Source organism: Salmo salar, chromosome ssa02 (genome assembly GCF_905237065.1).
Source record: "Salmo salar chromosome ssa02, Ssal_v3.1, whole genome shotgun sequence".
NCBI classification, from domain to species: Eukaryota; Metazoa; Chordata; class Actinopteri; order Salmoniformes; family Salmonidae; genus Salmo; species Salmo salar.
Window position 1 is genome coordinate 92,064,839 of NC_059443.1, and position 72,089 is coordinate 92,136,927.

A 72,089-nucleotide genomic window follows, 5' to 3' on the forward strand; every position below is an offset into this window, starting at 1 on the left:
TCCAGTATCCCTGTCCCCTTCCCCCTATACATATCTACCTCCATCACTCCAGTAACCCTGTCCCCTTCCCCCTATACATATCTACCTCCATCACTCCAGTATCCCTGTCCCCTTCCCCCTATACATATCTACCTCCATCACTCCAGTATCCCTGTCCCCTTCCCCCTATACATATCTACCTCCATCACTCCAGTATCCCTGTCCCCTATACATATCTACCTCCATCACTCCAGTAACCCTGTCCCCTTCCCCCTATACATATCTACCTCCATCACTCCAGTATCCCTGTCTCCTTCCCCCTATACATATCTACCTCCATCACTCCAGTATCCCTGTCCCCTTCCCCCTATACATATCTACCTCCATCACTCCAGTATCCCTGTCTCCTTCCCCCTATACATATCTACCTCCATCACTCCAGTATCCCTGTCTCCTTCCCCCTATACATATCTACCTCCATCACTCCAGTATCCCTGTCCCCTTCCCCCTATACATATCTACCTCCATCACTCCAGTATCCCTGTCTCCTTCCCCCTATACATATCTACCTCCATCACTCCAGTATCCCTGTCTCCTTCCCCCTATACATATCTACCTCCATCACTCCAATATCCCTGTCCCCTTCCCCCCTATACATATCTACCTCCATCACTCCAGTATCCCTGTCTCCTTCCCCCTATACATATCTACCTCCATCACTCCAGTATCCCTGTCTCCTTCCCCCTATACATATCTACCTCCATCACTCCAATATCCCTGTCCCCTTCCCCCTATACATATCTACCTCCATCACTCCAGTATCCCTGTCTCCTTCCCCCTATACATATCTACCTCCATCACTCCCGTATCCCTGTCTCCTTCCCCCTATACATATCTACCTCCATCACTCCAGTATCCCTGTCCCCTTCCCCTATACATATCTACCTCCATCACTCCAGTATCCCTGCCTCCTTCCCCCTATACATATCTACCTCCATCACTCCAGTATCCCTGTCCCCTATACATATCTACCTCCATCACTCCAGTAACCCTGTCCCCTTCCCCCTATACATATCTACCTCCATCACTCCAGTATCCCTGTCTCCTTCCCCCTATACATATCTACCTCCATCACTCCAGTATCCCTGTCCCCTATACATATCTACCTCCATCACTCCAGTATCCCTGTCCCCTTCCCCCTATACATATCTACCTCCATCACTCCAGTATCCCTGTCCCCTATACATATCTACCTCCATCACTCCAGTAACCCTGTCCCCTTCCCCCTATACATATCTACCTCCATCACTCCAGTATCCCTGTCTCCTTCCCCCTATACATATCTACCTCCATCACTCCAGTATCCCTGTCCCCTTCCCCCTATACATATCTACCTCCATCACTCCAGTATCCCTGTCTCCTTCCCCCTATACATATCTACCTCCATCACTCCCGTATCCCTGTCTCCTTCCCCCTATACATATCTACCTCCATCACTCCAGTATCCCTGTCTCCTTCCCCCTATACATATCTACCTCCATCACTCCAGTATCCCTGGCTCCTTCCCCCCTATACATATCTACCTCCATCACTCCAGTATCCCTGTCTCCTTCCCCTATACATATCTACCTCCATCACTCCAGTATCCCTGTCCCCTTCCCCCTATACATATCTACCTCCATCACTCCAGTATCCCTGCCTCCTTCCCCCTATACATATCTACCTCCATCACTCCAGTATCCCTGTCTCCTTCCCCCTATACATATCTACCTCCATCACTCCAGTATCCCTGTCCCCTTCCCCATATACATATCTACCTCCATCACTCCAGTATCCCTGTCCCCTATACATATCTACCTCCATCACTCCAGTATCCCTGTCCCCTATACATATCTACCTCCATCACTCCAGTATCCCTGTCTCCTTCCCCCTATACATATCTACCTCCATCACTCCAGTATCCCTGTACCCTTCCCCCTATACATATCTACCTCCATCACTCCAGTATCCCTGTCTCCTTCCCCCTATACATATCTACCTCCATCACTCCAGTATCCCTGTCCCCTTCCCCCTATACATATCTACCTCCATCACTCCAGTATCCCTGTCTCCTTCCCCCTATACATATCTCCATCACTCCAGTATCCCTGTCCCCTTCCCCCTATACATATCTACTGACCTAATGTGTTCTTCTTATATCTGTCTGGTTTTTGTTCTACCTTGTTATTTTCTAGTATTTTATTGATTATTGCATTGTTATTGATTATTACATTGTTGATTATTGCATTGTTATTGATTATTGCATTGTTGTTGATTATTGCATTGTTATTGATTTATTGCATTGTTATTGATTTATTGCATTGTTATTGATTATTGCATTGTTATTGATTATTGCATTGTTATTGATATTGCATTATTGCATTGTTATTGATTATTGCATTGTTGCTGATTATTACATTGTTATTGATTATTAATGAACATCCACAGGTGCATGTTCATTAATCGTTTATGGTTCATTGAACAAGCATGGGAAACAGTGTTTAAACCCTTTACACTGAAGATCTTTGAAGTTTTTTGGATTTTTACGAATTATCTTTGAAAGACAGGGTCCTGAAAAAGGGACGTTTCTTTTTTTTTTTGCTGAGTTTACTATCAAATCAAAGTTTATTTGTCACGTGCGCCGAATACAACAGCTGTAGACCTTACAGTGAAATGCTTTACTACATCCGTAACTAGCGGTTTCCTCATTAGCAAGGAGGAGTTTCTACAACTGAATTGCGGGCACATTGCTTTCGTGCAGCTATTTTAGCAAACACAGACCTTAAGTCGTCTGGCACACTGCTTAGGATTTCAACAACTTTAATAACTTATTTCTTGCCTACAATTTCTAGTTACCACTAACTACAATCATCAACTTTACCACTAAGTGGAATTGTTTTTAAGCAAAATATAGCTATTATTGCTCACTCGACTGTCATATTAAGACAATTGTGAAATAAGTTTGTAAAAGCATTTTAAACATTAATTTCAGATGTTAATTGATGTACAACTTCCTGCTCTGGGCATCAACTTTTACCTCAAATAAACAGTGGATTTCTGCTGTTGTGGGACTTTAACCATCTGTCTGACTTTGTTGTTCACACAGGAGAGAGACATGACTATCGTGGATCCTCTGGAGAGCCTCAACAACAACATGATGCTGACGAGGCAGAGAAGAGTCTCTCCAGAGCAGAAAACCTCAAGAAACCCCAGCAGAGACCCACAGGGAAGAGAACTCACTGCTGCTCTGACTGTGGAAAGAGTTACTCAAGATCAGATTCACTAAAAGTACACCTGAGAATTCACTCGGGAGAGAAACCTTACCACTGCTCTGACTGTGGGAAGAGATTTACCTCTTCGGCAGATCTTAAAAGACATGAGAGAATCCATACAGGAGAAAAACCTTATAGCTGTAATCAATGTGGGAAGAGTTTCACAACATCTAGCCAGCTGACTATACACCAGAGAACACACACAGGAGAGAAACCTTACCACTGCTCTGACTGCGGAAAGAGTTTTCTTAAGTCAGGACATTTAAAATCACACCAAAGAACACACACAGTAGAGAAACCTTACAGCTGTAATCAATGTTTGAAGAGTTTTACTCACTCAAGCTGTCTGATAGTGCACCAGAGAACACACACAGGAGAGAAACCTTATAGCTGTGATCAATGTGGGAAGAGTTTTGTTACTTCTAGCCGTCTGACTATACACCGGAGAACACACACAGGAGAGAAACCTTATAGCTGTGCTCAATGTGGGAAGAGTTTTGTTACATCAAGCAGTCTGATTATACACCAGCGGACACACAGGAGAGAAATCAATGTGGCAAGAGATACTCTGGTAAAAGATCTCTGATTAAACAATCAGAAAATACGGCCTCGCGAGTGGCGCAGTGGTCTAAGGCACTGCATCGTAGTCCTAGCTGTGCCACTAGAGATCTCGGTTCGAGGCTTTGGACTGGTGGAATAGATTCCCAGTGTGGAATGAGGTTCAGTCAGTTAGGGAACCTAATTGTGGAAAGACATTTTCTAGGACACAGGGCTTAAAATAAGACAATATAAATGCTGTTTTCTGACACGTTTTTTGACTGAGAATGTTGCCTGAAAACACCTGAGAGGGGAGCACACAGGAGAAAAGCCTTTCCTATGTTCCACTATGAGAATGTTGTTGATGCCATGTGAAATCATGTTTGTATAAAAATATTACTAAAATAAAATAGGCCTACTTTAGTTGTTTTCCTCTCAAGAAATGATCCATGTCTAAAATCAGATTTATCATTTTAAAATATGTATTTTTATTTTCATTATGGATTTGGATTTGATTGAATACAAGTATGACCCCCCCCCTCAGATGTTAATGATATGATTTGGAAAGTTGTAGATTTTATTAACCTCTATGGGCTAGGTGCATCCCACCTACTCAACAGCCAGTTGAATCCTGTGGCGCGTTATTCAAATCCTTAGATATGCTATTACTTCAATTTTTCAAAAATATGACTATTTTACACCATTTTAAAGATAAGACTCGTTAATCTAACCACACTGTCCGATTTCAAAAAGGCTTTACAACGAAAGCAAAACATTAGATTATGTCAGCAGAGTACCGAGCCAGAAATAATCAGACACCCATTTTTCAAGCTAGCATATAATGTCACATAAACCCAAACCACAGCTAAATGTAGCACTAACCTTTGATGATCTTCATCAGATGACAACCCTAGGACATTATGTTATACAATACATGCATGTTTTGTTCAATCAAGTTCATATTTATATCAAAAACCAGCTTTTTACATTAGCATGTGACTAGCATGTGACTAGCATTCCCACCGAACACTGCCGGTGAATTTACTAAATTACTCACGATAAACGTTCACAAAAAGCATAACAATTATTTTAAGAATTATAGATACAGAACTCCTCTATGCACTCGATATGTCCCATTTTAAAATAGCTTTTCGGTGAAAGCACATTTTGCAATATTCTCAGTAGATAGCCCGGCATCACAGGGCTAGCTATTTAGACACCCAGCAGGTTTAGCACTCATCAAAGTCAGATTTACTATAAGAAAAATGTTCTTACCTTTGTTGTCTTCGTCAGAATGCACTCCCAGGACTTCTACTTCAATAACAAATGTTGGTTTGGTCCAAAATAATCCATCGTTATATCCAAACAGCGGTGTTTTGTTCGTGCGTTCTAGACACTATCCGAAATGGTAAAGAAGGGTCGCGCGCATGGCGCAATTCGTGACAAAAAAATTCTAAATATTCCATTACCGTACTTCGAAGCATGTGTCCACTGTTTAAAATAAATTTTTATGCCATTTTTCTCATAAAAAAGCGATAATATTCCTGACCGGGAATCTGCGTTTAGATAAACAGACAAAGGAAAACAAAGCATTCGGTCGAAGCGGGCACGCGCCTAAGCCCATAGTACTCTGAGTGGCCACTTGCCAAAAGCGATAAAGTGTTTCAGCCAGAGCCTGCCTCGATATCGTTCAACGTTTTCCCGGGCTCTGAGACCCTATGGACGACGTAGGAAGTGTCACGTTATTGCACAGATCCTGAGTCTTCAATAAAAAGAGCCAAGATGAAACACTACTTCTCAGACAGGTCACTTCCTGCTTGAAATCTTCTCAGGTTTTGGCCTGCCATAGGAGTTCTGTTATACTCACAGACACCATTCAAACAGTTTTAGAAACTTTAGGGTGTTTTCTATCCAAAGCCAATAATTATATGCATATTCTAGTTACTGGGCAGGAGTAGTAACCAGATTAAATCGGGTACGTTTTTTATCCAGCCGTGTCAATACTGCCCCCTATCCCCAACAGGTTTTAAATAGATTTTTAAAAAATGTGTATTTCTTGATTCTAACCTTGAGAAAAAGAAAAAAAAGTAGTCAATTTAGTTGTTTTGTTTCATTGAATTAATTTGTGTTGTCTTCAAACTAAAGGTGTATGAAAATGTGATGACCTCTCTGATAACAGTTGTTGACATGAAGAACATTCACTTGCTATTCTCATCAATGTTCCCAGGTGTATTATATATTATATTATTATTATATATTATTATTCATGTCAGAGAAAGAAAACACAGATGCTGATTGTAAAAAAAAAAAAAAAAAAGCATTTGATTTAATGCAACATATTTTTATCAGAATATAAATCAAATGTGGAACGCTAATAGTAGACGTTCATTACAGTGCATTATGGGGTTGCTGGGTTTATTATGGATCCCCGTTAGTTCCTGCCAAGGCAGCAGCTACTCTTCCTGGGGTTGATTATGGATCCCCGTTAGTTCCTGCCAAGGCAGCAGATACTCTTCCTGGGGTTTATTATGGATCCCCGTTAGTTCCTGCCAAGGCAGCAGCTACTCTTCCTGGGGTTTATTATGGATCCCCATTAGTTCCTGCCAAGGCAGCAGCTACTCTTCCTGGGGTTTATTATGGATCCCCGTTAGTTCCTGCCAAGACAGCAGCTACTCTTCCTGGGGTTTATTATGGATCCCCATTAGTTCCTGCCAAGGCAGCAGCTACTCTTCCTGGGGTTTATTATGGACCCCCATTAGTTCCTGCCAAGGCAGCAGCTACTCTTCCTGGGGTTTATTATGGATCCCCATTAGTTCCTGCCAAGGCAGCGGCTACTCTTCCTGGGGTTTATTATGGATCCCCATTAGTTCCTGCCAAGGCAGCGGCTACTCTTCCTGGGGTTTATTATGGATCCCCATTAGTTCCTGCCAAGGCAGCAGCTACTCTTCCTGGGGTTTATTATGGATCCCCATTAGTTCCTGCCAAGGCAGCAGCTACTCTTCCTGGGGTTTATTATGGATCCCATCAGTTCCTATCAAGGCAGCAGCTACTCTTCCTGGGGTTTATTATGGATCCACATTAGTTCCTGCCAAGGCAGCAGCTACTCTTCCTGGGGTTTATAATGGATCCCCATTAGTTCCTGCCAAGGCAGCAGCTACTCTTTCTGGGGTTTATTATGGATCCCCGTTAGTTCCTGCCAAGGCAGCAGCTACTCTTCCTGGGGTTTATTATGGATCCCCATTAGTTCCTGCCAAGGCAGCAGCTACTCTTCCTGGGGTTTATTATGGATCCCCATTAGTTCCTGCCAAGGCAGCGGCTACTCTTCCTGGGGTTTATTATGGATCTCCGTTAGTTCCTGCCAAGGCAGCGGCTACTCTTCCTGGGGTTTATTATGGATCTCCGTTAGTTCCTGCCAAGGCAGCAGCTACTCTTCCTGGGGTTTATTATGGATCCCCATTAGTTCCTGCCAAGGCAGCAGCTACTCTTCCTGGGGTCCAAACATATTAAGGCACTTACATTACATATACAACAATACATCATATAACATTATTACACCACTACATATCTACAATACATAATGTATAATACCACCATACAACAATATTACAATGTAAGTGTCTGTACCTGTGTGTGTGTGTCTCTTCACAGTCCCCACTGTTCCATAAGGTGTATTTGTATCTGTTTTTAAAATCTGATTCTACCTGTATAAATTACCTGATGTGAAAATAGAGTGTAGTCATGGCTCTATGTACATTTGTACTTCCTGTTTCAAGAAGTGATGTCACTGAGTACTGCCCCCAGTGTATATACAGTACATTTGTACCTCCTGTTTCAGGAAGTGATGTCACTGAGTACTGCCCCCAGTGTATATACAGTACATTTGTACCTCCTGTTTCAGGAAGTGATGTCACTGACTACTGCCCCTATATATATAGTACATTTGTACTTCCTGTTTCAGGAAGTGGAAGTGATGTCACTGAGTACTGCCCCCAGTGCATTCGGGAAAGTATTCAGTCCTCTTTGACTTTTTCTACATTTTGTTACGTTACAGCCTTTTTCTAAAATCGTTTCAATAGTTTTTTTTCACTCATCAACCTACACACAATACCCCATAATGACATCACAATACCCCATAATGACATCACAATACCCCATAATGACATCGAAATACCCCATAATTACGTCACAATACCCCATAATGACGTCACAATACCCCATAATGACAAAGCGATAACAGGTTTTTAGAAATGTTTGCAAATGTATTAAAAATATAAAAACCTTATTTACATTAGTATTAGGACCCTTTGCTATAAGACTCGAAATTGAGCTCAGATGTATCCTGTTTCCACTGGTCATCCTTGAGATGTTTCTACAACTTGATTGAAGTCCACCTGTGGAAAATTCAATTGATTAGACATGATTTGGAAAGGCACACACACCTGTCTATACAAGGTCCCACAGTTGACAGTGCATGTCAGAGCAAAAACCAAGCCATGAGATCGAAGGAATTGTCTGTAGAGCTCCAAGACAGGATTGTGTCGAGGCACAGATGGGTACTAAAACATTTCTGCAGCATTGAAGGTCCCCAAGAACACAGTGGCCTCCATCATTCTTGAATGGAACCACCAAGACTCTTCCTTGACCTCGCCGCCCGGCCAAACCCGAGCAATCGTCGGAGAAGGGCCTTGGTCAAGGAGGTGACGGAAACCACTCCTCAGTAAAAGGCACATCACAGCCCGCTTGGAGTTTGCCAAAAGGCACCTGAAGGACTCAGACCATGATAAATAAGATTCTCTGGTCTGATTAAACCAAGATTTAACTCTTTGACCTGAATGCCAAGTGTCACATCTGGAGGAAACCAGGCACCATCCCTACGGTGAAGCATGGTGGTGGAAGCATCACGCTGTGGGGATGTTTTTCAGGGGCAGGGACTGGGAGACTAGTCAGGATCAAGGGAAAGATGAACGGAGCAAAGCACAGAGAGATCCTTGATGAAAACCTGCTCTAGAGTGCTCAGGACCTCAGACTGGGGCGAAGGTTCACCTTCCAACAGGACAACAACCCTAAACACACAGTCAAGACAACACAGGATTGGCTTTGGGACAAGTCTCTGAATGTCCTTGAGTGGCCCAGCCAGAACCCGGACTTGAACTTGATCGAACATCTCTGGAGAGACCTGAAAATAGCTGTGCAGCAACGCTCCCCATCCAACCTGACAGAGCTTGAGAGAATCTGCAGAGAAGAACGGGAGAAACCACCGTAAATACAGGTGTGCCAAGCTTGTAGCGTCATACCCAAGAAGACTCAAAGCCGTAATCGCTGCCAAAAGGTGCTTCAAAAAATTACTGAGTAAAGGGTCTGAATACTTTATGTAAATGTGATATTTCCTTTATTTTATTTTTTTATACATTTGCAACAATTTCTAAAAAACGTTGTTTTGCTTTTTCATGATGGTTTATTGTGATGTCATTATGGGGTATTGTGTGTAGATTGATGATGGGAAAATGTTTAACTCTGGATTAAGTTTTATCACAAGCGCATACAGGTATCTGCCAAAATAAAGGAAACACCAACATAAAAAAGTGTCTTTAAAAAAGGGTATTGGGCTACCACAAGCTGCCAGAACAGCTTCAATGCACTTTCGTATAGATTATGTGGACCTAAATCATGCCAGGAAAATGCAACCCCCAACACCATAACGAATACTTTGTATCCCTCGTTTACTCAAGTGTTTCCTTTATTTTGGTAGTTACCAGTATGGTAGTTAAGGCATACTGGTAGTTACCAGTATGCCTTACAGGTATTGTCACGTCCTGACCAGGTTATTTGTTATTGTAGTTTGGTCAGGACGTGGCAGAGGGTATTTGTTTTATGTGGTTCGGGGTGGTGGTTTGCTTAGAAGGGTATTTGATTTATGTATTCCGGGGGGTTTTGGGCACTGTTCTATGTTAGTGTATTTCTATGTTCTGTCTAGTCTTTTGTATTTCTATGTTTTGTTAATTGGGGTTGGACTCTCAATTGGAGGCAGGTGTTTTCTAGTTGCCTCTGATTGAGAGTCCTATATATACGTATGTCTTTGTTGAGTGCTTTGTGGGAGATTGTTCTGTGTATAGCCTTACCAGCATGTGAATAGTTGTTGTTGTGGTGGTTTCTTTGTGTACGTGTTTATATTGGTTCTCCTTCTTGTCCAATTATAATAATAAAGAAGATGCGTGCACATTTCCCCGCTGCATTTTGGTCTAAATCCGACGACAGCCGTTACAGGTATACTGTAGTTTGAGCAGCAATTTCTTAACCCAGCCCTGTGGACACGTTAAAAGTGTGTTTTGACACGGGGGGATTTATCAAAATGTTTTGTCAAAAAGGAAGCAACGACAGCATAATTTTCAACTTAAGTTATAGGAATATAAATTAAACATTTCCATTACATTAATGTCCAATGGAATTGTACTTAATCAGGTAAAAAAAAAATGCTGAAAAAAAAAAAAAAAAATGCTGATATTGATTTATTTTGATATCAGAAATCATCAAAACGGGGTTTTCCCTGCCTCCTAATAATAATCTATCTCCCCCTTTTACATCAGTAAGGGATAATCAACGAGGGGCTATGCATTCTACGGAAAATAAGGAACAACGTGGAAGCTATATGGAACTGTTTCGAGAAGGTCATACCAAGGATCATTTAGCTTTTTTTGATTCTGTCATTTTAAGACTCCTTGAAGTATCCCCCAAAAATACATTAAAAAAAATATTTGATGGAGAAAAAAAATTGTTGGGGCCTTACTGCTATTAGCCCATAGAAACACATTGAATAACAGATTACTGCTGTTAGCCCATAGAAACACATTGAATAACAGATTACTGCTATTAGCCCATAGAAACACATTGAATAACAGATTACTGCTATTAGCCCATAGAAACACATTGAATAACATATTACTGCTATTAGCCAATAGAAACACATTGAATAACAGATTACTGCTATTAGCCCATAGAAACACATTGAATAACAGATAGTCCTTACTGCTATTAGCCCATAGAAACACATTGAATAACAGATTACTGCTATTAGCCCATAGAAACACATTGAATAACAGATTACTGCTATTAGCCCATAGAAACACATTGAATAACAGATAGTCCTTACTGCTATTAGCCCATATAAACACATTGAATAACAGATTACTGCTATTAGCCCATAGAAACACATTGAATAACAGATTACTGCTATTAGCCCATAGAAACACATTGAATAACAGATAGTCCTTACTGCTATTAGCCCATAGAAACACATTGAATAACAGATTACTGCTATTAGCCCATAGAAACACATTGAATAACAGATTACTGCTATTAGCCCATAGAAACACATTGAATAACAGATTACTGCTATTAGCCCATAGAAACACATTGAATAACAGATAGTCCTTACTGCTATTAGCCCATAGAAACACATTGAATAACAGATTACTGCTATTAGCCAATAGAAACACATTGAATAACAGATTCACTCCATGGAACAACAGATTATCCCCCCCAAAAATATCAAAAGGAAGTTTGTTCTTAATTGAGAGATATAAGAAAGACCAGGGAACGTATATGTATCTATATATTTTTTTTTTTTAACATGTCTTGAACCCCATGTTTTTAGCATTAAATAATCTCCATATAACTTCCCTTCATGTTTTCAAGTGGTACTGAGGGACCTTCAGGCTGGTCTTGTGAGGTCTGTGAGCGTCCTACAGCGAAACAACAGACATGTACATATTCCTGAGAGTATTAGTGTGTGAACCTAAACGGTTCGGACGCTACAGACGGAAGCTGGCAGATCGGCTGTACCGATTTCAGAAGAGTCTCCTGACACTTCGTTTGTCTCATGGTCTGATAAACACTACTCTAGCTCTGTCGCCTTTTGGGACATATGGGAATTTACATTTGACATTTTAATCATTTAGCAGACGCTCTTATCCAGAGCGACTTACAGTAGTGAATGCATACATTTCATTTCATGCATTATTTTATTTTATTTTTGTATTTTTTTTACCGGCCCCCCGTGGGAATCGAACCCACATCCCTGGCGTTGCACACACCATGCTCTACCAACTGCGGAATGAGGTGGATTGAGGCATATCCAATGCAAAAAATAAACCAGTCCTTGTCATTGCCTAAAGAGACTGATCAATGATCAATATGTGCTGGAATTACGACGGAGTTGCTCTTTGGTTGTTGTAAATAAACATTAATATTTTCCATGTCAACATGTGGGGAAACCTAAAAAAAAATATCATTCGAATATATAACAAAGTCAACAAACTATTTATTAAACTGTTTTAACAATGTAAAGTTGTATTGTGAGGAGGATTTAAAAAAATCAAGACTACGACGTTTTGTTGGTTGGAAATGTAGTGTTTAATTTGATAATTTAGGACGTTGAGCTAGCCACTTTAGACAGACCGGTTGCTTAGTGACCGGTTGCTTAGTGACCGGTTGCTTAGTGACCGGTTGCTTAGTAACCGGATACCAACATAATGTTCCGTGGAGACAACGTCATCTGTTCCAATATTTGTATAATCGTTGTGATTGGAGGATAGCTGTAAAGGGGGTTGGGGGGAGGGATTTAATCAGGATCTATTCGAGCTCATTAATAATGATAACAATGTTCATAATTGAAAGATGTTAGAAAGGTCAGTCTCTTTCTCTTTGGTACATAATGTGGAGTACAGGAAGTGGATTAGCTAAAGAGATTGGTTACCCAGGACACATTCAAGGCAGAGAGGTTCATCACAACAAAAGCTCTGTGAATTATAGCCCCCCCTTCATTAACCCTTCTTGAAATATTCCAGAACAGTGTTACTCAAAGCAAAGCAAAGTAAAGCAGTGAATTACATCGACTGAAATAGGTGCCGGTACTCATATATATATATATATATATATATATATATATATATATATATATATATATATATATATATATATATATATATATGTGTGTGCAGGAGCTCCACAATACTGTTGAGCTGATATTCTATACAAGGAACAGGAGATGTAGCAGTAGAATATTTGAGGTGCCGGGTACTCAGCTCCGGTGAGCTCCTGTCCAAGTCGAGCACTGGGGTAAAAGAGGAGTTATCTGGAGATGAACTCATTTAATTTATGACAGAAAATTGTATTTTAGGGGTTCCCTTCACCATTTCCAATGAGATTGGTTTAGTATAACTTGGGTGCAGTGTTCAGTGCCACTTTGTATGCAGTCTGATGATATACCAGGGCCTGGACATGCAGTTAGGTTTGTACAGTGGAATTATATACCAGGGACTGGGGATGCAGTTAGGTTTGTACAGTGTGATGATATGCCTGGACATGCAGTTAGGTTTGTATACCTCCATCAATCAAATTAAATCTAGAATCGGCTTCCTATATATTTTTTTATTGTTTTTATTTCACCTTTATTTAACCAGGTAAGTTAGTTGAGAACAAGTTCTCATTTACAACTGCAACCTGGCCAAGATAAAGCAAAACAGTTCGACACATACAACAACACAGAGTTACACATGGAGTAAAACAAACATACAGTCAATAATACAGTAGAAATATACGTCTATATACAATGTGAGCAAATGAGGTGAGATAAGGGAGGTAAAGGCAAGAAAAAGGCCATGGTGGTGAAGTAAATACAATATAGCAATTAAAACACTGGAATGGTAGATTTGACAGTAGATGAGTGTGCAAAGTAGAAATACTGGGGTGCAAAGGAGCAAAAATAAATAAATACAATACACGCTTTCCTTTGTACATCTCAATACATTAATATTATTTAATTAATGAAATGAAATGAACAACGTTTTGTATGGAAATAAAAAATAAAAACTTCTCTCAACTGCGTTTCCCCACTCCAGCCAGCAGATAGCGAAGTGCGTCATTCAGGCGACGCTACCGGTGTGACGTATAATCTAGTGGACGGAACGAGTCTTCAACAACAACAACAACAACCGTTAGCTAGCCAGACACCTCGGTAGCTTGTTAGCCAACGTGGGGGAAACATTGGAGCTCTTCAGAAGCTTTCAGCGAAAATATATATATGTGTTTTAAACACATTTATTTCGTCTAGCTGTTACCCCATTTAATTTCATATTGACGTTGTTAGTTGTCTATCTAGCTGGTTAAGTTAGCAATAACACTAAGCTAGTTGTTGATGCTAGTTAGGTAGCAAGCTAAACACCCCATGACAGGAGGTCACTAAGCTAACTCGGTCTGCTGGACGGAGAAAGAAAGAAGAGAAGGCTTTTAAACTAATTAAAAACAAGTAGAGGGTGAGGATGTTAAAGTAAAAGAGGAAGACGTTACAGTGAAAGAAGAGGAAGACGCTTTCAGAGTGAAAGAGGAAGAGGAGGATGTTGGCTACCGTGAAAGAAGAGGCGAAAGAGAAGGATGCCGTTTTTGTAATGAAGGAGGAGGAGGAGGAGGACATGACTGTTACAGTGAAAGAAGAGGAAGACGTTTTTGGTGTGAAGGAGGAGGAGATTACTGTCACATTGGAGGATGAAGAAGCACAGAAGACTGGAGATCTGATTAACACCAGTAAATACAGTGAGTACTATCTTATAAAACAGGGACATTGATCTGATTAACACCAGTAAATAAAGTGAGTACTATCTAATAAAACAGGGACATTGATCTGATTAACACCAGTAAATACAGTGAGTACTATCTAATAAAACAGGGACATTGATCTGATTAACACCAGTAAATACAGTGAGTACAATCTTATAAAACAGGGACATTGATCTGATTAACACCAAACTCTGCAGTTGTTGAACTAATGTGTGCCATTACCCAGGGATCATCATGAATAAATAACAGTTATTACCCAGGGATCATCATGAATAACTAACAGCCATTACCCAGGGATCATCATGAATAACTAACATCCATTACCCAGGGATCATCATGAGTTACTAACTAACAGCCATTACCCAGGGATCATCATGAATAACTAACAGCCATTACCCAGGGATTATCATGAGTAACTAACAGCCATTACCCAGGGATCATCATGAATAACTAACAGCCATTACCCAGGGATTATGAATAAATAACAGCCATTACCCAGGTGAGGAGGAGGATTATTTAAGATGCTGTTTAATATGTTTCTGATGTTTTCAGGAAGATGGGCGGGGCCTCTGTTGTCCTAGCTTCAGGGGGAAGCTTGTCCCACCATTTGGGTGCCATGACAGAAAAGAGCTTGGACTGGGCTGAGCGGGATCCACACTCCCGTAGGGGTGGGACGGCCAAGAGACCTGAGGTTGCAGCGCAGAGTGCTCAGGTTGGGGTGTAGGGTTTGAGCAGAGCCTGAAAGTAGGGAGGGGCAGTTCCTCTTGCTGCTCCGTAGGATGCAAGCTCCAACTGGAAGCCAGCGGAGTGTGAGGAGGAGCGGGGTGACATAGGAGAACTTGGGATGGTTGAAAATCAGGCCGGGCTGCAGCGTTCTGGATAAGTTGCAGGGAATTTTATGGCACAAGCGGGGAGCCCAGCCAACAGCGAGTTCCAGTAGTCCAGACGGGAGAGGACAAGTGCCTGGATTAAGACCTATGCTACTTCCTGTGTGAGGTAGGGTCGTAATCTACGGATGTTGTAGAGCACGAACCTTGCAGGAGCGAGTCACTGCTTTGACGTTTGCAGAGAACGACAGGGTGCTGTCAAAGGGTCACACCAACGTTCTTTGCACTCTGGGAGGGGTGACACTGTGCAGTTGTCAACCGTGATGGAGAGGTCTTTGAACTGGGCAGGCCTTCCCCGGGAGGAAGAGCAGCTCTGACTTCTCGAGGTTGAATTTGAGGTGGTGGGCCGACATCCAAGTTTCCAGGCACGCAGAGATACATGTCTTCATCTGGGTGTCAGAAGGGGGGAAGGAGAAAAGTAGTTGAGTTTCATCCGCATAGCAATGATAGGAGAGACCATGTGAGGATATGACAGAGCTGAGTGACTTGGTCAATAGAGAGAAGAGGAGAGGTCCATCCTCATAGCAGTGATAGGAGAGACCATGTGTGGATATGACAGAGCTGAGTGACTTGGTCTATAGAGAGAAGAGGAGAGGTCCATCCTCAAAGCAGTGATAGGAGAGACCATGTCAGGATATGACAGAGCTGAGTGACTTGGTGTATAGACAGAAGAAGAGAGGGCCTAGAACCAAGCCCTGGGGGACACCAGTAGCGAGAGTACGTAGTGCAGACACAGATCCTCTCAACGTCACCTGGTATGAGCGGCCTGTCAGGTAGGATTGATTCAAGAGTGTTTCAGATCCTGAGACGCCCAGCCCTGAGAGGGTGGAGAGGAGGATCTGATAGAGACTGAGACACCCAGCCCTGAGAGGAGGATCTGATAGAGCCTGAGACACCCAGCCCTGAGAGGAGGATCTGATAGAGCCTGAGACACCCAGCCCTGAGAGGAGGATCTGATGATTCATAGTGTTGAAAGCAGCAGATAGATCTAGGAGGATGAGAACAGAGAGAGAGAGAGAGAGAGAGAGAGAGAGAGAGTCAACTGCTTTGGTAGTCTCCAGGACACAGAGAAGAGCATTCTCGGTTGATTGACCCGTCTTGAAGCCTGACTGGTTAGAGTCAAGAAGATTGTTCTGACAGAGAGAAGATAACGAGAAAGTTGATCAGAGACGCTCAAGTGTTTTGGAAAGAGAAGAAAGAAGGCATACAGGTCTGTAGTTTTTTGACGTCAGATGAGTCGAGTGTTTTGGTTTCTTGAGGAAGGGAAGCGACTCGGGCCACTTTGAAGTCAGAGGGGAACGCAGCCAGTGTTCAGGGATGAGTTGATGAGGGAAGTGAGGAATGGGAGCAGGTCTCCAGAGATGGTCTGTAGAATGGAGGAGGGCATGGGGTCAAGTGGGCAGGTTTTCGGGTAGCCATACTTCACTAGCCGCAGGATTTAATCTGGAGAGAGATGAGGGATAAAGAGGTCAAGACGTGGGTTGTTCTGAGTGAATGAGACCATTGGACTCAATAGGCTGAGTGAATGAGACCAGTGGATGTTGTCAAAGTGGTTGACAAAGTCGTCCGCAGAGAGGAAGGAAGGAGGGGGTGGAGGCTTAAGGAGCGAGGAGAAGGTGGAAAAGAGTTTCCTAAGGGTTAGAGGTAGAAGCTTTAAATTTAGAGTGGTAGAAAGTGGCTTTAGCAGCAGATACAGAGGAAGATAAGGTAGAGAGGAGGGAGGGAAAGGATGATAGGTCCTCCAGAAGTTTAATTTGTCTCCATTTTCATTCAGCTGCCCGCAGACCTGTTCTGTAAGCTCGCAATGAGTCACTCGGTCACGGAGCAGGAGGGGAGGGCCGCGCTGGCCAGGAGGAAAGGGGACAGTGCAAGTCATAGGATGCAGAAAGGGAGGAGACTAGGGTGTGAAGAGGCAGAATCAGGAGACAGGAGGGAGAAAGATTTAGCAGAAGAGGAGAGAGTAGTGGGAGGGAGAGAGAGAACGAGAGCGAAGTTTGCAATGGCGCATGACCATCTGGGTAGGGGCTGAGTGGTTACGGTTGGAGGAAAGGGAGACCTGGAGGGGTAGGGACTGAGTAGTTAGGGTTGGAGGAAAGGAGACAGGAAAGGAGACAAAGTAGTGATCAGAGACCTGGAGGGGAGTTACAGTGAGATTAGTAGGAGAACAGAGACCTGGAGGGGGGTTGCAGTGAGATTAGTAGGAGAACAGACCTGGAGGGGGTTACAGTGAGATTAGTAGGAGAACAGAGACCTGGAGGGGGGTTACAGTGAGATTAGTAGGAGAACAGAGACCTGGAGGGGGGTTACAGTGAGATTAGTAGGAGAACAGAGACCTGGAGGAGGGTTACAGTGAGATTAGTAGGAGAACAGAGACCTGGAGGGGGGTTACAGTGAGATGAGTAGGAGAACAGAGACCTGGAGGGGGGTTACAGTGAGAATAGTAGGCGAACAGCCTCTAGTAAAGATGAGGTCAAGCATATTGCCTGTCTTGTGAGTGGGAGGGGATTGGGAAAGGGTGAGGTCAAAAGAGGCAAGGAAAGGGAAAGAGAGAGTTGGAAATAAATTAATTGAAGGCAGACCTCGGGAGGTTGAAGTCGCCAAGTACGAAGAGCGGTGAGCCATCGACAGGAAATTAGCTTATCAAGGTCTTGAGATCATTGAGGAACTCCCCAAGGGCACCTGGTAGATGACAATGTTAAGCTTGAGTGGAAAAGTAACAGCATGGAATTCAAATGTTATGAGAAATGAGTAGCCCTGTGCCATCACCGCAACGACCAGATGCTCTCGGACTACGAGAGAAAACGTAGTCAGATGACGAGACAGCAGCTGGAGTAGCAGTGTTCCATCACCGTAACGACCAGATGCTCTCGGACTATGAGAGAACACCTAGTCAGATGACGAGACAGCAGCTGGAGTAGCAGTGTTCTCTGGGGTGATCCATGTCTCCGTCAGGGCCAAAATGTCAAGGGACTGTAGGGCAGCATATAGGCGGAGATGAACTCAGTGTTCTTGACCGCAGATCCACAGTTCCAAACGATGCTAGAAATCCGTAATTCCACGCAGGGAACACTAAACCAGAGATCCGGAATTCCACGCAGGGAACACTAAACCAGAGATCCGGGAATTCCACGCAGGGAACACTAAACCAGAGATCCGGAATTCCACGCAGGGAACACTAAACCAGAGATCCGTGAATTCCACGCAGGGAACACTAAACCAGAGATCCTGGAATTCCACGCAGGGAACACTAAACCAGAGATCCGGAATTCCACGCAGGGAACACTAAACCAGAGATCCGGAATTCCACGCAGGGAACAGTAAATTAGAATGGTTGCAGCTAATGGATGGGGGAGCGTCTGTAAAGCCTACAGGGAGAGGAGCGAACAGGTATAGAAAACACACACATAGTTGCCAAAAGCTACAGAAAAGAGCACAAAATAAATTATCTGTAAATAAGTATGTAAGATACTCAAGAGAGAGAGTGGAGCCTTCCTCTATTTCCTTCCTCGAACAACTTTGGAGAACAACTCTGGAGAACAACTCTGGAGAACAACTCGGCAGAACAACTCGGCAGAACAACTCGGCAGAACAACTCGGCAGAATAACACGGCAGAACAACTCGGCAGAATAACACGGCAGAACAACTCGGCAGAACAACTCGGCAGAATAACACGGCAGAACAACTCGGCAGAATAACACGGCAGAACAACTCGGCAGAATCGTCTTTGTTTTGGGTGACGGTCTCAGTTTTAAGACAAAACTGCCACTGACACTAACAGCTATTAACAAACTACCGGCAATCAACAGAATCAACCAATCAACTACCGGCAATCAACAGAATCAACCAATCAACTACCGGCAATCAACAGAATCAACCAATCAACTACCGGCAATCAACAGAATCAACCAATCAACTACTGGCAATCAACAGAATCAACCAATCAACTACCGGCAATCAACAGAATCAACCAATCAACTACCGGCAATCAACAGAATCAACCAATCAACTACCGGCAATCAACAGAATCAACCAATCAACTACCGGCAATCAACAGAATCAACCAATCAACTACCGGCAATCAACAAAATCAGAATCTAAATGTACAGTTTTATATTGAGGGATCTAGTCTGGATTAAACAGTTTTATAATTTGGAGCTTTAATTTAGATCTCTCTGTTTAACCAAATACTCTGTCTTTGGCAGGAGAGAGACCAGACTCTCACTCCGACGGCAGGAAGAGTCCTTCAGAGGAACCAGACCCAGAGACGCTCAAACCAGCGAGACGACACCACTGCTCCCAGTGTAATAAGAGTTTTAAGTGGTTATGGAAGCTGAAAGAGCATGGTAGAACACACACAGGAGAAAAGCCTTACCACTGCTCTCAGTGTGGAAAGGATTTTACCAACTTAGGGAACCTAAAAAAACATATAAAATTACACACAGGAGAGAAGCCTTTCCAATGCTCCCAGTGTGGAAAGGGTTTTACACGGTTAGGGAACCTGAAGGACCATAAAAGAGTACACACAGGAGAGAAACCTTTCCAATGTACCCAGTGTGGAAATGGTTTTACTCAGTTAGGGAACCTGAAAAGGCATGAGAGAATGCACACAGGAGAGAGAAATTTCCAATGTTCCCAGTGTGACAAGAGTTTCACACGGTTATGGAGCCTGAAAGAACATAAAATAGTTCACACAGGAGAGAAGCCTTTCCAGTGCTCCCAGTGTGGAAAGGGTTTTATTCTGTTAGGAAACTTGAAAAAGCATGAGAGAACACACACAGGAGAGAAGCCTTTCCAATGTTCCCAGTGTGGAAAGAGTTTTACACGGTTAGGGAGCCTGAAAGCTCATGAAAGGACACACACAGGGGAGACATCTTACCATTGCTCTCTGTGTGGAAAGAATTTTACCAAGTTAAAGAACCTAAAAAAACATATAAAATTACACACAGGAGAGAAACCTTTCCAATGCACCCAATGTGGAAAGGATTTTACACGGTTAGGGAACCTAAAGGATCATAAAAGAATACACACAGGAGAGAAGCCTTTCCAATGTTCCCAGTGTGGAAAGAGTTTTACACGGTTAGGGAACCTGAAGGACCATCAAATAATGCACACTGGAGAGAAGCCTTTTCAATGTTCCCAGTGTGGAAGTGGTTTTACCCAGTTAGGGAACCTGAAAAGGCATAAGAGAATACACACAGGAGAGAAGTCTTTCCAATGTTCCCAGTGTGGAAAGAGTTTTGCACAGTTAGGGAGCCTGAAAGAACATAAAATTGTACACACAGGAGAGAAGCCTTTCCAATGCTCCCAGTGTGGAAAGGGTTTTACCCTGTTAGGGAACCTGAAAAAGCATGAGAGAATACACACAGGAGAGAAGCCTTTCCAATGTTCCCAGTGTGGAAATAGTTTTAAAAGTATAGGGAGCATGAGGGAGCATGAAAGAACACACACAGGGGAGACATCTTACCATTGCTTTATGTGTGGAAAAGATTTTACCAAGTTAGGGAACCTAAAAAAACATATCAAATTACACACAGGAGAGAAACCTTTCCAATGCTCCCAATGTGGAAAGGGTTTTACAAGGTTAGGGAATCTGAAGGACCATAAATTAATACACACAGGAGAGAAGCCTTTCCAATGCTCCCAATGTGCAAAGGGTTTTACCCAGATAGGGAACCTAAAAAGGCATGAGAGAACCCACACAGTCTTAACAATGACCCCAGGAGTTGGAACCAATTCCGAAAACAGAACAGAAAACCGCAAAAAAAAAGAGTGTTTTATTGAGGAACAGAAACAGAATCGGGAAAGAAAGTGATCTCTACTGTTCTGGAACAGAAGCATTATTTTAAAAGTATGGTAACTGGTTAATAATGTTTCATTTAAAGTAACTGTCCTGTGAAAAATTTAACTTTTTAAAGTTAATCGTCTCTTAACTCATATCCAAATAATGTTGTTGACTTGTCCGATTCTCGTATTTGAGGCCAAAGCATAAATTACAGGGGAAAAAAACTCTTTAAAAATTACTATTTCCTCATAGAACATCTCCCTGAGGAGGATGAACTGGCCAATCAGCGGTCTTGAGGAGAATGAGCTGGCCAATCAGCGGTCTTGAGGAGAATGAACTGGCCAATCAGCGGTCTACTCGTGTTATTTTTTATGACCCGGTATACGCCCACACCATTCTGTTGTTGGGGTACGCCCCATTCTGTTAGGAAGGCTTTCTTAATGTTTTGTACACTCTGTGTGCCTCTGCATGATGTATTGTTACACCCTGTAGGAGCAGTATAGACCTAGTCTGTTCATTATATACATCTACATGATGTATTGTTACACCATGTAGGAGCAGTATAGACCTAGTCTGTTCATTATATACATCTACATGATGTATTGTTACACCCTGTAGGAGCAGTATAGACCTAGTCTGTTCATTATATACATCTACATGATGTATTGTTACACCATGTAGGGGCAGTATAGACCTAGTCTGTTCATTATATACATCTACATGATGTATTGTTACACCATGTAGGAGCAGTATAGACCTAGTCTGTTCATTATATACATCTACATGATGTATTGTTACACCATGTAGGAGCAGTATAGACCTAGTCTGTTCATTATATACATCTACATGATGTATTGTTACACCATGTAGGAGCAGTATAGACCTAGTCTGTTCATTATATACATCTACATGATGTATTGTTACACCATGTAGGAGCAGTATAGACCTAGTCTGTTCATTATATACATGTTAATACTATCTGTTTGTTTGACTGAATTAATATTATATTTATTATTATAAATTATATATAAAATTAACAAGACGTTGCCTTAAATGCAGATGTGTAATAGATGTTAATTTTTATTTTATTTTTAAATTCCCACTCATTAAAAATCTGCACTAATCAATCAACACTTGTTTCTCTTTATACGTCTCATGAAAAATCCGGGTCAGTAGCATCAGTCAAACCTTACACACACACACACACACACACACACACACACACACACACACACACACACACACACACACACACACACACACACACACACACACACACACACACACACACACACACACACACACACACACCAACTGACACTGACATCTCCGATAAGCTACCCAGGAAATGGCAAAGAATATCCCACATTAATATATGTAGCCTTAGAAATAAGGTTCAGGAACTCAATAACTTGTTAACATCAGATAACATTCATTTATTGTCCACCTCTGAAACTCACTGAGATAATTCCTTAGAAATAAGGTTCAGGAACTCAGTAACTTGTTTTAAACTCACTTAGATAATTCCTTTGATACAGCAGGAGCAATACAAGGATATAACATCTACAGAAAAGACAGGAATGCCTAAGGGGGAGGTGTTGCTATATGTTCAGAGCCATATTCCTGTAAAAGTTAGCGAGGATCTCATGTCAAATGTTGTTGGAAGTGTTGTGGTTGCAAGTTCACCTGCCTCATATAAAACCTCTACTGTGGTGCTGCTATAGGTCACCAAGTGCTCACGGTCAGTATTTGGATAATACAGCTTTGGAAAAAATTTGAGAGACCACAGCAAAATTATCAGTTTCTCTGGTTTTACTATTTCTAGGTCTGTGTTTGGGTAAAATGAACATTTTTTTTTTGTTTTATTATATAAACTACTGACAACATTTCGCCCAAATTCCAAATAAAAATATTGTCATTTTAGAGTATTTATTTATTTGAAGAAAATGACAACTGGTGAAAATAACAACAACAAAAAAGATGCAGTGTTGTCAGACCTCGAATAATAATGCAAAGAAAATAAGTTCATATTCATTTTTAAAACAAGACAATACTAATGTTTTAACTTAGGAATAGTTTCAGGAATCAGTATTTGAGGGACCAACCCTGATTTTTAATCACAGCTTTCATGCGTCTTGTCTCTCCACCAGTCTTTCACATTGATGTTGGGTGACTTTATGCCACTCCTGTGGCGCTAACAATTCTAGCAGTTCGGCTTTGTTTTGATGACTTGTGACCATCCATCTTCCTGTAGATCACATTCCAGAGGTTTTCAATGGGGTTCAGGTCTGGAGATTGGGCTAAGCCATGACAGGGTCTTGATCTGGTGGTCCTCAGCTACAATGGGGTTCAGGTCTGGAGATTGGGCTGGCCATGACAGGGTTCTTGATCTGGTGATCCTCCATCCACACCTTGATTGACCTGGCTGTGTGACATGGAGTATTGTCCTGCTGGGGGGGGAAAAAAACAATCCTCAAGAGTTTTGGGGAACATTGTCAGAGCAGAAGGAAGCAAGTTTTCTTCCAGGACAACCTTGTACGTGGCTTGATTCATGCGTCCTTCACAAAAGACAAATCTGTCCGATTCCAGCCTTGCTGAAGCACCCCCCAGATCATCACCGATCCTCCACCAAATTTCCAAGTGGGTGCGAGACACTGTGGCTTGGAGGCCTCTTTTTCATATTGCCAGTCATTTCAATGACTATTTCACTTAGTAAAGTGGAAAAAAACTACAAAAGTGAAATGACAAGATTGATCAGTGAAACATCATATTTTTGTATAAAAGATCTATTAATGAAGTTACAACATATATTATAGGGGTACCAAACTAGGAAGCCCACGGCAGCCCAAGCACACACAGGTTCCACTGGCTCCAAAAAAAGGGGTTACAGAAGCCACCGTTTTTCCCTGTTACCGACCTGTCAGAGTCTCATATAGAGGTCCAGGACCTACTGCCACTTGGCTATGCATACTGACACGCTGCCACTGCATCCCAAGTCCATAGACCCCCCCCAGGGTTCCAAGAACAATACTTACCTTACAAGTCTGAAATGTCAGAACTCATACAAAGGAACCCACAAGTCCAAAAACAACAGAACACCTGGTCGTGACTTGGTAAACCGCACACACGCACGACGCATAGCATTGACCAGAGTAAATGAACCCAAGGAAACCCAAGGCTCTAACCCACAGGAAAACGGTGATAACCCAGATATATATATATAAAAAGAAAAATGCACGCTGCCTAACAACCACATCCCATAACCATAGCAACGCTACGAGCCACGCTGGGAGCAGCTACATCCGTGCCATCAAACCTCGTCGTCGTCAAGGCAACCTGTGCATCTTTGCTGCCGTACGCCAGGGAGATGGCCTCCACAATCCGATGAGAAAGATGCTGCTTAGAGAGAGAGAGAGAGAGCCCTACCCTGAGATGGATTAGTGAAACAGATAAAAAGCTGGTCACAAATGTGGATATCCTTTTGGTCCTTTGGTCCATACACACTGCTTAGAGAAAGGGAACACTGGACACAGGCCATGCAACCTTCGTTCTTCTCTGGAAGCAAATGGAGGAGATGAGAAAGGTGTCACGTCCTGACCACGGTAAGCTGTTATTTTCTATGGTAGAGTAGGTCAGGGCGTGTGACAGGGGGGTTTATTATATGTGTTCTATTTCTATGTTATTAGGTTCTAGTTTTTATATTTCTATGTTGGTTTGTTTGGGATGATCTCCAATTAGAGGCAGCTGGTCCTCGTTGTCTCAAATTGGAGATCATATTTAAGTAGGGGTTTTTCTTCCTGGGTTTTGTGGGTGATTATATTTTTTGAGTAGTGTTTGTTTCTCCTCTGCGTCACGGTTTGTTGTTTTGTCTATTCAGTTATTTGATGTATTGCATAGTTTCACAGAGTAAATAAAAATGTGGAACTACACACACACTGCACATGCAACCTTCGTTCTTCTCTGGAAGAAAATAAAGGAGATGAGAAAGGGAACAGCTGTAAAACATAACCATGGGAACGGGTTCAAGTCCGGGCTCTGGCTGGGTCACTCAAGGACATTCAGAGACTTGTCCCGAAGCCACTCCTGCATTGTCTTGGCTGTGTGCTTAGGGTCATTGTCTAACCAGATGGGCCATTTTTCTTTTCTAGCTAACCTAGGTAGCTAGCTAGCTGTTTTAGATGCTAACCAGACGGGCCATTTTTCTTTTCTAGCTAACCTAGGTAGCTAGCTAGCTAGCTATATAGCGTGAGTGTGGCCCAGTGTCTTTCCCAGCCCATTCTAGTGACCAGCGTCCTCTGGAATCAGTGATGTGTAAACCTGTCTGTTAATAATAATGTAATAACAATGTCCCAGTGATGTGTAAACCTGTCTGATAATGTAATAACAATGTCCCAGTGATGTGTAAACCTGTCTGTTAATGATAATGTAATTACAATGTCCCAGTGATGATGCAATCTCCATTGCCCTCCACACTGCCCTTTCCCACCTGGACAAAAGGAACATCTATGTGAGAATGCTGTTCATTGACTACAGCTCAGCTTTCAACACCATAGTGCCCTCAAAGCTCATCACTAAGCTAAGGACCCTGGGACTAAACACCTCCCTCTGCAACTGGATCCTGGACTTCCTGACGGGCCGCCCCCAGGTGGTAAGGGTAGGTAACAACACATCTGCCACACTGATACTCAACACGGGGGGCCCCTCAGAGGTGCGTGCTCAGCCCCCTCCTGTACTTCCGATTCACTCAATCATCTCCTTTGTCTTGTTCACGTTGAGGGAGAGGTTGTTGTCCTTGCACCACATGGCCAGGTCTCTGACCTCCTCCCTATAGGCTGTCTTGTCGTTGTCGATGATCAGGCCTACCACTGTTGTGTAATCGGCAAACTTAATGATGGTGTTGGAGTCATGCCTGGCCGTGTGGTGCCAGGACAACAACCTCTCCCTCAACGTGATCAAGACAAAGGAGATGATTGTGGACTACAGGAAAAGGAGGACTGAGCACGTCCCCATTCTCATCGACGGGGCTGCAGTGGAGCAGGTTGAGAGCTTCAAGTTCCTTGGTGTCCACATCACCAACATACTAAAATGGTCCAAGCACACCAAGACAGTCGTGAAGAGGGCACAACAAAACCTATTCCCCCCCCTCAGAAGACTGAAAAGATTTGGCATTGTAGCAGTGGAGGAATGGTCCTTAAAATGGGGTTTACAGTTATCTGTATCAAGGCCATCAGACTGTTAAATAGCCATCACTAGCCTTCTACCACTTTAATAATGGAACACTGGTCACTATACTAATGGAACACTGGTCACTTTAATAATGGAACACTGGTCACTTTAATAATGGAACACGGGTCACTTTAATAATGGAACACTGTCCACTTTAATAATGGAACACGGGTCACTTTAATAATGGAACAATGGCCACTTTAATAATGGAACACTGGTCACTTTAATAATGGAACACGGGTCACTTTAATAATGGAACACTGGTCACTTTAATAATGTTTACATCGTCCTAATATTTATACATTTCTTAATTACATTCTTTTACTTTTAGATGTGTCTATTTTTGTGAATTGTTAGATACTACTGCACTGTTGGAGCAAGGAACACAAGCATTTAGTTAGATATTACTGCACTGTTGGAGCTAGGAACACAAGCATTTAGTTAGATATTACTGTTGGAGCTAGGAACACAAGCATTTAGTTAGATATTACTGTTGGAGCTGGGAACACAAGCATTTAGTTAGATATTACTGTTGGAGCTAGGACCACAAGCATTTAGTTAGATATTACTGTTGGAGCTGGGAACACAAGCATTTAGTTAGATATTACTACACTGTTGGAGCTAGGAACACAAGCATTTAGTTAGATATTACTACACTGTTGGAGCTAGGAACACAAGCATTTAGTTAGATATTACTGTACTGTTGGAGCTAGGAACACAAGCATTTAGTTAGATATTACTGTTGGAGCTAGGAACACAAGCATTTAGTTAGATATTACTGTTGGAGCTAGGAACACAAGCATTTAGTTAGATATTACTGCACTGTTGGAGCTAGGAACACAAGCATTTAGTTAGATATTACTGTTGGAGCTGGGAACACAAGCATTTAGTTAGATATTACTGTTGGAGCTAGGACCACAAGCATTTAGTTAGATATTACTGTTGGAGCTGGGAACACAAGCATTTAGTTAGATATTACTGTTGGAGCTGAGAACACAAGCATTTAGTTAGATACTACTACACTGTTGGAGCTAGGAACACAAGCATTTAGTTAGATATTACTGTACTGTTGGAGCTAGGAACACAAGCATTTAGTTAGATATTACTGTACTGTTGGAGCTAGGAACACAAGCATTTAGTTAGATATTACTGTTGGAGCTGGAAACACAAGCATTTAGTTAGATATCACTGTACTGTTGGAGCTAGGAACACAAGCATTTAGTTAGATATTACTGTTGGAGCTAGGAACACAAGCATTTAGTTAGATATTACTGTACTGTTGGAGCTATGAACACAAGCATTTAGTTAGATATTACTGTACTGTTGGAGCTAGGAACACAAGCATTTAGTTAGATATTACTGTTGGAGCTAGGAACACAAGCATTTAGTTAGATATTACTACACTGTTGGAGCTAGGAACACAAGCATTTAGTTAGATATTACTACACTGTTGGAGCTAGGAACACAAGCATTTAGTTAGATATTACTGTTGGAGCTAGGAACACAAGCATTTAGTTAGATATTACTGTTGGAGCTAGGAACACAAGCATTTAGTTAGATATTACTGCACTGTTGGAGCTAGGAACACAAGCATTTAGTTAGATATTACTGTACTGTTGGAGCTAGGAACACAAGCATTTAGTTAGATATTACTGCACTGTTGGAGCTAGGAACACAAGCATTTAGTTAGATATTACTGTACTGTTGGAGCTAGGAACACAAGCATTTAGTTAGATACTACTGTACTGTTGGAGCTAGGAACACAAGCATTTAGTTAGATATTACTACACTGTTGGAGCTAGGAACACAAGCATTTAGTTAGATATTACTACACTGTTGGAGCTAGGAACACAAGCATTTAGTTAGATATTACTGTTGGAGCTAGGAACACAAGCATTTAGTTAGATATTACTGTTGGAGCTAGGAACACAAGCATTTAGTTAGATATTACTGCACTGTTGGAGCTAGGAACACAAGCATTTAGTTAGATATTACTGTACTGTTGGAGCTAGGAACACAAGCATTTAGTTAGATATTACTGCACTGTTGGAGCTAGGAACACAAGCATTTAGTTAGATATTACTGTACTGTTGGAGCTAGGAACACAAGCATTTAGTTAGATACTACTGTACTGTTGGAGCTAGGAACACAAGCATTTAGTTAGATATTACTGTTGGAGCTAGGGGAGCTAGGAACACAAGCATTTAGTTAGATATTACTGTACTGTTGGAGCTATGAACACAAGCATTTAGTTAGATATTACTGTTGGAGCTAGGAACACAAGCATTTAGTTAGATATTACTGCACTGTTGGAGCTAGGAACACAAGCATTTAGTTAGATATTACTGTTGGAGCTGGAAACACAAGCATTTAGTTAGATACTACTGTACTGTTGGAGCTGGGAACACAAACATTTAGTTAGATACTACTGTACTGTTGGAGCTGGGAACACAAGCATTTAGTTAGATATTACTGCACTGTTGGAGCTAGGAACACAAGCATTTAGTTAGATACTACTGTACTGTTGGAGCTAGGAACACAAGCATTTAGTTAGATATTACTGTTGGAGCTAGGAACACAAGCATTTAGTTAGATATTACTGTTGGAGCTAGGAACACAAGCATTTAGTTAGATATTACTGTTGGAGCTAGGAACACAAGCATTTAGTTAGATATTACTGTTGGAGCTAGGAACACAAGCATTTAGTTAGATACTACTACACTGTTGGAGCTAGGAACACAAGCATTTAGTTAGATATTACTGTTGTAGCTAGGAACACAAGCATTTAGTTAGATATTACTACACTGTTGGAGCTAGGAACACAAGCTTTTAGTTAGATATTACTGTTGGAGCTAGGAACACAAGCATTTAGTTAGATATTACTGTTGGAGCTAGGAACACAAGCATTTAGTTAGATACTACTGTACTGTTGGAGCTAGGAACACAAGCATTTAGTTAGATATTACTACACTGTTGGAGCTAGGAACACAAGCATTTAGTTAGATATTACTACACTGTTGGAGCTAGGAACACAAGCATTTAGTTAGATATTACTGTTGGAGCTAGGAACACAAGCATTTAGTTAGATATTACTGTTGGAGCTAGGAACACAAGCATTTAGTTAGATATTACTGCACTGTTGGAGCTAGGAACACAAGCATTTAGTTAGATATTACTGTACTGTTGGAGCTAGGAACACAAGCATTTAGTTAGATATTACTGCACTGTTGGAGCTAGGAACACAAGCATTTAGTTAGATATTACTGTACTGTTGGAGCTAGGAACACAAGCATTTAGTTAGATACTACTGTACTGTTGGAGCTAGGAACACAAGCATTTAGTTAGATATTAGTGTTGGAGCTAGGGGAGCTAGGAACACAAGCATTTAGTTAGATATTACTGTACTGTTGGAGCTATGAACACAAGCATTTAGTTAGATATTACTGTTGGAGCTAGGAACACAAGCATTTAGTTAGATATTACTGCACTGTTGGAGCTAGGAACACAAGCATTTAGTTAGATATTACTGTTGGAGCTGGAAACACAAGCATTTAGTTAGATACTACTGTACTGTTGGAGCTGGGAACACAAACATTTAGTTAGATACTACTGTACTGTTGGAGCTGGGAACACAAGCATTTAGTTAGATATTACTGCACTGTTGGAGCTAGGAACACAAGCATTTAGTTAGATACTACTGTACTGTTGGAGCTAGGAACACAAGCATTTAGTTAGATATTACTGTTGGAGCTAGGAACACAAGCATTTAGTTAGATATTACTGTTGGAGCTAGGAACACAAGCATTTAGTTAGATATTACTGTTGGAGCTAGGAACACAAGCATTTAGTTAGATATTACTGTTGGAGCTAGGAACACAAGCATTTAGTTAGATACTACTACACTGTTGGAGCTAGGAACACAAGCATTTAGTTAGATATTACTGTTGTAGCTAGGAACACAAGCATTTAGTTAGATATTACTACACTGTTGGAGCTAGGAACACAAGCTTTTAGTTAGATATTACTGCACTGTTGGAGCTAGGAACACAAGCATTTAGTTAGATATTACTGTACTGTTGGAGCTAGGAACACAAGCTTTTAGTTAGATACTACTGTACTGTTGGAGCTGGGAACACAAGCATTTAGTTAGATATTACTGTTGGAGCTGGGAACACAAGCGTTTAGTTAGATATTACTGTACTGTTGGAGCTAGGAACACAAGCATTTCAATACACCCGAAATAACATCTGTAAAATATGTGTATGTGACCAATACAATTTGATTTGATCCTCTCCCCCTCTACATCATTACATTTCACAACATAATAATACATATTCAACCATTTCCTCTACCGTTCAGCCATTAATAATAATAATAATTAATAATGGAATTAAGAAGCCCAGTTGGTAGAGCATGGTGTTTGCAACGCCAGGGTTGTGGGTTCGATTCCCACGGGGGGCCAGCACAGAAAAAAATGTATGAAATGTATGAAATGAAATTAAATATATGCATTCACTACTGAAGTCGCTCTGGATAAGAGCGTCTGCTAAATGACTAAAACATTTTTTTTAAAACAATCAAATGTCGGAGTGGCATCGAATAGAATACAGTGTGAATACTGACTTGCCTAGTTAAATAAAGGTTAAATTATAAATAAATATAATTTAATATCTATATATATATATATATATATATAAATATAATTTAATATATATATATATGAGATAAGTAAAGCAATATGTAAACATTATTAAAGTGACCAGTAATTCCATGTCTAGGTTGTATGACAGGGTCAGAGACCGTTTGGACTGGGAGAATGGGGATTGGGTGGGTGGTGATGGGAGTAGTTTAGTTTGTAAGGGAATTATTTTTATTGAGTTAGAAATGCAGGGTTAGATAAGAGAAGAATATAGCGGTATTGGTAGGTCGTAACCGGTCTCCCACTCCAGTACAGTAGGGGGCGGTGTTGGCACCTCTCGGTCGGTTAAATAAAAACTAAAAGAAGAACAACAACAACAGCTGGTCAGCCATCTCGGTAGCTTGCTAGCCAACATAGCGGAAACGTTCAAGCTTTTAAGACGTTTTCTGATATATGAGCCACTGTGTTTTGAACACATTTCTGTCGTCTAACTAGTTACCCCATTTAATTTCATGTTTACGTTGTTATTGGTCAGCTAACTAGCTTGTTAAGTTAGCATTAGCCTAGTTAGCTAACGTAGCTGGCTGGTTGAGTTAGCATTAGCCTAGCTAGCTAACGTAGCTGGCTGGTTGTTAAGATAGCATTAGCTTAGCTAGCTAACGTAGCTGGCTGGTTGAGTTAGCATTAGCCTAGCTAGCTAACGTAGCTGGCTGGTTGTTAAGATAGCATTAGCCTATCTAGCTAACGTAGCTGGCTGGTTGAGTTAGCATTAGCCTAGCTAGCTAACGTAGCTGGCTGGTTGTTAAGATAGCATTAGCCTAGCTAGCTAACTGTTAGCTAACATCCCCGACCATGAGTTCACCAAGCTACTCGCCTCCTGTTGAAGAAGAGGAGGAGGAGGAGGTCTGCTGGACGGAGGAAGAGGGTCTGTGGCTGAACGTTGTCGTGAAAGAGGAGGATGAAGAGGAGGATGTCACAGTAAAACAAGAAGAAGAGGAGGAAGGTGAGGCTGTTACAGTGAAAGAAGAAGAGAAAGACGTTACAGTGAAAGAAGAGGAAGACGCGTTCAGAGTGAAAGAGGAGGAGGATGTTACAGTAAAAGAAGAGGAGGAAGAGAAAGAGGAGGATGCAGTTTTTGAAGTGAAGAAGGAAGGAGAGATAACTGTCACATTGAAAGACAAGGAGACAGGCGATCTGATTAACACCAGTAAGTACTGTCTTAGGAACAGGCGCATTTTACTCCGCAGCTGTTCAACTGATGTGACAAAAGCTATGAAAAGTACCCAGATTTTTAATTGATAAGAAATAGTCGTTCATATCCACAAAATATGCTATCAAATCAAACTGTATTTGTCACATGCGCCAAATACAACAAGTGTAGACCTTACCATGAAAATGCTTACTCACAAGCCCTTAACCAACATTGAATTTTACCTTTATTAAACTAGGCAAGTTAGTGAAGAACACATCCTGAAGAGGTAACCGAATGGTATAAGAGATATATAGCCTTGCTACTCTTATTTTCAAATGTCTTTTACTGTTGATTTATTTACACACACGTTAAATCCAGTAAGCATTTCACTGTTGTATTCGGCACACGTGACAAATAAACTTTGATTTGATTCTTATTTACAATGACAGCCTAGGAACAGTGGGTTAACTGCCTTGTTCAGGGGCAGAACGACAGATTTGTACCTTGTCAGCTCAGGGATTCGATCCAGCAACCTTTTGTTTACTAGTCCAACGCTCTAACCACTAGGCTACCCTGCCACCCCAATACATTGCGGTTCAAAAAGAGTTAACAAAATATTTAGCAAATAAGCTAAAGTAAAAAGTAACAATAAAATAACAATAAGGAGGCTATATACAGGGGGTACCGAGTCAATGTGCGGGGGTATGCATAGATAATAAACAGCGAGTAGCAGCAGGGGGGGGGGGGTCAATGTAAATAGTCCTGGGTGGCCATTTGAATAATTGTTCAGCAGTCTTATGGCTTGGAGGTAGAAGCTGTTAATGAGTCTTTTGGTCAGAGACTTGTCACTCCGGTACTGCTTGCCGTGCGATAGCAGAGAGAAATCAGTCTATGACTTGGGTGACTGGAGTCTCGGACAATTTTTGAGCCTTTTCTCTGACACCTCCTGGTATATTGTTCCATTTTACATAAAGTATAATCACTTATCTAGAAAAGGTAGTGAAAACATTTAACCTCTCTGGGCTAGGTGGGACGCTTGCGTCCCACCTACTCAACAGCCAGTGTAATCCCGTGGTGCGATATTCAAATACCTCAAAAATGCAAAAACTTCAATTTTTCAAACATGACTATTTTACACCATTTTAAAGACAAGACTCTCGTTAATCTAACCACACTGTCCGATTTCAAAAAGGCTTTACAACGAAAGCAAAACATTAGATTATGTCAGCAGAGTACCCAGCCAGAAATAATCAGACACCCATTTTTCAAGCTAGCATATAATGTCACATAAACCCAAACCACAGCTAAATGCAGCACTAACCTTTGATGATCTTCATCAGATGACAACCCTAGGACATTATGTTATACAATACATGCATGTTTTGTTCAATCAAGTTCATATTTATATCAAAAACCAGCTTTTTACATTAGCATGTGACTAGCATGTGACTAGCATTCCCACCGAACACTGCCGGTGAATTTACTAAATTACTCACGATAAACGTTCACAAAAAACATAACAATTATTTTAAGAATTATAGATACAGAACTCCTCTATGCACTCGATATGTCCGATTTTAAAATAGCTTTTCGGTGAAAGCACATTTTGCAATATTCTAAGTAGATAGCCCGGCATCACAGGGCTAGCTATTTAGACACCCAGCAAGTTTAGCATTCACCAAAGTCAGATTTACTATAAGAAAAATGTTATTACCTTTGCTGTCTTCGTCAGAATGCACTCCCAGGACTTCTACTTCAATAACAAATGTTGGTTTGGTCCCAAATAATCCATTGTTATATCCAAATAGTGGCGTTTTGTTTGTGCGTTCAAGACACTATCCGAAAGGGTAAATAAGGGTTACGAGCACGGCGTATTTCGTGACAAAAAATGTCTAAATATTCCATTACCGTACTTCGAAGCATGTCAACCGCTGTTTAAAATCAATTTTTATGCCATTTTTCTCGTAAAAAAGCGATAATATTCCGACCGGGAAATCGTTTTTTATTACAAAGAGAGTGAAAGTAAAAGCATGCTATCCCCTCATGCACGCGCCTCAGTCTAATGGCCCTCTGATAGAGCACTTGCCAAACACGCTAATGTGTTTCAGCCTGGGGATGGAATTACATCGTTCAGCTTTTTCCCGCCTTCTGAGAGCCCATGGGAGCCGTAGGAAGTGTCACGTCATGCCAGAGATCCCCTGTATTTGTTAGAGATGATCAAGGAGGGCAAGAAATGGTCAGACAGGCCACTTCCTGTAAGGAATCTTCTCAGGTTTTGGCCTGCCAAATGAGTTCTGTTATACTCACAGACACCATTCAAACAGTTTTAGAAACTTTAGGGTGTTTTCTATCCAAAGCCAATAATTATATGCATATTCTAGTTTCTGGGCAGGAGTAGTAACCAGATTAAATCGGGTACGTTTTTTTATCCGGCCGTGCAAATACTGCCCCCTAGCCCCAACAGGTTAAAAAAGGTTCTTTTATCTTGATGGTAACCTCAACACCAAAGTTTTTGTTGTTGTTGCAGCTTTGAAATTGTTCTCGTTTAGTGGGAACTATCACAACACTGTCAATAACAACTGATTGGCTGAGAATAAAACCTGTTATCGGTATGACAACCAGATGTTTTATTTTTTTAATTTGAACTCCAAAGAGGGAAATGGTCATAATGGATACGTGGGCTGCTTATTATTAAGTTACGCTGTGTAAACAGTTTTCACATTTATGAGTTAGAACAATAGAATGCTTCTAACAGAGAGTCACCTTGAATTGATTCAGAGCACCGAGTCATTTCACTCATTAACCTGGCTCTTCAATAGAGTCACCTTGAATTGATTCAGAACACTAACATCAGTTCTCTCATTAACCTGGCTCTTCAATAAAGAGTCATTTTGAATTGATTCAGAGCACCAAGTCAGAGCTGTCATTAACCTGGCTCTTCAATAAAGAGTCACATTGAATTGATTCAGAACACCAAGTCAGAGCTGTCATTAACCTGGCTCTTCAATAAAGAGTCATTTTGAATTGATTCAGAACACTAACATCAATACTGTCATTAACCTGGCTCTTCAATAAAGAGTCACATTGAATTGATTCAGAACACCAAGTCAGAGCTGTCATTAACCTGGCTCTTCAATAAAGAGTCACCTTGAATTGATTCAGAACACCAACATCAGTACCGTCATTAACCCGGTGGACCAGTCAGTTCTCTCATTAACCTGTTGGGGCTAGGGGGCAGTATTTGCACGGCCGGATAAAAAACGTACCCGATTTAAACTTGTTACTACTCTTGCCCAGAAATGAGAATATGGATATAATTAGTATATTTGGATAGAAAACACTCTAAAGTTTCTAAAACTGTTTGAATGGTGTCTGTGAGTATAACAGAACACATATGGCAGGCCAAAACCTGAGAAGATTCCATACAGGAAGTGCCCTGTCTGACAATTTGTTCTCCTTCTAGGGCATCTCAATCAAAAATACAGCATCTCTGCTGTAACGTGACATTTTCTAAGGCTTCCATTGGCTCTCAGAAGGCGCCAGAAAGTGGAATGACGTCTCTCCAGTCTCTGGGCGAAAAACAGCAGGAGATTTTGTTACTGGTCAGGCTGAGAACAGTGACACTGGAGATGCGCGTTCATGTGAATTCTCCATGTTTTTCTTTCTCTCTTTGAACGAATACAACGTCGCCCGGTTGGAATATTATCGCTATTTTACGAGAAAAATCGCATAAAAATTTATTTTAAACGCCGTTTGACATGCTTTGAAGTACGGTAATGGAATATTTTGAAATGTTTTGTCACGAAATGTGCTCGCGCGTCACCCTTCAGATAGTTACCTGAACGCATGAACAAAACGGAGCTATTTCAATATAACTATGGATTATTTCGAACCAAAACAACATTTGTTGTTGAAGTAGAAGTCCTGGGAGTGCATTCTGACGAAGAACAGCAAAGGTAATCCAATTTTTCTTATAGTAAATCTGAGTTTGGTGAGGGCCAAACTTGGTGGGTGTCAAATTAGCTAGCTGTGATGGCCGGGCTATGTACTCAGAATATTGCAAAATGTGCTTTCGCCGAAAATCTATTTTAAAATCTGACACCGCGATTGCATAAAGGAGTTCTGTATCTATAATTCTTAAAATAATTGTTATGTATTTTGTGAACGTTAATCGTGAGTAATTAAGTAAATTCACCGGAAGTTTGCAGTGGGTATGCTAGTTCTGAACATCACATGCTAATGTAAAAAGCTGGTTTTTGATATAAATATGAACTTGATTGAACAAAACATGCATGTATTGTATAACATAATGTCCTAGGAGTGTCATCTGATGAAGATCATCAAAGGTTATTGCTGCATTTAGCTGTGGTTTGGGTTTTTGTGACATATAGGCTTGCTTTGAAAATGGCTGTGTGATTATTTTTGGCAGGGTACTCTCCTCACATAATCTAATGTTTTGCTTTCGTTGTAAAGCCTTTTTGAAATCGGACAGTGTGGTTAGATTAACGAGAGTCTTGTCTTTAAAATGGTGTAAAATAGTCATATGTTTGAGAAATTGAAGTTATAGCATTTGTGAGGTAATTGTATTTCGCGCCACCCAATTCCACTGGCTGTTGACTAGCAAGCGTCCCACCTTGCCAAGGGAGGTTAACCTGGCTCTTCAATAAAGAGTCACCTTGAATTGATTCAGAACACCAAGTCAGTTCTCTCATTAACCTGGCTCTTCAATAAAGAGTAATTTTGAATTGATTCAGAACACCAACATCAGTACCGTCATTAACCCGGTGGACCATTTCAGTTTGTCCGTGATGTTTACGCCGAGGAACTTAACTTTCCTCCACTACTGTCCCGTCGATGTGGATAGGGGGGGTTGCACCCTCTGCTGTTTCCTGAAGTCCACGATCATCCCCTTTGTTTTTTTGACGTTGAGTGTGAGGTTATTTTCCTGACACCACACTCCGAGGGCCCTCACCTCCTCCCTGTAGGCCGTCTTGTCGTTGTTGGTAATCAAAGCCTACCACTGTAGTGTCGTCTGCAAACTTGATGATTGAGTAGGAGGCGTGCATGGCCACGCAGTCATGGGTGAACAGGGAGTACAGGAGAGGGCTGAGAACACACCCTTGTGGGGACCCAGTGTTGAGGATCAGCTGGGTGGAATGTTGTTTCCTACCCTCACCACCTGGGGGCGGCCCGTCAGGAAGTCCAGGACCCAGTTGCACAGGGCGGCGTCGAGACCCAGGGTCTCGAGCTTAATGACGAGTTTGGAGGGTACTATGGTGTTAAATGCTGAGCTGTAGTCGATGAACAGCATTCTTACATAGGTATTCCTCTTCTCCAGGTGGGATAGGGCAGTGTGATTGCGATTGCGTCGTCTGTGGACCTATTGGGGCGGTAAGCAAATTGGAGTGGGTCTAGGGTGTCAGGTAGGGTGGAGGTGATATGATACTTGACTAGTCTCTCAAAGCACTTCATGATGACGGAGGTGAGTGCTACTGGGCGATAGTCATTTAGCTCAGTTACCTTAGCTTTCTTGGGAACTGGAACAATGGTGGCCCTCTTGAAACATGTGGGAACAGCAGACTGGGATAAGGATTGTTTGAGTATGTCCGTAAATACATCAGCCAGCTGGTCTGCGCATGCTCTGAGGACGCGGCTAGGGATGCCGTCTGGGCCGGCAGGCTTGCGAGGGTTAACACGTTTAAATGTTTTACTCACGTTGGCTGCTATGAAGGAGAGTCCGCAGGTTTTGATAGCGGGTCGTGTCGTTGTCACTGTATTGACCTCAAAGTGAGCAAAGAAGTTGTTTAGTTTGTCTGGGAGCAGGACATCGTGGTCCACGACGGGGCTGGTTTTTCTTTTGTAGTCCGTGATTGACTGTAGACCCTGTCACATACCTCTCGTGTCTGAGCCGTTGAATTGCGACTCTACTTTGTCTCTATACTGACGCTTAGCTTGTTTGATTGCCTTGCAGAGGGAATAGCTACACTGTTTGTATTCGGTCATGTTTCCGGGCACCTTGCCCTGATTAAAAGCAGTGGTTCACGCTTTCTGTTTTGCACAAATGCTGCCATCATTCGACGGTTTCTGGTTGGGGAATGTTTTAATAGTCACCGTGGGTACAACATCACCGATGCACTTGCTAATAAACTCGCTCACCGAATCAGCGTATACATCAATGTTGTTATTCGCTGCAATGCGGAACATATCCCAGTCCACGTGATCGAAGCAATCTTGAAGCGTAGAATCCGATTGGTCGGACCAGCGTTGAACAGACCTGAGCATGGGCGTTTCCTGTTTTAGTTTCTGTCTATAGGCTGGGAGCAACAAACTGGAGCCGTGGTCCGGGCGGGGCTTTGTATGCATCGCGGAAGTTAGAGTAACAATGGTCCAGGATTTTTTCCGCCCGGGTAGCGCATTCAATATGCTGATAAAATTTAGGGAGTCTTGTTTTCAGATTAGCCTTGTTAAAATCCCCAGCTACAAACAATGCAGCCTCAGGATATGTGGTTTCCAGTTTACATAGAGTCCAATGAATTTCTTTCAGGGCCGTTGAGGTGTCTGCTTGGGGGGGGGATATATACGGCTGTGATTATAATCGAAGAGAATTCTCTTGGTAGATAATGCGGTCGACATTTGATTGTAAGGAATTGTAGGTCAGGTGAGCAAAAGGACTTGTGAGTTCCTGTATGTTGTTATGATCACACCACGTCTCGTTAATCATAAGGCATACACCCCCGCCCTTCTTCTTACCAGAGAGATGTTTGTTTCTGTCGGCGCGATGCGTGAAGAAACCAGTTGGCTGTACCGACTCCAATAGCGTGTCTCGAATGAGCCACATTTCCGTGAAACAAAGAACGTTACAATCTCTGATGTCCCTCTGGAAGGCAACCCTTGCTCGGATTTCGTCTACCTTGTTGCCAAGAGACTGGACGTTGGCGAGTAGTAAACTCAGGAGCGGTGCCTGTCTGCGGAGCCTGACCAGAAGACCGCTTCTTCTGCCCCCAGATTTCCTGGGGCAACAATGTAAAAAATAATACACAAAAAAAACAAAATACTGCATAGTTTCCTGAGAACGCGAAGCGAGGCGACCATCTCTGTCGGCGCCGGATCTAATATCCCTACATTTATGTTTATCATCTGTTATTGTCTGGTTGATTTACAGCAGGGTCTAGTCTGGTTGATTTACAGCAGGGTCTAGTCTGGTTGATTTACAGCAGGGTCTAGTCTGGTTGATTTACAGCAGGGTCTAGTCTGGTTGATTTACAGCAGGGTCCGATCTGGTTGATTTACAGCAGGGTCTAGTCTGGTTGATTTACAGCAGGGTCCAGTCTGGTTGATTTACAGCAGGGTCTAGTCTGGTTGATTTACAGCAGGGTCTAGTCTGGTTGATTTACAGCAGGGTCTAGTCTGGTTGATTTACAGCAGGGTCTAGTCTGGTTGATTTACAGCAGGGTCTAGTCTGGTTGATTTACAGCAGGGTCTAGTCTGGTTGATTTACAGCAGGGTCTGGTTGATTTACAGCAGGGTCCGATCTGGTTGATTTACAGCAGGGTCTGGTTGATTTACAGCAGGGTCTAGTCTGGTTGATTTACAGCAGGGTCCGATCTGGTTGATTTACAGCAGGGTCTAGTCTGGTTGATTTACAGCAGGGTCTGGTTGATTTACAGCAGGGTCCGATCTGGTTGATTTACAGCAGGGTCTGGTCTGGTTGATCTGTACCTCCACACATTGACTCGGTAACGTACACCCTGTGTATAGCCTCGTTATTGTTAGGTTCTGATTGTGTACTTTTTATTTTATAGTTTAGTTTATTTAGCAAATATTTTCTTAACTCTTAACTTTCTTGAACTGCATTGTTGGTTAAGTTAAGGGCTTGTAAGTAAGCATCTCAAGTTAAGGTCTACACCTGTTGTATTATTAGGTGAAGTTATGGGTTCAACAGTAGGTCTATGTTGTTGTTAGGTGAAGTTAGGGGTCCTACTGTAGGTCCATGTTGTTATTAGGTGAAGTTATGGATCCTACAGTAGGTCTATGTTGTTGTTAGGTGAAGTTAGGGGTCCTACAGTAGGTCTATGGTGTTATTAGGTGAAGTTATGGATCCTACAGTAGGTCTATGTTGTTGTTAGGTGAAGTTATGGGTCCTACAGTAGGTCTTTGTTATTGTTAGGTGAAGTTATGGGTCCTACAGCAGGTCTATGTTGTTGTTAGGTGAAGTTATGGGTCCTGCAGTAGGTCTATGTTATTGTTAGGTGAAGTTATGGGTCCTACAGTAGGTCTATGTTGTTGTTCGGTGAAGTTATGGGTCCTACAGTAGGTCTATGTTGTTAGGTGAAGTTATGGGTCCTACAGTAGGTCTATGTTATTACCTGGGACCATTCAACAGTCTAGATTTACCAGGGTATTACTGCTGTTCACCACCTGGGACCATTCAACAGTCTAGATTTACCAGAGTATTACTGCTGGGACCATTCAACAGTCTAGATTTACCAGGTTATTACTGCTGTTCACCACCTGGGACCATTCAACAGTCTAGATTTACCAGGTTATTACTGCTGGGACCATTCAACAGTCTAGATTTACCAGGTTATTACTGCTGGGACCATTCAACAGTCTAGATTTACCAGGGTATTACTGCTGGGACCATTCAACAGTCTAGATTTACCAGGGTATTACTGCTGGGACCATTCAACAGTCTAGATTTACCAGAGTATTACTGCAAAACAATAAACTGTTTTTGGGGTTGTCATAGACTTACAATTGTTGTTTTGATTATTTCTTGAACAGTCTCTAAGAGACTATTTGGTTGTGATAATTGCAAAATATGTATTTTGGATGCAGCAGTTGTTAGCTTAAATGCTAACGCTAGGCTGGTAGCAAAGCTGTTAGCTAGAATGCTAACGCTTATTTACATAGGCTGGTAGCAAAGCTGTTAGCTAGAATGCTAACGCTTATTGACATAGGCTGGTAGCAAAGCTGTTAGCTTGAATGCTAACGTTTATTGACATAGGCTGGTAGAAAAGCTGTTAGCTGGAATACTAAAGCTTGTTGACATAGGCTGGTAGCAAAGCTGTTAGCTGGAATACTAAAGCTTGTTGACATAGGCTGGTAGCAAAGCTGTTAGCTGGAATACTAAAGCTTGTTGACATAGGATGGTAGAAAAGCTGTTAGCTGGAATACTAAAGCTTGTTGACATAGGCTGGTAGCAAAGCTGTTAGCTGGAATACTAAAGCTTGTTGACATAGGCTGGTAGCAAAGCTGTTAGCTAGAATGCTAACGCTTATTGACATAGGCTGGTAGCAAAGCTAGCTGAAGAACATTTTACTGGTTGAAATAGATTTTTTTTTTTTAAGTATAAAGCAGTTGATTTGAAACAAATGGCACAAACATTATATTAAGCAGGACATTCAAACGAGCCTGTACAATTATAATCCAAAAGTAGTGTGAAATGCACTCATTAGCAACCTGTAAATGGAGGCTATTTTTGCTGTAAGTTTATGAGAACTCCCCTGAGTTTTCCCCCACGGTGGTCAATTAGTACTTAGGGTTTTAACAGCTGTATTAACTTATTTCTAGAATCATCCACTATATACTACTGTGAAAAAAGCAAGATAATATGGCTGTTGTTGCTCACTTGAATGTCCTTAAGACCGTTTTCAAATGAGTTTGTAAAAGCATTTCACTTCTTGTGAATCATTGTGATGCTACCGTCCCACCTGAAATCGCAGAGCGCCAAATTCAAATTCCATAAATCGTAATATTAAACATTCATGAAAATACAACTGTCATACATCATTTAAAAGCTTAACTTCTTGTTCATCCAGCTGCGTTGTCAGATTTCAAAAAAGCACACCATGCGATTATCTGAGGACAGCGCAATACATTTTCCAACCAAGCAAATGCGTCACGAAAGTCAGAAATAGCGATAAAATAAATCACTTACCTTTGAAGATCTTCATCTGGTTGCAATCACAAGGGTCCCAGATACATAATAAATGGTCCTTTTGTTCGATAAAGTCCTTCCTTATATCCCCAAAAAGTACGTTTCAATGGCGCGCTTGACTCAGTAATCCACCGGTTTCCCTCGTTCAAAATGCAAAATTAATCCCGTAAGATACCAATAAACTTCTAAACAAGTCAAACAATGTTCCTAATCAATCCTCATGTACCCTATTATGTAAATAAACGATAAAATTTAAGACTGAGAATACCGGAGACCATTACCGGACATAAATAACGAAGTACGCGTACTCACCGGAACGTGCTACAAACACTACAGCCAAAATGGGAGCCACTTAGAAAAACTACAAATTCTAGCTCATTTTTCAAAAACAAGCCTACAACTCTTTCTAAAGACTGTTGACATCTAGTGGAAGCCCTAGAAACTGCAATCTGGGAGGATTTCCTTTTATATTCCCATTCCCAGCCATTGTAATCAGAGGTGAGCTGAATTTTTTTTTTATTCTGGATGGATTGTCCTCAGGTTTTCGCCTGCCTTATCAGTTCTGTTATACTCACAGACATTATTTTAACAGTTTGGGAAACTTTAGAGTTTTCTATCCAATACTACCAATTATATGCATATCCTAGCTTCTGGGCCTGAGTAACAGGCAGTTTACTTTGGGCACCTCATTCATCCAAACTTCCAAATACTGCCCCATAGCCCGAAGAAGTTAAACATTCATTACAGACTTAAATTCTACATCACAGGCATCACCTTTGAGCTAAAATAAACAGTGTATTTCTGCTGTTGTGGGCCTTTAACCATTGGTCTGACTTTGTTGTTCACACAGGAGAGAGACATGACTATCGTGGATCCTCTGGGGATCCTCAACAACAACATGATGCTGATGAGGCAGAGCAGAGTCTCTCCAGATCAGAACACCTCAAGAAACACCAGCAGAGACCCACAGGGAAGACACCTCACTGCTGCGCTGACTGTGGGAAGAGTTACTCAAGATCAGATTCACTGAAACTACACCAGAGAATTCACACAGGTGATAAATCTCACTGCTGCTCTGACTGTGGGAAGAGACTCACCTCTTCGGCAGACCTTAAAAGACATGAGAGAATCCACACAGGAGAGAAACCTTATAGCTGCTCTGACTGTGGAAAGAGTTTTAATGTTCCAAGCAGCCTGAAAACACACCAGAGAACACACACAGGAGAGAAACCTTATAGCTGTTGTCATTGTGGGAAGAGTTTTACTTCGTCAAGCCGTCTGACTATACACCAGAGAACACACACAGGAGAGAATCCTTATATCTGTGCTCAATGTGGGATGAATTTTACTACATCTAGACTGCTGACTTTGCACCAGAGAACACACACAGGAGATAAGCCTTATAGCTGTAATCAATGTGGGAAGAGTTTTGCTCACTCACACAGCATGACAGCACACATGAGAATACACACTGGAGAGAAACCTCACTGTTGCTCTGACTGTGAGAAGAGATTCACCTCTTCAGCAGATCTTAAAATACATCAGAGAATCCATACAGGAGAGAAACCTTATAGCTGCTCTGACTGTGGGAAGAGCTTTTCAAAATCATCTACATTACAATCACACCAGAGAATTCACACTGGAGAGAAACCTTATAGCTGCTCTGACTGTGGGAAGAGCTTTTCAAAATCATCTACATTACAATCACACCAGAGAATTCACACTGGAGAGAAACCTTATAGCTGTTATCAATGTGGGAAGAGTTTTACTGAATCTAGACGGCTAACTACACACCAGAGAACACACACAGGAGTGAAACCTTACCACTGCTCTGACTGTGGAAAGAGATTTGTTTCATCAGGACATTTAAAATCACACCAGAGAACACACACAGGAGAGAAGCCTTATAGCTGTGATCAATGTGGGAAGAGTTTTACTCACTCAAGTAGCCTGACTATACACCAGAGAACACACACAGGAGAGAAACCTTATAGCTGTGATCAATGTGGGAAGAGTTTTGTTACATCGAGCCAGCTGACTTTACACCAGAGAACACACACAGGAGAGAAATCTCATAGCTGTGATCAATGTGGGAAGTGTTTTGTTACATCAAGCCGTTTGACTATACACCAGAGAACACACACAGGAGAGAAACCTTACAGCTGTGATCAATGTGGGAAGAGTTTTGTTACATCAAGCAGTCTGACTATACACCAGAGAACACACACAGGAGAGAAACCTTATCGCTGTGATCAATGTGGGAAGTGTTTTACTACATCTAGCCATCTGACTACGCACCAGAGAAAACACACAGGAGAGAATCCTTACAGTTGAAATCAATGTGGGAAGAATTTTACTCAGCCAGACTGGCTGATATCACACCAGAGAACACACACAGGAAATACATATTGTAGTTGTGATCAATGTGGGAAGAGATACTCTGATAAAAGATCTCTGATTAAACATCAGAAAATACATGAAGGAGTTGTTTCATGATATCAATGAAATAATGTAGAATGTTTTTAACATTGTAGAAGGCGTATTTTAATGATGTCACAATGTAGAATGTTGTAGAAGGCGTATTTTAATGATGTCACAATGTAGAATGTTGTAGAAGGCGTATTTTAATGATGTCACAATGTAGAATGTTGTAGAAGGCGTATTTTAATGATGTCACAAGGTAGAATGTTTTAAAGTTGTAGTAGGAGTATTTTAATTAATAATGTCCCAATGTAAAATATATATACTGAGTGAGATATCCTTCCTTGTGCGCCTTCACTCCAGGTCTTTCTTATGTCCACTACTTTAGTAAGCAAAACCTACAGACGAGAGCAGTATCCTACACGCTTCTAGTGCGCAATCCCACATTTCTGAGACTGAAGCTCTTGTGTGTAGTAGTAAAACAGAGGCTGAAAATGTAGAGGGGGGTTGAGTCTCATCCCCCCCCTAAAGAATGGCTTGATGATGCTCATCCCCCCCCTAAAGAATGGCTTGATGATGCTCTCAGTAGAAATGAACAGGGGGTTTGAGGCTCATCCCCCCCCCCCCAAAGAATGGCTTAATGATGCTCATCCCCCCCTAAAGAATGGCTTGATGATGCTCATCCCCCCCTAAAGAATGGCTTGATGATTCATTATTATTAGAGTGTTTTCTGTAACTGGTGTGTAGCCTCGTATTGGTGTTCCATACCTCCATCTAGTTGTGTCTCTTGCTCCCTACTCTTACCATCCTGTTTTTATTTATTCCCGAGGGAAACCGTTCACATGTATAAGCAATAAATGATGTTTCTCTGTCCACTTTTTGTATATTTGGTATATATAATGTAGAGCATGCATTCTGTTGTACTTGGTACTGATTTATAGATGTTCTGATGGGTTTTCTTGCCCCGTCATGTGACATGTAATTACCATTTGAAATAGAAGCCTGGTGCCTTTTCACACTGACGATGGCCTGAGATCATGTGACATGTAATTCTAATTGAAATAGAAGCCTGGTGCCTTTTCACACTGACCATGGCCTGAGATCATGTGACATGCAATTACAAGTGAAATAGAAGCCTGGTGCCTATTCACAGTGATCATGGCCTGAGGACCAAACTGTTCTTTTCACCTTTTATGTAGGCACTTTCTTGTACTATTATATATTCTTTGGGCACCATGTAATTTCAATAAACATCTTTATTTGACCGTTTAGGATCTTTGTTTTGACAGGGTCTCTATCTCTTCCAACAATGTCAAATTAAAGAGTTACTATTTATGTGATTAACAAAAAAGTGTTGCATTACACTTACCGCGTTGACGACCCACTTGAAAAAAAAATATGCAACACTTCTACAAGTTGTCCTATAACCAGGGATGTACACATTATTCCCAGATTCCGTGTGGTTTTTGAGCTGTTAGTTTTAACAGGACGTGCAACCTCATCTCCCTCCTCTGGCACAATTGATTTCAACATGATATCGATGAGTTATGACAAATAAGTGTTGTGTTCCTTTGTTTAGCGACCCCTACATTGAAATGAGTCACTCCAAAATGTAGCTGACTTTCTTCTGCAGGTTGTCCTCTAACCAGTGAGGTGAAATATATCTCCCATTTCCATGTGTTTTGTTTAGTTGTGTTAGTTTCAACAGCACGTACAACCTGATTTCCCCCCTAATGGATATCAGTGATTTATTGCTACTTGTCAAAACAACAGCGTTTCTGGTGCTTGTGCAGTTTATAAGGAGCTTGTTTAAAAAAATACAAGTAATATGATTATTGTGGCAGATGTTTGTGTATATAGCACATTTTATGTTTAGGTTTTCAATACATCACAAACAGTTTCTGCATATTGGTTATTGATTTGAACACGTTAAAACTGTTTTGACACTGGGGCTATCCCACCTAGCAACATGTCATTTCACAGAACACTTTGCACAACGTCCAAAATAAGTTCGATTTTGGTTGAAATTTTTCAGGTTGTTATTTCAACGACTTGAAAACAACTTAATTTAAATGTTGTTTAAATATTGGAGCCCAAAGCCACTGAGTTCCGAACAGTATCAGAATGGGGGGTATAATAAACTGGTATTATAAATACAGAGTTCCAGTATCAGAATGGGGGGGGTATAATAAACTGGTATTATAAATACAGAGTTCCAGTATCAGAATGGGGGGGGTGTATAATAAACTGGTATTATAAATACAGAGTTCCAGTATCAGAATGGGGGGTATAATAAACTGGTATTATAAATACAGAGTTCCAGTATCAGAATGGGGGGGGTATAATAAACTGGTATTATAAATACAGAGTTCCAGTATCAGAATGGGGGGTGTATAATAAACTGGTATTATAAATACAGAGTTCCAGTATCAGAATGGGGGGGTATAATAAACTGGTATTATAAATACAGAGTTCCAGTATCAGAATGGGGGGGTATAATAAACTGGTATTATAAATACAGAGTTCCAGTATCAGAATGGGGGGGGGGTATAATAAACTGGTATTATAAATACAGAGTTCCAGTATCAGAATGGGGGGGTGTATAATAAACTGTCTGTTAATCACTATGGTAACATCCCCGTGTCTGTTTCCATGGTAACACCACCGTGTCTGTTAATCACTACGGTAACACCACCGTGTCTGTTAATCACTATGGTAACATCACCGTGTCTGTTTCCATGGTAACACCATCATGTCTGTTAATCAGTATGGTAACATCACCGTTTCTGTTTCCACGGTAACATCACCGTGTCTGTTTCCATTGTAACATCACCGTGTCTGTTAATCAGTATGGTAACAACACTGTGTCTGTTTCCATGGTAACACCACCGTGACTGTTTCCATGGTAACACCACCGTGTCTGTTAATCAATATGGTAACATCACCGTGTCTGTTTCCATGGTAACACCACCGTGACTGTTTCCATGGTAACATCACCGTGTCTGTTAATCAATATGGTAACATCACCGTGTCTGTTTCCATGGTAACACCACCGTGTCTTTTAATCAGTATGGTAACATCACCGTGTTTGTTAATGAATGAAATTTAAAATAAAAATAAAATGTTATCGAAGTAAAATAAAACTTCTCTGAACTGCGTTAACCCCACTCCAGTCAACAATTGGCGATCTGCGTCATTCAGGCGACGCTGACAGAGTGTGACGTATAATCTAGTGGACGGAACGAGTCTTCAACAATAACAAGAACAGTTAGCCAGCCAGCCACCTCGGTAGCTTACTAGCCAACATAGCCGAAATATTGGAGCTGTGTTTTAAACATTAGTATTTTTTTTGGTCATCACCCCCATTTAATGTAATATTTACGTTGTTAGACATCTAGCTAGCTGGTTAACTTGGCAGTAGGACTAGGCTTACGCTAACTAGCTAGCTAGCTAACATCCCCCGAACATAAACTAACTAAGCTACTCTCCCAGCTGCTAAAGAAGAGGTCAGCTTGGACGGAGAAAGAGGGTTTCGTGAAAGAGGAGAAGGGAAGAGGAAGAGGAGGCTGTTACAGTGAAAGAAGAATACGAGAAAGACGCTTTCAGAGTGAAAGAGGGGTAGGATGTTGACTACCGTGAAAGAAGAGGAAGGTGCAGGTTTTGGCATAAAGGAAGAGGATGATATGACTGTCACAGTGAAAGAAGAGGAAGGCGTTTTTGGAGTGAAAGAACAGGGCGATATGACTGTCACAGTGAAAGAGGAGGGAGACGTTTTTGTAATGAAGGAGGAGGGGGAGATGACTGTCACAGTGAAAGAAGAGGAAGACATTTTTGGAGAGAAGGATGAAGAGGGGGAGATTACTGTCACATTAGAGGAGGATGAAGAAGCACAGAAGACTGGAGATCTGATTAACACCAGTAAATACAGTGAGTACTATGTTATAAAACAGGGGCATTGATCTGATTAACATCAGTAAATACAGTGAGTACTATCTTATAAAACAGGGACATTGATCTGATTAACACCAGTAAATACAGTGAGTACTATCTAATAAAACAGGGACATTGATCTGATTAACACCAGTAAATACAGTGAGTACTATCTAATAAAACAGGGACATTGATCTGATTAACACCAGTAAATACAGTGAGTACTATCTAATAAAACAGGGACATTTACCTGATTAACACCAGTAAATACAGTGAGTACTATCTAATAAAACAGGGGCATTGATCTGATTAACACCAGTAAATACAGTGAGTACTATCTTATAAAACAGGGACATTGATCTGATTAACACCAGTAAATACAGTGAGTACTATCTAATAAAACAGGGACATTGATCTGATTAACACCAGTAAATACAGTGAGTACTATCTAATAAAACAGGGACATTGATCTGATTAACACCAGTAAATACAGTGAGTACTATCTAATAAAACAGGGACATTGATCTGATTAACACCAGTAAATACAGTGAGTACTATCTTATAAAACAGGGACATTGATCTGATTAACACCAGTAAATACAGTGAGTACTATCTAATAAAACAGGGACATTGATCTGATTAACACCAGTAAATACAGTGAGTACTATCTTATAAAACAGGGACATTGATCTGATTAACACCAGTAAATACAGTGAGTACTATCTTATAAAACAGGGACATTGATCTGATTAACACCAGTAAATACAGTGAGTACTATCTAATAAAACAGGGACATTGATCTGATTAACACCAGTAAATACAGTGAGTAGTATCTAATAAAACAGGGACATTGATCTGATTAACACCAGTAAATACAGTGAGTACTCTCTTAGAAAACAGGAGGACAAACTCTGCAGTTGTTGAACTCATGTGTGATTTTAAAAGGACATTATTCTCTTGGATATGTTGTTTCTGTACTGTAGGAATTGAAAAAGCTACAAAGAGTCAACAAAACGTTAATGGATTAAATGCTTTTATTTATTTTTAAACGTCTCTGAAATATCTCTTTCTGTAGTGCTTTTGCTCAGTCTCTATACTCAATATCACATGAGAGAAAAGTTATTATTAAAAAAAAAAGATTAAATATCAAAAAGTGTTAGTATTAGGTCCATAGTTGTTAAGTTATCATTTTCAGGCAGACTGATCTGATATTAAATATCTATGATACCATATCATATATTACAGCCAACTCATGTCTGATTTCAAATGATGAAGAGGACAGAATCAAGACAAGGAGAGATCATTTTGATCTGGAATGTTCTGTTAATGTTCTAAGACACTACTAAGAGTAATGTTCTGTTAATGTTCTAACACACTACTAAGAGGAGTGATCTGGAATGTTCTGTTAATGTTCTGTTAATGTTCTAACACACTACTAAGAGGAGTGATCTGGAATGTTCTGTTAATGTTCTAACACACTACTAAGAGGAGTGATCTGGAATGTTCTGTTAATGTTCTGTTAATGTTCTAACACACTACTAAGAGGAATGTTCTGGAATGTTCTGTTAATGTTCTAACACACTACTAAGAGGAGTGATCTGGAATGTTCTGTTAATGTTCTGTTAATGTTCTAACACACTACTAAGAGGAATGTTCTGTTAATGTTCTGTTAATGTTCTGTTAATGTTCTAAGACACTAATAAGAGGAATGTTCTGTTAATCTGCTCCTCAAGGACATCATGGCACTGAAAACAATGGATACACTCTACAAGAGAGCCAAGGAAGTGGTTAGGTATGTGAAGGGTCATCAAGTTATAGCAGCAATCTACCTCACCAAAGCAAAGTGAGAAGAATAAGAGCACCACATTGAAGCTGCTCAGCAACACCCGTTGGGGTGTTGTCATCATGTTTGACAGTCTCCTGGAGGGGAAGGAGTCTCTCCAAGAAATGGCCTTATCACAGTCTGCAGATATGGACAGCCCCATCAAGAGGATCCTCCTGGATGATGTATTTTGGGAGAGAGTGGTAAGCAGCCTGAAACTCCTGAAACCTATAGCAGTAGCCATTGCACAGATTGAGTGAGACAATGCCATCCTGTCTGATGTTCAGACTTTGCTTACAGATGTAAGAGAAGAAATTCGTACTGCCCTGCCCACTTCACTGTTGCTCCAAGCAGAGGAAACTGCAGTTCTGAAATACATCAAAAAGTGTGAAGACTTCTGGCTGAAGCCCATACACGCCGCAGTGTACATGTTGGACCCCAAGTAGGCTGGCAAGAGCCTCCTGTCTGGTGCAGAGATCAACAAGGCCTATGGTGTCATCACTACCGTGTCTCGCCACCTTGGCCTGGATGAGGGAAATGTTCTTGGCAGTCTGGCGAAGTACGCTTCCAAGCAAGGGCTTTGGGATGGAGATGCAATATGGCAGTCGTGCCAACATATCTCATCAGCCAGCTGGTGGAAGGGACTTTGTGGATCTGAGGCTCTTTCCCCTGTTGCCTCCATCATCCTCCTCCAAACCCCACCATCAGCCGCCTCAGAGCGCAACTGGTCAGCTCATTTAATTAAAGCTCAATTCAGAACAAATGTATTTAATTTTTTCTATTGGAAGGATTTAATAATTTGCAATTATGTCTACAGTACTTATGATAAGGTAAAAAGTTTATGTTTCTGTCTCCGTATGATATGGTAAATATATCCAATGCTAAAAAACATCTACATTTAAATGGTACAGTGCCTTGCAAAAGTATTCATCCCCCTTGGCGTTTTTCCTATTTAGTTGCATTACAACCTGTAATTTAAATGGATTTCTATTTGGATTTCATGTAATGGACAAAAACACAAAATATCCAAATTGGTGAAGTGAAATGAAAAAAAATTACTTGTTTCAAAAAATTCAAAAAAACTGAAAAGTGGTGCGTGCGTATGTATTCACCCCCTTTGCTATGAAGCCCCTAAATAAGATCTGGTGCAACCAATTACCTTCAGAAGTCACATAATTACTTAAATAAAGTCCACCTGTGTGCAATCTAAGTGTCACATGATCTCAGTATATATACACCCCTGTTCTGAAAGAGCCCAGAGTCTGCAACACCACTAAGCAAGGGGAACCACCAAGCAAGCGGCACCATGAAGACCAATGAGCTCTCCAAACAGGTCAGGGACAAAGTTGTTGAGAAGTACAGATCAGGGTTGGGTTATAAAAAAATATCAGAAACTTTGAACATCCCACGGAGCACCATTAAATCTGTTATTAAAAAATGGAAAGAATATGGCACCACAACAAACCTGCCAAGAGAGGGCTGCCCACCAAAACTCACGGACCAGGCAAGGAGGGAATTAATCAGACAGGCAACAAAGAGACCAAAGATAAACCTGAAGGAGCTGCAAAGCTCCACTGCGGAGATTGGAGTATCTGTCCATAGGACCACTTTAAGCCGAACACTCCACAGAGCTGGGCTTTACAGAAGAGTGGCCAGAAAAAAGCCATTGCTTAAAAATAAATAAAAGAAAACACGTTTGGTGTTTGCCAAAAGGTATGTGGAAGACTCCCCAAACATATGGAAGAAGGTACTCTGGTCAGATGAGACTAAAATTGAACTTTTTGGCCATTAAGAAAAATATGTGTATGGCGCAAACCCAACACCATCCCCACAGTGAAGCATGGTGGTGAACCATGCTGGACTAGATGCACGGGGGGTAATAATGTCTAGATTATTTTGTCCAGTGGAGGTTAGTTTATAAATTGCCTGGCAGGGCTGTGGGACAGTGGAGATTAGTTTATAAATTGCCTGTCAGGGCTGTGGGACAGTGGACGTTAGTTTATAAATTGCCTGGCAGGGCTGTGGGACAGTGGAGATTAGTTTATAAATTGCCTGGCTTGGCTGGGGGACAGTGGAGATGAGTTTATAAATTGCCAGGCAGGGCTGTGGGACAGTGGATGTATAGAGATAATTAAAATACAACTGTTAACTTTTTAGTGACAGGGGGCAGTATTTGGAAATTCAGATGAATGACGTGCCCAAATTAAACTGCTTGCTACTCGGGCCCAGAAGGTAGGATATGCATATTATTAGTAGATTTGGATAGAAAACACTCTGAAGTTTCTAAAACTGTTTGAATGATCTCTGTGAGTATAACAGAACTCATATGGCAGGCAAAAACCTGAGAAAAATCCAACCAGGAAGTGTGGAAATCTGAGGATTGTAGTTTTTCAAGTGATTCCCTATCCAGTATACAGTGACTTAGGGTTCATTTTGCACTTCCTAAGGCTTCCACTAGATGTCCACAGTCTTTAGAACCTTATTTCATGTTTCTACTGTTACTGGGGAGAGAATAAGAGACCATTCAATCAGTGGACTGCCTGAGGCCAATTAGTTGTTTACTGCGCGGGCACGCAGGCCCTTCTTCCTTCTTTTTCCTCTGTAATGAATACGCTATTGTCCGGTTGGAATATTATCGAATATTTATGTTAAAAAGACCCTAAGGATTGATTGTAAACATCGTTTGGCATGTTTCTATGAACGGTAATGCAACATTTAGACTTTTCGTCTAGGGTTTCGCGCTCGCGCATTATGCCTTTGGATTAGTAATCTGAATGTGCGAACAAAATGGAGGTATTTGGACATAAATATGGAGTTTATCGAACAAAACAAACATTTCTTGTGAAAGTGGGAGTCCTGGGAGTGCATTCCAATGAAGATCAGCAAAGGTAAGTGAAGATTTATAATACTATTTCTGAGTTTAGTTGACTCCAGAACTTGGCGGTTAACTGTATAGCTTGCTTTGATGGCTGAGCTCTGTACTCAGAATATTGAAAAATGTGCTTTCGCCGTAAAGCGATTTTGAAATCTGACACAGCGGTTGCATTAAGGAGTAGTATATCTATAATTCTTTGAATAACAGTTGTAAATGTTATCAACGTTTATGATGAGTATTTTTGTAAATTGATGTGCTCATTCATCGGAAGTTTTGGAGGCAATACATTTTCTGAACATCACGCGCCAATGTAAAATGGGGTTTTTGGATATAAATATGAACTTTATCGAACAAAACATACATGTATTGTGTAACATTGAGTCCTGGGAGTGTCATCTGATGAAGATCGTCAAAGGTTAGTGATTCATTTTAGCTGTATTTCTGGTTTTTGTGACGCCTCTCCTTGCTTGGAAAATGGCTGTGTGGTTTTTCTTGTCTCAGCGCTGTCCTAACATAATCTAATGTTATGCTTTCGCCGTAAAGCCTTTTTGAAATCGGACAATGTGGTTGGATTAATGAGATGTGTATCTTTAAAATGGGATATAATTGATGTATGTTTAAGAAATTTGAATTATGAGATTTTTGTTGTTTTGAATTTGCCGCCCTGCTATTTCGCTAGCGCCCCACATGTCCCAGAGAGGTTAACAGGCATTACCCAGGGATCATCATGAATATCTAACGGCTATTAACCAATCAGTATCCACGATCCAAATGTACTGTTTTATAATGAGTGATCAAGTCTAGATTTAACCTCATAAGAAGTGGATGTGGAGGTTTCATTTAGGTCTCTCTGTTTAACCAAATACTCTGTTTGTCTTTGGCAGGAGAGAAACCAGACTCTCACTCTGACGGCAGGAAGAGTCCTTCAGAGGAACCAGACCCAGAGACGCCCAAACCAGCGAGACGACATCACTGGTCCCAGTGTAAAAAGAGTTTTAAGTGGTTATGGAAGCTGAAAAGTCATGATAGAACAGACACAGGAAAGAAGACTTCAAAATGTTCCCAGTGTGGGAAGAGTTTTACACGGTTAAGGAACCTGAAAAGGCATGAGAGAATACACACAGGAGAGAAACCTTTCCAATGCTCCCAGTGTGGAAAGAGTTTCACACGGTTAGGGAACCTGAAAAGGCATGAGAGAATACACACAGGAGAGAAACCTTTCCAATGCTCCCAGTGTGGAAAGAGTTTCACACGGTTAGGGAGCTTGAAAGAACATAAAATAATGCACACAGGAGAGAAACCGTTCCAATGCTCCCGGTGTGAAAAGGGCTTTAGGTTGTTAGGGAACCTGAAAAAGCATGAGAGAACACACACAGGAGAAAAGCCGTTCCAATGCTCCCACTGTGGAAAGAGTTTTACGCAGTTAGGGAGCTTGAAGGAGCATGAAAAGGCACACACAGGGGAGACATCTTACCATTGCTCTCTGTGTGGAAAGAATTTTACCAAGTTAGGGAACCTAAAAAAACATAAACAATTACACACAGGAGAGAAGCCTTTCCAATGCTCCCAGTGTGAGAAGGGTTTTACACTGTTAGGGAACCTGAATGATCATAAAAGAATACACACAGGAGAGAAACCTTTCCAATGCTCCCAGTGTGGAATAGGTTTTACCCTGTTAGGGAACCTGAAAAAGCATGAGAAAATACACACAGGAGAGAAGTCTTTCCAATGTTCCCAGTGTGGAAATAGTTTTAAAAGTTTAGGGAGCTTGAAGGAGCATGAAAGGATACACACATGGGAGACAGCTTACCATTGCTCTCTGTGTGGAAAGAATTTTACCAAGTTAGGGAACCTAAAAAAACATGAGAAATTACACACAGGAAAGAAGCCTTTCCATTGTCCCCAGTGTGGAAAGGATTTTACACGGTTAGTGAACCTGGAAAGGCATGAGAGAACCCACACAGTTTTAACAATGACCCCAGGAGTTGGAACCAGTTCAGAAAACCGCATAATAAAAAAAAAAAAATGAAGAAACAGAAACCGAACCGGGAAAGAAAGTGATCTCTACAGTTCTGGAACAGAACCGTTATTTTAAAAGTACGGTAACCAGTTAATAACGTTATTTTAAAAGTAACTGTCCAGTGGAAGATCTTATTAACTTTAAAAAGTGAGTATTCTGTTAACTCATCGAAATAGTGTTGAGACATCCTATACTTGTATCTCAAACAGACTGTTTTAAAAAAAATACTATTTCCTCATAGAACATGTTATCTCCCTGCGGAGCATGAGCTGGCCAATCTGTTGTTGGGAACGACCCACACCATTCTGTTATTGGGGTACGACCCACACCATTCTGTTGTTGGGATACGACCCACACCATTCTGTTGTTGGGGTACGACCCAAACCATTTTGTTGTCGGGATACGACCCACGCCGTTCTGTTGTTGGGGTACGACCCACGCCGTTCTGTTGTCGGGGTACGACCCACACCGTTCTGTTGTTGGGATACGACCCACAGCGTTCTGTTGTTGGGGTACGACCCACACCATTCTGTTGTTGGGAACGACCCACACCATTCTGTTGTTGGGGTACGACCCACACCATTCTGTTGTTGGGATACGACCCACACCATTTTGTTGTTGGGGTACGCCCACACCATTCTGTTGTTGGGGTACAACCCACACCATTCTGTTGTCGGGATACGACCCACACCATTGTTGTTGGGATACGACCCACACCATTCTGTTGTTGGGGCACGACCCACACCATTCTGTTGTTGCGGTACGCCCCACACCATTCTGTTGTTGGGGTACGACCCACACCGTTCTGTTGTTGGGATACGACCCACAGCATTCTGTTGTTGGGGTACGACCCACACCATTCTGTTGTTGGGAACGACCCACACCATTCTGTTGTTGGGGTACGACCCACACCATTCTGTTGTTGGGGTACGACCCACACCATTCTGTTGTTGGGATACGACCCACACCATTCTGTTGATGGGATACGACCCACACCGTCCCGTAGGGATACGACCCACACCATTCTGTTGTTGGGGTACAACCCACACCATTCTTTTGTTTGGATACGACCCAAACCATTCTGTTGTCGGGATACGACCCACACCATTCTGTTGTCGGGATACGACCCACACCATTGTTGTCGGGATACGACCCACACCATTCTGTTGTTGGGATACGACCCACACCGTTCTGTTGTTGGGGTACGCCCCACACCGTTCTGTTGTTGGGATACGACCCACACCGTTCTGTTGTTGGGGTACGACCCACACCATTCTGTTGTTGGGGCACGACCCACACCATTCTGCTGTTGGGGTACGCCCCACACCATTCTGTTGTTGGGGTACACCCCACACCATTCTGTTGTTGGGGTACACCCCACACCGTTCTGTTGTTGGGGTACACCCCACACCGTTCTGTTGTTGGGGTACACCCCACACCGTTCTGTTGTTGGGGTACGACCCACACCGTTCTGTTGTTGGGGTACGACCCACGCCGTTCTGTTGTTGGGGTACGACCCACGCCGTTCTGTTGTTGGGGTACGACCCACAGCGTTCTGTTGTTGGGGTACGACCCACAGCGTTCTGTTGTTGGGATACGACCCACAGCGTTCTGTTGTTGGGATACGACCCACAGCGTTCTGTTGTTGGGGTACGACCCACAGCGTTCTGTTGTTGGGGTACGACCCACACCGTTCTGTTGTTGGGAACGACCCACACCGTTCTGTTGTTGGGAACGACCCACACCGTTCTGTTGTTGGGGTACGCCCCACACCGTTCTGTTGTTGGGGTACGGCCCACACCGTTCTGTTGTTGGGGCACGACCCACACCATTCTGCTGTTGGGGTACGCCCCACACCATTCTGTTGTTGGGGTACACCCCACACCATTCTGTTGTTGGGGTACACCCCACACCGTTCTGTTGTTGGGGTACACCCCACACCGTTCTGTTGTTGGGGTACACCCCACACCGTTCTGTTGTTGGGGTACGACCCACACCGTTCTGTTGTTGGGGTACGACCCACGCCGTTCTGTTGTTGGGGTACGACCCACGCCCGTTCTGTTGTTGGGGTACGACCCACAGCGTTCTGTTGTTGGGATACGACCCACAGCGTTCTGTTGTTGGGATACGACCCACAGCGTTCTGTTGTTGGGGTACGACCCACAGCGTTCTGTTGTTGGGGTACGACCCACACCGTTCTGTTGTTGGGAACGACCCACACCGTTCTGTTGTTGGGAACGACCCACACCGTTCTGTTGTTGGGGTACGCCCCACACCGTTCTGTTGTTGGGGTACGGCCCACACCGTTCTGTTGTTGGGATACGACCCACAGCATTCTGTTGTTTGGGTACGACCCACACCATTCTGTTGTTGGGAACGACCCACACCTTTCTGTTGTTTGGGTTCGACCCACACCATTCTGTTGTTGGGATACGACCCACACCTTTCTGTTGTTTGGGTACGACCCACACCATTCTGTTGTTTGGGTACGACCCACACCTTTCTGTTGTTTGGGTACGACCCACACCTTTCCAACACAGAAAAGCTGCTTTTAACATACTTAATTAAAAAAAAAAAGATTGTAAGGAAAGTATTTCACTCATATTATAAGTAATTATAGGTCAGCTTACATTTCCCTCATTCAAATGCAAATCAATTTATAACATTTCTGACATGCGTTTTTCTGGATTTTTTTGTTGTTATTCTGTCTCTCACTGTTCAAATAAACCTACCATTAAAATTATAGACTGATCATTTCTTCGTGCTTCTACACCTGCATTGCTTGCTCTTTTTGGTTTTAGGCTGGGTTTCTGTACAGCACTTTGAGATATCAGCTGATGTAAGAAGGGCTATATAAATACATTTGATTTGATTTGTCAGTGGGCAAATGTACAAAATCAGCAGGGGATCAAATACTTTTTTCCCTCACTGTACTTGCCTAAATATTCTGAAATAATGTAACTATTTAAAAAAAAAAAAAAGTGATAAGCTTGAAACGGCCATGGTCTGATTGATTCAACAACCCAACAACGCATACCCTAATGTCGGGTTGTCCTAATAAACCAGAACATCAGTAATTTCTGGTGCGTGTATTTCATGATACCAGTTTGCAACAAACACAACCTGTTGCTATGGGAGTGGCCAACAGGTCTGATAGCCTATCAGAGGAGAACAGGACCCCATTCGAGGCGGAGCTTCATCACAACAACAGTTCTTTAATCTTCTCGAAACATTCTAGAACACTGTTTCATTGATCAAAGGAGTTCCTTTCATTACAACAGAAAATATTATTGGGGTATAGTTTAACTTGTGTGATGATATTATTATTATTATTATATATATATATATATATATATATTTTAACCTTTATTTAGGCAAGTCAGTTATGAAGAAATTCTTATTTACAATGACGGTCTAGGAACAGTGGGTTAACCGCCTTGTTCTAGAGGCAGAACGACAGATTTTTTTTTACCTTGTCAGCTCGGGGGATTCGATTTTGCAACCTTTCGGTTACTAGTCCAACGCTCTAACCACTAGGCTACCCTGCCGACCCAACTGCATATACCAGGGCCTGGGATGCAGTTAGGTTTGTATGCAGTCTGATGATATACCAGGGCCTGGGGATGCAGTTAGGTTTGTATGCAGTCTGATGATATACCAGGGCCTGGGGATGCAGTTAGGTTTGTATACAGTCTGATGATATACCAGGGACTGGACATGCAGTTAGGTTTGTACAGTCTGGTGATATACCAGGGACTGGGGATGCAGTTAGGTTTGTACAGTCTGGTGATATACCAGGGACTGGGGATGTAGTTAGGTTTGTACAGTGTGATGATATAACAGGGACTGGGGATGTAGTTAGGTTTGTATGCAGTCTGGTGATATACCAGGGACTGGGGATGCAGTTAGGTTTGTACAGTCTGATGATATACCAGGGACTGGGGATGCAGTTAGGTTTGTATACAGTCTGATGATATACCAGGGACTGGGGATGCAGTTAGGTTTGTATGCAGTCTGATGATATACCAGGGACTGGGGATGTAGTTAGGTTTGTACAGTCTGATGATATACCAGGGACTGGGGATGCAGTTAGGTGTGTATGCAGTCTGGTGATATACCAGGGACTGGGGATGCAGTTAGGTTTGTATACAGTCTGGTGATATACCAGGGCCTGGTCATGCAGTTAGGTTTGTATGCAGTGTGATTATTTACCAGGGCCTGGGGATGCAGTTAGGTTTGTACAGTCTGATGATATACCAGGGACTGGGGATGTAGTTAGGTGTGTACAGTCTGGTGATATACCAGGGACTGGGGATGCAGTTAGGTTTGTACAGTCTGGTGGTATACCAGGGACTGGGGATGCAGTTAGGTTTGTATGTAGTCTGGTGATATACCAGGGACTGGGGATGTAGTTAGGTTTGTATGTAGTCTGGTGATATACCAGGGACTGGGGATGCAGTTAGGTGTGTACAGTCTGGTGATATACCAGGGACTGGGGATGTAGTTAGGTTTGTACAGTCTGGTGATATACCAGGGACTGGGGATGCAGTTAGGTTTGTACAGTCTGGTGATATACCAGGGACTGGGGATGCAGTTAGGTTTGTACAGTCTGGTGATATACCAGGGACTGGGGATGCAGTTAGGTTTGTACAGTCTGGTGATATACCAGGGACTGGGGATGCAGTTAGGTTTGTATGTAGTCTGGTGATATACCAGGGACTGGGGATGCAGTTAGGTTTGTACAGTCTGGTGATATACCAGGGACTGGGGATGTAGTTAGGTTTGTATGCAGTCTGATAATATACCAGGGACTGGGGATGCAGTTAGGTATGTTTACAATCTGGTGATATACCAGGGCCTGGGGATGCAGTTAGGTTTGTACAGTCTGGTGATATACCAGGGACTGGGGATGTAGTTAGGTTTGTACAGTCTGGTGATATACCATGGCCTGGGGATGTAGTTAGGTTTGTACAGTCTGGTGATATACCAGGGACTGGGGATGTAGTTAGGTTTGTATACAGTCTGATGATATACCAGGGACTGGGGATGCAGTTAGGTTTGTACAGTCTGATGATATACCAGGGACTGGGGATGCAGTTAGGTTTGTATACAGTCTGGTGATATACCAGGGACTGGGGATGCAGTTAGGTTTGTATGCAGTGTGATTATTTACCAGGGCCTGGGGATGCAGTTAGGTTTGTACAGTCTGATGATATACCAGGGACTGGGGATGCAGTTAGGTGTGTATGCAGTCTGATGATATACCAGGGACTGGGGATGCAGTTAGGTTTGTATACAGTCTGGTGATATACCAGGGACTGGGGATGCAGTTAGGTTTGTATGCAGTGTGATTATTTACCAGGGCCTGGGGATGCAGTTAGGTTTGTACAGTCTGATGATATACCAGGGACTGGGGATGTAGTTAGGTTTGTACAGTCTGGTGATATACCAGGGACTGGGGATGCAGTTAGGTTTGTACAGTCTGGTGATATACCAGGGACTGGGGATGCAGTTAGGTTTGTACAGTCTGGTGATATACCAGGGCCTGGGGATGCAGTTAGGTTTGTATACAGTCTGATGATATACCAGGGACTGGGGATGTAGTTAGGTTTGTACAGTCTGGTGATATACCAGGGACTGGGGATGTAGTTAGGTTTGTACAGTCTGGTGATATACCAGGGACTGGGGATGCAGTTATGTTTGTACAGTCTGGTGATATACCAGGGACTGGGGATGCAGTTAGGTTTGTACAGTCTGGTGATATACCAGGGACTGGGGATGTAGTTAGGTTTGTACAGTCTGATGATATACCAGGGACTGGGGATGCAGTTAGATTTGTATGTAGTCTGGTGATATACCAGGGACTGGGGATGCAGTTAGGTTTGTACAGTCTGGTGATATACCAGGGACTGGGGATGTAGTTAGGTTTGTATGCAGTCTGATGATATACCAGGGACTGGGGATGCAGTTAGGTATGTTTACAGTCTGGTGATATACCAGGGCCTGGGGATGCAGTTAGGTTTGTACAGTCTGGTGATATACCAGGGACTGGGGATGTAGTTAGGTTTGTACAGTCTGGTGATATACCAGGGACTGGGGATGCAGTTAGGTTTGTATGCAGTCTGATGATATACCAGGGACTGGGGATGCAGTTAGGTTTGTACAGTCTGGTGATATACCAGGGACTGGGGATGTAGTTAGGTTTGTACAGTCTGGTGATATACCATGGCCTGGGGATGTAGTTAGGTTTGTATACAGTCTGATGATATACCAGGGACTGGGGATGCAGTTAGGTTTGTACAGTCTGATGATATACCAGGGACTGGGGATGCAGTTAGGTGTGTATGCAGTCTGATGATATACCAGGGACTGGGGATGCAGTTAGGTTTGTATACAGTCTGGTGATATACCAGGGACTGGGGATGCAGTTAGGTTTGTATGCAGTGTGATTATTTACCAGGGCCTGGGGATGCAGTTAGGTTTGTACAGTCTGATGATATACCAGGGACTGGGGATGTAGTTAGGTTTGTACAGTCTGGTGATATACCAGGGACTGGGGATGTAGTTAGGTTTGTACAGTCTGGTGATATACCAGGGACTGGGGATGCAGTTAGGTTTGTACAGTCTGGTGATATACCAGGGACTGGGGATGTAGTTAGGTTTGTACAGTCTGGTGATATACCAGGGACTGGGGATGCAGTTAGATTTGTATGTAGTCTGGTGATATACCAGGGACTGGGGATGCATTTAGGTTTGTACAGTCTGGTGATATACCAGGGACTGGGGATGCAGTTAGGTTTGTACAGTCTGGTGATATACCAGGGACTGGGGATGCAGTTAGGTTTGTATGTAGTCTGGTGATATACCAGGGACTGGGGATGCAGTTAGGTTTGTACAGTCTGGTGATATACCAGGGACTGGGGATGTAGTTAGGTATGTATGCAGTCTGGTGATATACCAGGGACTGGGGATGTAGTTAGGTTTGTACAGTCTGGTGATATACCAGGGACTGGGGATGTAGTTAGGTTTGTACAGTCTGGTGATGTACCATGGCCTGGGGATGTAGTTAGGTTTGTATACAGTCTGATGATATACCAGGGACTGGGGATGCAGTTAGGTTTGTACAGTCTGATGATATACCAGGGACTGGGGATGCAGTTAGGTTTGTACAGTCTGGTGATATACCAGGGACTGGGGATGCAGTTAGGTTTGTACAGTCTGGTGATATACCAGGGACTGGGGATGCAGTTAGGTTTGTATGTAGTCTGGTGATATACCAGGGACTGGGGATGCAGTTAGGTTTGTACAGTCTGGTGATATACCAGGGACTGGGGATGTAGTTAGGTTTGTATGCAGTCTGATAATATACCAGGGACTGGGGATGCAGTTAGGTATGTTTACAGTCTGGTGATATACCAGGGCCTGGGGATGCAGTTAGGTTTGTACAGTCTGGTGATATACCAGGGACTGGGGATGTAGTTAGGTTTGTACAGTCTGGTGATATACCATGGCCTGGGGATGTAGTTAGGTTTGTATACAGTCTGATGATATACCAGGGACTGGGGATGCAGTTAGGTTTGTACAGTCTGATGATATACCAGGGACTGGGGATGCAGTTAGGTGTGTATGCAGTCTGATGATATACCAGGGACTGGGGATGCAGTTAGGTTTGTATACAGTCTGGTGATATACCAGGGACTGGGGATGCAGTTAGGTTTGTATGCAGTGTGATTATTTACCAGGGCCTGGGGATGCAGTTAGGTTTGTACAGTCTGATGATATACCAGGGACTGGGGATGTAGTTAGGTTTGTACAGTCTGGTGATATACCAGGGACTGGGGATGTAGTTAGGTTTGTACAGTCTGGTGATATACCAGGGACTGGGGATGCAGTTAGGTTTGTACAGTCTGGTGATATACCAGGGACTGGGGATGTAGTTAGGTTTGTACAGTCTGGTGATATACCAGGGACTGGGGATGCAGTTAGATTTGTATGTAGTCTGGTGATATACCAGGGACTGGGGATGCATTTAGGTTTGTACAGTCTGGTGATATACCAGGGACTGGGGATGTAGTTAGGTTTGTATGCAGTCTGATGATATACCAGGGACTGGGGATGCAGTTAGGTATGTTTACAGTCTGGTGATATACCAGGGCCTGGGGATGCAGTTAGGTTTGTACAGTCTGATGATATACCAGGGACTGGGGATGTAGTTAGGTTTGTACTGTCTGGTGATATACCAGGGACTGGGGATGTAGTTAGGTTTGTACAGTCTGGTGATATACCAGGGACTGGGGATGCAGTTAGGTATGTTTACAGTCTGGTGATATACCAGGGCCTGGGGATGCAGTTAGGTTTGTACAGTCTGATGATATACCAGGGACTGGGGATGTAGTTAGGTTTGTACAGTCTGGTGATATACCAGGGACTGGGGATGTAGTTAGGTTTGTACAGTCTGGTGATATACCAGGGACTGGGGATGCAGTTAGGTTTGTACAGTCTGGTGATATACCAGGGACTGGGGATGTAGTTAGGTTTGTACAGTCTGGTGATATACCAGGGACTGGGGATGCAGTTAGATTTGTATGTAGTCTGGTGATATACCAGGGACTGGGGATGCAGTTAGGTTTGTACAGTCTGGTGATATACCAGGGACTGGGGATGTAGTTAGGGTTGTACAGTCTGGTGATATACCAGGGACTGGGGATGTAGTTAGGTTTGTACAGTCTGATGATATACCAGGGACTGGGGATGTAGTTAGGTTTGTACAGTCTGATGATATACCAGGGACTGGGGATGCAGTTAAGTTTGTACAGTCTGGTGATATACCAGGGACTGGGGATGTAGTCAGGTTTGTACAGTCTGGTGATATACCAGGGACTGGGGATGTAGTTAGGTTTGTATGTATTCTGATGATATACCAGGGACTGGGGATGCAGTTAGGTTTGTACAGTCTGGTGATATACCAGGGACTGGAGATGCAGTTAGGTTTGTATGCAGTCTGGTGATATACCAGGGACTGGGGATGCAGTTAGGTTTGTACAGTGTGATGATATACCAGGGACTGGGGATGTAGTTAGGTTTGTACAGTCTGGTGATATACCAGGGACTGGGGATGCAGTTAGGTTTGTATGCAGTCTGATGATATAGCAGGGACTGGGGATGCAGTTAGGTTTGTATGCAGTCTGATGATATACCAGGGACTGGGGATGCAGTTAGGTTTGTACAGTCTGGTGATATACCAGGGACTGGGGATGTAGTTAGGGTTGTACAGTCTGGTGATATACCAGGGACTGGGGATGTAGTTAGGTTTGTACAGTGTGATGATATACCAGGGACTGGGGATGTAGTTAGGTTTGTACAGTCTGATGATATACCAGGGACTGGGGATGTAGTTAGGGTTGTACAGTGTGATGATATACCAGGGACTGGGGATGTAGTTTGGTTTGTACAGTGTGATGATATACCAGGGACTGGGGATGTAGTTAGGTTTGTATGCAGTCTGGTGATATACCAGGGACTGGGGATGTAGTTAGGGTTGTACAGTGTGATGATATACCAGGGACTGGGGATGTAGTTAGGTTTGTACAGTGTGATGATATACCAGGGACTGGGGATGTAGTTAGGGTTGTACAGTGTGATGATATACCAGGGACTGGGGATGTAGTTAGGTTTGTACAGTCTGATGATATACCAGGGACTGGGGATGTAGTTAGGTTTGTACAGTCTGATGATATACCAGGGACTGGGGATGTAGTTAGGTTTGTACAGTCTGATGATATACCAGGGACTGGGGATGCAGTTAGGTTTGTACAGTGGAATAATATACCAGGGACTGGACATGCAGTTAGGTTTGTTTACCTCCATCATCACTCATTACACATCAGCACCAATCAATCAAACACACGCTTTCCTTTGTACGTCTCAATACATTAATATTATTTAATAAAATAAATTTAAAATTAAAAAAATGTTATCGAAATAAAATAAAACTTCTCTGAACTGCGTAACCCCACTCCAGTCAACAGTTGGCGTACTGCGTCATTCAGGCGACGCTGCCAGAGTGTGACGTATAATCTAGTGGACGGAACGAGTCTTCAACAATAACAAGAACAGTTAGCCAGCCAGCCATCTTGGTAGCTTACTAGCCAACATAGCCGAAATATTGGCGCTCTTTAGAAGTTTTCGACGTATATATAAGCCACTGTGTTTTAAACATTAGTATTTTTTTTGGTCATCACCCCCATTTAATGTAATATTTACGTTGTTAGACATCTAGCTAGCTGGTTAACTTAGCAGTAGGACTAGGCTAACGCTAACTAGCTAGCTAGCTAACATCCCCCGAACATAAACTCACTAAGCTACTCTCCCAGCTGCTAAAGAAGAGGTCAGCTTGGACGGAGAAAGAGGGTTTCGTGAAAGAGGAGAAGGGAAGAGGAAGAGGAGGCTGTTACAGTGAAAGAAGAATACGAGAAAGACGCTTTCAGAGTGAAAGAGGGGTAGGATGTTGACTACCGTGAAAGAAGAGGAAGGTGCAGGTTTTGGCATAAAGGAAGAGGATGATATGACTGTCACAGTGAAAGAAGAGGAAGGCGTTTTTGGAGTGAAAGAACAGGGCGATATGACTGTCACAGTGAACGAGGAGGGAGACGTTTTTGTAATGAAGGAGGAGGGGGAGATGACTGTCACAGTGAAAGAAGAGGAAGACATTTTTGGAGAGAAGGATGAAGAGGGGGAGATTACTGTCACATTAGAGGAGGATGAAGAAGCACAGAAGACTGGAGATCTGATTAACACCAGTAAATACAGTGAGTACTATCTAATAAAACAGGGACATTGATCTGATTAACACCAGTAAATACAGTGAGTACTATCTTATAAAACAGGGACATTGATCTGATTAACACCAGTAAATACAGTGAGTACTATCTAATAAAACAGGGACATTGATCTGATTAACACCAGTAAATACAGTGAGTACTATCTTATAAAACAGGGACATTGATCTGATTAACACCAGTAAATACAGTGAGTACTATCTAATAAAACAGGGACATTGATCTGATTAACACCAGTAAATACAGTGAGTACTATCTAATAAAACAGGGACATTTACCTGATTAACACCAGTAAATACAGTGAGTACTATCTAATAAAACACTGACATTGATCTGATTAACACCAGTAAATACAGTGAGTACTATCTAATAAAACAGGGACATTGATCTGATTAACACCAGTAAATACAGTGAGTACTATCTAATAAAACAGGGACATTGATCTGATTAACACCAGTAAATACAGTGAGTACTATCTAATAAAACAGGGACATTGATCTGATTAACACCAGTAAATACAGTGAGTACTATCTAATAAAACAGGGACATTGATCTGATTAACACCAGTAAATACAGTGAGTAGTATCTAATAAAACAGGGACATTGATCTGATTAACACCAGCAAATACAGTGAGTACTATCTTTTAAAACAGGACGACAAACTCTGCAGTTGTTGAACTCATGTGTGATTTTAAAAGGACATTATTCTCTTGGATATGTTGTTTCTGTACTGTAGGAATTGAAAAAGCTACAAAGAGTCAACAAAACGTTAATGGATTAAATGCTTTTATTTATTTTTAAACGTCTCTGAAATATCTCTTTCTGTAGTGCTTTTGCTCAGTCTCTATACTCAATATCACATGAGAGAAAAGTTATTATTAAAAAAAAAAAAAACATGATTAAATATCAAAAAGTGTTAGTATTAGGTCCATAGTTGTTAAGTTATCATTTTCAGGCAGACTGATCTGATATTAAATATCTATGATACCATATCATATATTACAGCCAACTCATGTCTGATTTCAAATGATGAAGAGGACAGAATCAAGACAAGGAGAGATCATTTTGATCTGGAATGTTCTGTTAATGTTCTAACACACTACTAAGAGGAGTGATCTGGTATGTTCTGTTAATGTTCTGTTAATGTTCTAACACACTACTAAGAGGAGTGATCTGGAATGTTCTGTTAATGTTCTAACACACTACTAAGAGGAGTGATCTGGAATGTTCTGTTAATGTTCTGTTAATGTTCTAACACACTACTAAGAGGAGTGATCTGGAATGTTCTGTTAATGTTCTAACACACTACTAAGAGGAGTGATCTGCAATGTTTTGTTAATGTTCTGTTAATGTTCTAACACACTACTAAGAGGAATGTTCTGGAATGTTCTGTTAATGTTCTGTTAATGTTCTGTTAATGTTCTGTTAATGTTCTGTTAATGTTCTAACACACTACTAAGAGGAATGATCTGTTAATGTTCTGTTAATGTTCTAACACACTACTAAGAGGAATGTTCTGTTAATGTTCTGTTAGTTAATGTTCTAACGCACTACTAAGAGGAGTGATCTGGAATGTTCTGTTATGTTCTGTTAGTTAATGTTCTAACACACTACTAAGAGGAGTGATCTGGAATGTTCTGTTAATGTTCTAACACACTACTAAGAGGAGTGATCTGGAATGTTCTGTTAATGTTCTAACACACTACTAAGTGATCTGGAATGTTCTGTTAATGTTCTGTTAATGTTCTAACACACTACTAAGAGGAATGTTCTGGAATGTTCTGTTAATGTTCTAACACACTACTAAGAGGAATGATCTGGAATGTTCTGTTAACGTTCTGTTAATGTTCTAACACAGTACTAAGAGGAATGTTCTGTTAATGTTCTGTTAGTTAATGTTCTGTTAATGTTCTAACACACTACTAAGAGGAATGTTCTGTTAATGTTCTGTTAGTTAATGTTCTGTTAATGTTCTAACACACTACTAAGAGGAATGTTCTGTTAGTTAATGTTCTGTTAATGTTCTAACACACTACTAAGAGGAATGAATAGGAATAGCCACCCTTTGCCTTGATGACAGCTTTGCACACACTTGGCATTCTCTCAACCAGCTTCAAGAGGTAGTCACCTGAAAATGTTTTGGTTACTACATGATTGGAAGGTGAGTCTTCACCCCATTCTGAGGTCCTGAGCGCTCTGGAGCAGGTTTTCATCAAGGATCTCTCTGCACTTTGCTCCGCTCGTCTTTTCCCTCGATCCTGACTAGTCTCCCAGTCGCTGCTGCTGAAAAACATCCCCACAGCATGATGCTTCCACCACAATCCTGTCTCTGAGCTCTACGGACAATTGCTTTGACCTCATGGCTTGGTTTTTGCTCTGACATGCACTGTCGACTGTGGGATTTTGGATAGACAAGTGTGTGTAGGGTTGCAAAGGGTCGGAAACTTTCCGGTTAAGCCCGGGAATTTGGGGAATTTTGCTTAAATTCATCAAAACGTTAGCTTATAACAAGTTAACCTTTTTTTGTGGGATACACAAGGCAATTCTAGGTCTTGTGGCATATTTTGGTTAAACTATCCCAAATTCAATGGAATTGTAACCCTCTGCATGCACAGTGCATTCTTCACATGTACAGCTGATTCTCAAGATCTTGCACACTAATGAGATGCTGTTGAGCCCACACTACTACACTGTCTGAGCCAAGGACTACATGCTTTCTGGTAAGGTTTGATTACAATACTGGGTGGGGTGAATATATTTTATATGACATACATTTATTTTTTGTTAACTAGTAAATCGTAGCCTACAACGAAGTGTGTTTAAATCATTTCTAACTTTCTGCTAGTTAGTTTTTGTTACCATGTGGGTTTTAGCTTGCCTGAGCTAACTGAGGAGTGTTAATTCACCTGTTTCCATACATGTTTCATTTGAAAACATTTATCTTACGAAGGAGTTGTTTAATCTAACTGCTTAAGTATTTATCTGTACATGGAATTGTATTTTTTTTTCTCACAATTTTCTTCTAATCTTTACAGGAAAATGCCACTGGCACTATCTGATGTGTGAAGACATTTCACTGCAGCTAATTTAGAAGGAAAAGCTGTGTACATTTGCAAATACTGTGCCAAATCATATGTGAAGAATGCAACAAAGATGCAGAATCATCTGGCCAAGTCATAAAGTTCCCTCAGCGCTCACAACAAGCAACTTCTGACAAAAGTCCCTCTACTTCTATTCGAGGTGAAAATGATGAATCAGACACCTTATCGATAGCAACAGCTCCTGGTCCTCTTGGAATCAGAAGTTTTTTTTGACTCGATGGAGGAACGTAGTCAGATAAATGCTGATGAATGTCTTGCTCGAGCTGCGTATGCAACTGGTTCACCTCTGATGCTCACAGGCAATGTGTATTGGAAGAGATTTCTGAATGTTCTTTGCCCAGCATACACCCCTCCAACCAGACATGCTTTATCTACTCATTTGCTGGATGCAGAGTTCAACAGAGTTCAAGTGAAGGTCAAGCAAATCATAGAGAAAGCAGACTGTATTGCAATCATCTCTGATGGGTGGTCGAATGTTTGTGGGCAAGGAATAATTAACTACGTCATCTCCACCCCTCATCCAGTATTATACAAGAGCACAGACACAAGGGACAACAGACACACCGGACTCTACATGGCAGATGAGCTGAAGGCAAGTCATCAATGACCTTGGGCCACAGAATGTATTTGCACTGGTGACAGACGATGCTGCGAACATGAAGGCTGCTTGGTCTAAAGTGGAGGAGTCCTACCCTCACATCACACCCATTGGCTGTGCTGCTGATGCATTGAATCTGCTCCTCAAGGACATCATGGCACTGAAAACAATGGATACACTCTACAAGAGAGCCAAGGAAGTGGTTAGGTATGTGAAGGGTCATCAAGTTATAGCAGCAATCTACCTCACCAAAGCGAAGTGAGAAGAATAAGAGCACCACATTGAAGCTGCCCAGCAACACCCGTTGGGGTGTTGTCATCATGTTTGACAGTCTCCTGGAGGGGAAGGAGTCTCTCCAAGAAATGGCCTTATCACAGTCTGCAGATATGGACAGCCCCATCAAGAGGATCCTCCTGGATGATGTATTTTGGGAGAGAGTGGTAAGCAGCCTGAAACTCCTGAAACCTATAGCAGTAGCCATTGCACAGATTGAGTGAGACAATGCCATCCTGTCTGATGTTCAGACTTTGCTTACAGATGTAAGAGAAGAAATCCGTACTGCCCTGCCCACTTCACTGTTGCTCCAAGCAGAGGAAACTGCAGTTCTGAAATGCATCAGAAGCCCATACACGCTGCAGCGTACATGTTGGACCCCAGGTATGCTGGCAAGAGCATCCTGTCTGGTGCAGAGCTCAACAAGGCCTATGGTGTCATCACTACCGTGTCTCGCCACCTTGGCCTGGATGAGGGAAAGGTTCTTGGCAGTCTGGCGAAGTACACTTCCAAGCAAGGGCTTTGGGATGGAGATGCAATATGGCTGTCGTGCCAACATATCTCATCAGCCACCTGGTGGAAGGAACTTTGTGGATCCTTCCCCTGTTGCCTCCATCATCCTCCAAATCCCACCAACATCAGCCGCCTCAGAGCGCAACTGGTCCTTGTTTGGGAACACACACACCAAAGCACGCAACAGGCTGACCAATACAAGGGTTGAATAATTGGTGGCCATCCGGGCATATTTGAGGCTTTTTGCACCTGATAACGAGCCATCTTCAACAAGCTTGGAAAGTGACAGTGAAGATGAGGCCTTCAGAGTCTGATGTTCAGTAGGTGGACTTTGAGGAGGTCCAGGGAGAAGACATGGAAGCCTGAGAGGAAGACAACCAAAGCTTTAGTTTCTAGACTATCATTTTACAGATGTATGTTGTATGTTGAAAATGTTTTTGGGAGATGCGATGGATCATTGGGGATTATTTAATATTCCCTTTATTTTGTTGTTCAGTGAAAACATCCCATGTGAAGAGTGAGCTCATTTAATTAAAGTTCAATTCAGAACAAATGTATTTAATTTTTTCTATTGGAAGGATTTAATCATTTACAATTATGTCTACTTATGATAAGGTAAAAGTTTATGTTTCTGTCTCCGTATGATATGGTAAATATATCCAATGCAAAAAAACATCTACATTTAAATGGTATAGTGCCTTGCAAAAGTATTCATCCCCCTTGGCGTTTTTCCTATTTAGTTGCATTACAACCTGTAATTTAAATGGATTTCTATTTGGATTTCATGTAATGGACAAAAACACAAAATATCCAAATTGGTGAAGTGAAATGAAAATAAATAACTTGTTTCAAAAAATTCTAAAAAACTGAAAAGTGGTGGGTGTATATGTATTCACCCCCTTTGCTATGAAGCCCCTAAATAAGATCTGGTGCAACCAATTACCTTCAGAAGTCACATAATTACTTAAATAAAGTCCATCTGTGTGCAATCTAAGTGTCACATGATCTCAGTATATATACACCCCTGTTCTGAAAGGCCCCAGATTCTGCAACACCACTAAGCAAGGGGCACCACCAAGCAAGCAGCACCATGAAGACCAAGGAGCTCTCCAAACAGGTCAGGGACAAAGTTGTGGAGAAGTACAGATCAGGGTTGGGTTATAAAAAAATATACAAAACTTTGAACATCCCACGGAGCACCATTAAATCCATTATTAAAAAATGGAAATATGGCACCACAACAAACTTGCCAAGAGAGGGCTGCCCACCAAAACTCACAGACCAGGCAAGGAGGGCATTAGTCAGAGGCAACAAAGAGACTAAAGATAACCCTGAAGGAGCTGCAAAGCTCTACTGTGGAGATTGGAGTATCTGTCCATAGGACCACTTTAAGCCGTACACTCCACAGAGCTGGGCTTTACGGAAGAGTGGCCAGAAAAAAAAGCCATTGCTTAAAGGAAAAAAATAAGCAAACACGTTTGGAACCAAAAGGCATGTGGGAGACTCTCCAAACATATGGAAGAAGGTACTCTGGTCAGATTAGACTAAAATTGGGCTTTTGGCCATGAAGGAAAACGATATGTATGGCGCAAA

The 72,089-nt window shown here is 41.9% G+C and overlaps 5 protein-coding genes across 6 annotated transcripts in view; all 5 read left to right on the forward strand.

The window, feature by feature from the left end:
• Positions 1 to 3,411, forward strand: part of LOC123732884 (cilia- and flagella-associated protein 251-like) — a 16,013-nt gene extending 12,602 nt beyond the window's left edge. The window contains exon 3 of the mRNA XM_045712220.1: positions 3,125 to 3,411. The gene's annotated coding sequence lies outside the window, so the exon portion shown is untranslated. The remainder of the gene's footprint in view (positions 1 to 3,124) is intronic.
• The window catches only part of LOC123738909 (gastrula zinc finger protein XlCGF17.1-like), a 14,734-nt gene extending 10,251 nt beyond the window's left edge, over positions 1 to 4,483 (forward strand). Inside the window, exon 2 of the mRNA XM_045713564.1 lies at positions 3,131 to 4,483. Coding sequence (XP_045569520.1) covers positions 3,131 to 3,876 — 746 coding nt within the window. The 3' untranslated portion in view covers positions 3,877 to 4,483. The remainder of the gene's footprint in view (positions 1 to 3,130) is intronic.
• Positions 4,484 to 13,775: 9,292 nt separating this feature from the next.
• LOC106593206 (gastrula zinc finger protein XlCGF57.1) lies at positions 13,776 to 21,694 on the forward strand. Of its 2 annotated transcripts, XM_014184545.2 has the most exons (3): positions 13,788 to 14,414; positions 19,529 to 19,627; positions 21,361 to 21,669. In XM_014184545.2, coding segments are annotated over exons 1-3 (297 nt in total). In that variant the 5' UTR covers positions 13,788 to 14,218; the 3' UTR covers positions 21,363 to 21,669. The 2 variants fall into 2 exon arrangements, with proteins under 2 accessions (XP_014040019.2, XP_014040020.1); XM_014184544.2 differs by having other exon boundaries at positions 13,776 to 14,414; positions 19,529 to 21,694.
• A 9,617-nt stretch (positions 21,695 to 31,311) lies between these two features.
• LOC106591707 (zinc finger protein 883-like) lies at positions 31,312 to 44,439 on the forward strand. The gene is made up of 2 exons (XM_045712111.1): positions 31,312 to 32,180; positions 42,956 to 44,439. Exons 1-2 carry the CDS (start codon positions 31,826 to 31,828, stop codon positions 44,437 to 44,439), a joined length of 1,839 nt encoding a protein of 612 aa, XP_045568067.1. The 5' UTR covers positions 31,312 to 31,825.
• A 20,767-nt stretch (positions 44,440 to 65,206) lies between these two features.
• LOC123732812 (gastrula zinc finger protein XlCGF26.1-like) overlaps positions 65,207 to 72,089 on the forward strand; it is a 15,474-nt gene continuing 8,591 nt past the window's right edge. The window contains exon 1 of the mRNA XM_045712102.1: positions 65,207 to 65,981. Within this exon, the coding sequence (XP_045568058.1) occupies positions 65,678 to 65,981 (304 nt within the window). The 5' untranslated portion in view covers positions 65,207 to 65,677. The remainder of the gene's footprint in view (positions 65,982 to 72,089) is intronic.

Coding starts and splice junctions, on each gene's coding strand:
- LOC106593206 (XM_014184544.2), top strand. CDS start 14,219: ATGTTGGCTACCGTGAAAGAAGAGGCGAAAGAGAAGGATGCCGTTTTT. Junction 14,415..19,528: donor GATTAACACCAGTAAATACA/GTGAGTACTATC, acceptor TGTCTTTGGCAG/GAGAGAGACCAGACTCTCAC.
- LOC106591707 (XM_045712111.1), top strand. CDS start 31,826: ATGAGTTCACCAAGCTACTCGCCTCCTGTTGAAGAAGAGGAGGAGGAG. Junction 32,181..42,955: donor AGGCGATCTGATTAACACCA/GTAAGTACTGTC, acceptor TTGTTCACACAG/GAGAGAGACATGACTATCGT.